This window comes from Candoia aspera, chromosome 9 (genome assembly GCF_035149785.1).
Source record: "Candoia aspera isolate rCanAsp1 chromosome 9, rCanAsp1.hap2, whole genome shotgun sequence".
In the NCBI taxonomy this organism is placed as follows: domain Eukaryota; kingdom Metazoa; phylum Chordata; class Lepidosauria; order Squamata; family Boidae; genus Candoia; species Candoia aspera.
Genome location: NC_086161.1, coordinates 18,679,981 through 18,751,864, shown reverse-complemented (window position 1 = coordinate 18,751,864; position 71,884 = coordinate 18,679,981). Strand labels below are relative to the sequence as shown.

The 71,884-nt window shown below is 44.0% G+C and overlaps 2 protein-coding genes across 2 annotated transcripts in view; one reads left to right on the top strand and one right to left on the bottom strand.

The window, feature by feature from the left end:
- Positions 1-5,410, top strand: part of RHOBTB2 (Rho related BTB domain containing 2) — a 14,926-nt gene extending 9,516 nt beyond the window's left edge. The window contains exons 5-10 of the mRNA XM_063311168.1: positions 1-201; positions 1,950-2,068; positions 3,100-3,250; positions 3,603-3,691; positions 4,201-4,306; positions 4,952-5,410. The exon at positions 1-201 is cut by the window's left edge and continues 809 nt beyond it. Coding sequence (XP_063167238.1) covers positions 1-201; positions 1,950-2,068; positions 3,100-3,250; positions 3,603-3,691; positions 4,201-4,306; positions 4,952-5,178 — 893 coding nt within the window. The 3' untranslated portion in view covers positions 5,179-5,410. The remainder of the gene's footprint in view (positions 202-1,949; positions 2,069-3,099; positions 3,251-3,602; positions 3,692-4,200; positions 4,307-4,951) is intronic.
- Positions 5,411-17,789: 12,379 nt separating this feature from the next.
- Positions 17,790-55,161, bottom strand: TNFRSF10B (TNF receptor superfamily member 10b). Its single transcript, XM_063311297.1, has 9 exons — positions 54,938-55,161; positions 54,606-54,753; positions 32,167-32,305; positions 30,280-30,441; positions 28,630-28,744; positions 27,299-27,517; positions 23,918-23,943; positions 18,887-18,987; positions 17,790-18,765 (listed from the first exon to the last, which is right to left on the bottom strand). Exons 1-9 carry the CDS (start codon positions 55,159-55,161, stop codon positions 18,334-18,336), a joined length of 1,566 nt encoding a protein of 521 aa, XP_063167367.1. The 3' UTR covers positions 17,790-18,333.
- Between the last annotated feature and the right edge of the window lie 16,723 nt (positions 55,162-71,884).

The following is a 71,884-nucleotide window of genomic DNA, read 5'->3' as shown; positions in this document are numbered from 1 at the left end:
ACACCGGGGAGCTGGATGAGAATGAGAGAGACCTCATGCATATCGCCCACATTGCTGAACTGCTAGAAGTCTTTGACCTCAGGATGATGGTGGCTAACATCCTCAATAACGAGGCGTTCATGAACCAGGAGATCACCAAAGCCTTCCACGTCAGAAGAACCAATCGAGTGAAAGAATGTCTGGCCAAGGGAACTTTCTCTGGTATGTTCTAAAGCTAGATTTGTAGTGCTCTAAAGCCAGGAGTTTAAAGGAACAGAGACACAACTTTGATCTCCCAGCAAGATATCCTACTGAGCATCAATGCCAGGGGAAAACCTGTCCTACTCTGGGCATGAATGTTGTATGGGAAGGTGTCTTACAACTACCTCTGAGTTATAGTCCAAGCAAGGTCAACTAAGATAATATAAATTTTGGATTGTGCTGTTCCATATACACGCGTGTGTTAGTGTGTGGTGCTCTCCCCATAGAAGTGAACTCGGTTGCTTGAGGGAAATCATGACTGGGCCAAATCTGCCTGTTCTGTGTGCTAATGTTCTATATGTTCCTTTGTGAAAATGTATCCTGCATTTAAAAATCTTAGCCTTCTAGGGAAACAGCTCCTTTAAAGTCATCTGCTTTGCTATTCTGGTTTTACATGTGCATGGAAGCACTGATTCCAGTGGGGAGGTGGGCAGGCACAATCCCACCCTCAGCTTCAAGTGGGACAGTTTGGATAAGGTTCACCATCTCATTTGGTACATACGTATCCACTGGCCCTCATACCTCCTAGAAGGAACACATAACCCTGCTATAAAACCAGCTGCCCAGCTGTTCCACTACTCCAGGCATCTGTGCAGAAGCTGGTTTAACAGCAGTATTAAAGTGGCACCTGTCCATTTTTGGAGTTCAGAAATTTATTTTGCAGCATTCAGTTTCCTGCCATTTTTATTCTATGTATCCACCTCTGTTGCCAAATATGATCTTGTTGGTTGTCCCCATTCCTGTTACTGGTGGCAACAATCATAAAACAGAATGGCAATAGCCTTTGGGCTATGCCTTTAGAGTAAGGACATAAGACATAACGTAAAAACATTTGCAGTGCCCTGCTGGATCGGTTCCCTGGCCCATCTAGTCCAGCAGTCTGTTTTGCAGTGGCCACCCAACTGCACAAGGAAGTCCACTTGTCTCCCAGCAGATGGCCTTCAGAGGCAGTCCCACTAACAGCTATTGATCCCCATTGGCCCAACCCTTCTTTGAAGTCAGCCAAGATGGTAACAAGCACCACATCTCATGAGAAATGTAAACATCAGCGCACTTCAGTACCACTCAATGGATCCATTTGTGAAGTCATATTAGGCTTCATTCTAGCTTTATGCGTCTCCCACTTTCAATTTGTGAGATGCTTCCTGTTGACCAATTTGCTTTTCTTAAACCATAGGTTCTGAAATCTTGTTTACCAAAGTGCTATGCCTTGATTTTCCCAAACCTGCCACCCTCAGGGCTGCAGTCTTGGGGCCATAAATGTTTTGAATGACAATATGGTGAATAGTTGGGGATGATGGGAATTGAGTGTCAGGTTGCCTGCCCTGGTGTAAAATAATGAACAGGGTGCACTAGCACGCCGACTGGGCTGCATGACGTTCTAAACCATAGACTTGTTAGGGTGAGGCAACAACCTGGAAGATAGTTTAAATTGGATATAATGCCTTTGCCATAGTTTGTACTGTATTAATGGTTTGTTGGTTTACTCAGCTAAATCATGGTGCCAGGAAATTACGGCCTGCAGAAATTTCAGCTGGCCATATTTGGATGCTTGGCTTGGCATCTGTGGATAAATCTCTTACCATTATTAAGCCAGGCTTGGCAAGGTTTTTAAATATGCATAATCTATACAGCACAGTTTCCAGTGTGACCGCTAGGGATGTGTACTTAGTATTTAACAGATGTGCTTAGCATTTTCTCCTCCACAGATGTCACTTTTATACTGGATGATGGTGCTATCAGTGCCCACAAGCCCTTGCTGATCTCCAGTTGTGACTGGATGGCTGCTATGTTTGGGGGACCTTTCGTTGAGAGTTCAACTCAGGAGGTGAGGCAACTCTGAGCATGGACTGAGAAATCCTGCAGTCTTAGCTGTAACCCTTAATGTTGGACTCAAATTTTCACTATATGCTGTTTTAGTCTTAATGCTACATCTAGGAGCTCCTTAAAAAGAGCAGCCGCCTGCATCCTGGTGCTCTCCAACTGTTTGAAAATGCACTTCTCAGAGTTCTCAACCTTTGGCTTTGTTGGCTGGGAGTCGGGTGGCTGGGGTTAGGAGTTGAAGGCTGAGTACTATAAGTAAGTTAGCAAAAATGCTTATGATCTGTATATCAGGAAGTGGAGGAGTGAGGGAAACAGTGCTTGAATTATCGCATGTCCTTTGCCTTTCTGTTGAACTTCGAAACTACTTTTTTGAGAAGGCCATGGAGGCATGATAGAAATAAAAGCAAAGGAAAACTAAATCTATTCTACACCAATACCATTAAATATCCTTGCTTCCACCACCAATACATGCACTGCCTTTTGTTCTAAACTCTCAACTGTCTTTCTGAGGAGCTGATCAATTTCACCCAACCACAGTATGCTCAGTCTTTCCCCTTCCTCTCCATTCACTCTTCTCTTCTACATTTCTTTTGCAATTTGATCCAATTAATTCTGTCTGCATGACCAGACTATTTCAAAATATTTCTTTTGCACTGGTCACTCATTTTGGTGTTTAGTCCACATTCATTCAGGACCTGTTGATTTTTTTACCCTGTCTCCTGTTTCATCTTATGCCCTCTTCTTTAATATCCCATCCCCGCTGTGCTCAGTCTACTTCAGCAGAAGCTTTTGTGCACTTGTTTCAACACACATTTATTCTTCGCAGCAGTCTGCACCTGACATAGTCTCATTCCCACCTAACAGCTCTGAAGTTCCATGTGCAAGATCCACTGAATGCTTGAAAGAGCACAGCAGCTGTGCTACTGTTCGATAAGGGCACAAAATGGGCTACCGTATAGTGGAAGACAACAAGTGCAACGTGTTTTCTTGTGCCTGAAAATGCCACATATTTAACCCCTTGGTGTATTATTGCAGGTAGTGTTACCATACACCAGTACGAGTTGCATGCGAGCAGTGCTTGAGTACCTGTATACTGGCCAGTTTTATTCTTCTTCAGACCTTGATTACATGAAGCTCATCATCTTGGCCAACCGCCTCTGTCTGCCACACCTGGTTGCACTCACAGGTAATTCTGAAGAACTGCATTGCACTTTCTCATTTCCCATCTATGAAATGATGGGTCATTTCAAATGCCAAACGCATACAGGAAATAAGCATGGTATTTATATTTGATCAACCACTGTGGACATGCGCTCTATGTGTCTGGTTTATATTTGCCTTTTTATTAATTTCAGCTTTTAATCAACAGGGCTAATTTTTTAAAAAATACACTGAATGATACTGATTCCCAGATTGTTGTTCTTAGACCATTAATAATCCCATTTGTTTGTTATTTACAAGACAAAAATGTAAATCTTTTCCTTGTTAGCCAAGTAATGAACGAACTGATTGTATTTGATATTTTCGTGTTTTTGCAGAACAGTTCACTGTGTCTGGTTTGATGGAAGCAACACAGATGTTAGTGGATATAGATGGTGACGTCCTTGTGTTCCTGGAGCTGGCTCAGGTATAAGCTGCTTGCTTAGAGTCTACCCAAACTCCCCTTGTTTTGCTTATTCCAGGCCATAATCTGACCCTCATCTGATATGTTCTGTGAAGCTCAATGCTTCTGCATTGACTTGAATAGGATCCTTATTTTCGAAGGGAGAGTTCACTCATTATAGGCTACAGAGCAAGTCTAAAATGGCAGCGTAGGGGTTCTATGGAGGATACAATGTTAGGATGGCATACTTTTTTATTCTTTCCCCCACTCTTTTCATTGCCTCCAGCAGAAGAATCTTGACTAATTGGCAGGTCTGTTTTCACTGGCAGAGATGAAGGTCACACCTTTCAGTGGCCACTCAGCAGTGGCCACTTTGTGTGACAGCTGCCATTGGTGGAAGATGACTTCAGAGGTGGCTCTTAGCCACTAAACCACCTCTGCAGTTAAATGTGTCATTACAGCTTCTCTAATAGCCCTTGGCTAAATGCAAATGAAATTGTGACTCACACCAGCATGTCTTTTCTCTCCCCCAGTTCCACGGTGCCTACCAGCTTGCCGCTTGGTGCCTCCACCATATCTGCACCAACTATAACAATATCTGTCGCAAGTTTCCTCGCGAGATGAAAGCAATGTCAGCAGGTTGGTGTGATGCGTGAGCGGCTCAGTGCTTGCTTGCCTTTTAGGCAAAGGAGTCGGGTTTAAAACTCACAAAAGCACAAAGGAAGAGCCTCTTCCCATTTTTCAAGCTTTTTGTGGCAGGGGGTGGCCATTCTTGTAATCTCTGTGTGCCATCCGGGCATCTGATGTTTAGCCCTTTTACAATCCTGAAGGAAAAATCTGCAAATGAACAGTCGAAGTAGTTCAGGTCACTTCCCAGCCTCTGTTATCAGGGAGCAGGATTCATTAACAAAGCTCCCGATTCTCCAAGCTGCTCCCAGTCTTCGCCTCTAACACCGATTCACCCCTCCAAAAGTCAAATGCTTCTCTTGGAACTAAAGCCGGCTACCCCGCTTTAATTTTTTTTTCATGATTGCAGTTTGCCAATATGCAAGAGTTGTTTGTAGCCTTCATAACCTTCTCTGCAGATGTGCCTGCAAACATTTAGGCAACACACCACTGCATTGCTGTTTTCATTTTACTTTGCAAGCTGCCTTGGGCCAGTCCTTTTTACATGTTCCCGGCAGTCAAAAATGTTAAATTTGTAGTAACATTTAAGAAATGAGAAATAGAAGAATTCTAGTGTCGGACTGCAGTTCTCAATTTCTCTGCTATCTTCCCCTGCAGAAAATCAGGACTACTTTGAGAAGCATCGGTGGCCCCCAGTTTGGTACCTGAAGGAAGAGGATCACTTTCAGAGGGCCAGGAAAGAGCGCGAGAAGGAAGACTACCTCCATCAGAAACGGCAGCCGAAGAGACGGTGGCTCTTCTGGAATGCCTCCTCCCCCTCATCAGCCGCCACAGCTTCATCCTCCTCCTCTTCCTCCTCCTCCTCTTCCTCTGCTGTGGTGTGAGGGTTGCACTGCCTATACTTCCATTGCTCTTTTAAGGAGTGAGCCTGCTGGTGTCCAGAATTCCAAAGCCTTGGAGAGATGCCACTGGCTGAAGCCCTCAGTGGAGAAAATCAGCATGAATATCCCTGGGAGGCTGGTGAGAAAAACCCAAACAGCAGCAGCTCAGGAGCCAGAGCGTCCAACATCTCATCCAGCATTCCAGCGGTCTCAATCCCTGCCTTGGCTAGCAAAGCAGCACAGCAGGTGGAGGCCAGCACAGGTGGAACGGGAAGCGGTCCTGCTTCCTTCCAAGAGGCTCGCTCATCGAGCAGGATGGACTTCCCTTTTATAGGAACGCAGGACGGCGTGTGTGTGTGTGTGTTTTTGTAAGTGGGGGAAGAAAATCTGCTCTGAGAAAAATGGAGCCGTTCTGTACTGTTTTTCAATTAGTTGGTTTTTTCCCCCTTTGCGGAAAAGTTTTGTTTTTTTTAAAAAAGTATTATGTACCTCACATTGACCATTCTCTGCACCTTAACGTTTCAAGCTGCTGCAGATGCTGTGTATCCCAGGAACTTGTTTTTCTTTCTGGTTCCTTCTGATGGCAAAGTGGCCATTTTATTTTAGTTGCACTTCCACCCAGGTGCTTATCTCTAGAGCAGTCTTTCTCAACCATGGCGACTTTAAGCTGTATGGACTTCCACTCCCAGAATATCCCAGCCAGCATGCTGGCTGGGGAATTCTGGGAGTGGAAGTCCATACAGCTTAGTCGCCACGGTTGAGAAAGACTGCTCTACTGCTCTAGATATTTTGCTTTTAGCAGGGCATGTATCCTACCAGCAAATGGCTGTGATCCCTCCCCTCTGAAAGGTGGACACCCCTATGAAGGAGACGCTGACCAAGAGCAGCACACATTCTGCATTGGGGTTCAAGAACAACAGGAAAAATGGCCTTAGAATAGAAAAACCAGCTTGGTGAGGCTGGAAAGCTGCTCCCACCCACCCCACTTTTATTTTTTGCTTGATTTTGTCAGTAGTTGGCAACACAATCTACCAGACTCACCAAACAGGGCAGATTAGGAGAAAAATGGGAGGAAGAGAACAATACCAGCTGATTCTGGCCATGATGCTTGAGGATGCACTGCATATGAAAGAATATAAACCCTCAGCAGTTCTAATGAAAACAAAACCCCAACCAATACACATCTTGGATTTTAGTGTGGAAGGTTCTGTTGTAATAAATGGTATTTTAAAGAGAGAGTTGTGAATTTGTCTGTGACTTAGAAGGGGGAGAGGAAGAATAGAGGATGACTACCCAAAATAGCCTTATCTTACCTAGCTCTGTGCCTTGTAGTTGCGGAGTGCATTTCTGAACAGGAGTAGACCAGCCTAGCCGCAAATTTTAGCTGTTGCATTTACAAAAAGTTAGTGATGGCTACAAACAGGCTGTGTGAGTGACCTGCATTGTAACTTGAATTTCTTCAGGGCCTGTCATGGGACCCAGACTAAAATCTCAGATATTGGCACTGAAAGTTCCCAATACTGATAATTTTATTTAACCAGCTTGCGCTTACAAAAGCATGTTTGAAGATGTGCCGCCTACTAGATTTTTAGATATTTTCCCTCCACTCTGGTGCCTGGAGGAGGATACAGAATGTTCTCCTAGGCTCTTTCTTAAGCTGATGCTTTCAAGCTTATCCAATTCCCTGCCTTCAAACTATGTACTGGTATCCTTAAACCATTGCTCTGAGTTATGAAGGTTTAGGGCATGGATCCATACATGCAAGAGTTATGCTTCCCCATGCTGATAAATTGACTGGGTTCATACCTCATGCTAAACAATAATGTGCTCTGAAGCAAGGCCAAGGGTGGCATGTTACACACCCCCAGATTCAAGTCAGAATTTGGAATTTGTGCATGGGGAACCATTAACTTACAGTTCCAGTTGCCACAGCATTGATGAAAATGTATTTCCAAGAAACCTGTTCAATTTTTAAAAACAAGCCCGCTCTTTGACAAGCTTAAGCTTTAAACAGGAAGTATCGATGGTGAGCAAGCAGCTAGATCTAAAGTACAGTGAATTGATTTGAAGGTCAACCAATATAATCTATTGATACAAACAATAATAGATGGGCTGAAAGCAACCCAGGGTTTAAAAAATCCCATTTATCAAGGGAGATAGAAACAAGCAACAAATTCTGATTGAGTTCAGACATTGGAAGAGACATGGTTTTCTTGACCAAGCCTACTTTGTAATCCCTAAGGTTGGATTCACACATCATCTGATATCAGAATTAAGCAAGCCACATAAATGCTTTATCATGGTATGTGAACCAGGTCAATTACTGAAGCGAGCCTGAACTGATACAATGCTGCAAACAGACTATATCACATTTCCTTTCACTTTGTAGATTGGGTATCTGTTGCTAATTATCTGGAGATTGTCTGGCTTTAGTTAGCAAATATCTTTCAAAACAGTCAATATGTTGGCAAGCAAGCAAGCAAGCAAAAGAAGAGAGCGTCACACTTACGGAGTCTACATATCAGTTTGAACATTTGGAACATAAACAGTGCCCTGATGGATCAACCCCTGGCCCATCTGGTCCAGCAGTCTGTCCTCACTGTGGCCAATCAACTGCACAAGGAGGCCCACCAGTCTCCCAGCAGATGGTGTTCAGAGGCAGTCATTCAGACTGCTAATAGCCATTGTCCCCGTGACTTCCATGAATTTTTTGAAGCCAGCCAAGCTGGTGGCCAGCACCACATCTTGTAGCAAATTCCAAAAGTGAATTAATTACAGGAAAAAATTGCAGAGGATGTTCAGGTGCTCAATTTTGCCAATTATGAGTTAATACCACACACACACAGACACAAAACCCGTGTGTTATCAACACTGCCATTTAATTCAACAGTGATCCAAGAATTGATGCCAACTGGGAATTCTGAAAATTGTAGCCCAACTCATGTAGAGGGCAAAGAACCTGGTCTCATACTAACTACTGGATTCATGTTGAGGATGCCCCGCATAATCCCTGTGTCCCAAACCTGGAATTGACTTTTAATATTTAAGCACAAGTTCACTTGCTCATGTGTTCCTATCCTGAAATTTGTGATTGACTCACATGGATACAAGATAGTGTTACACTCTGTAAACACACTTTGAAATCTAACACCCAATTAAAAAAACAATCCAGAAGTAGTACAATAAATTTGAATCCAATGAAGATTTGATTCCCATTATCTTTTCCCCCTCATCGGGGGGAGGTCCTTGAGGGTTTCTAAGCATGAGAACACAAGCCAGCGAGAAGAGTTAATATCAATAGCCTGAAAAACAATAAAAGACTGTTCTTTCATTTGCTTAACACTAGAAATGTATCTTAAAGTGCCCTGGAGATCTCTTAACAGATTGTACAACAGTGTGCAATTTTTAATTATTTATTGCAAAATGGAACTTTACGTAGCTTCATAAGTACCTGCTTTCAAGAACTGCATCCTAACTTTCTACAGAACGGGCAAAAAGCAAGACCATAAATTAAACAAGGAGTTATACAAACTGTTTTGTACAGCCCCGTTACCTAAAGTACTTATGCACCATTAAACTAAGCATTTCTGTTCCTTTCAAGCCAGAAATTCAAAAAGAACAAAAAACGGAAACAAAAAAGATACTAAAACCATAAGCATAAATATCTAGAAATAGATACAATGTTCAAACAAACTTCAACTTGAAGTAACAAAATAACTATGTACATTCACTTTTGTCATTAATCTTCCAGTAGATGTCAGCAAACAGAGTGTTCTACTTGCTGGCAGGATCCAGATCCCAGCTGTCACCAGCTTTAAGTCTGGAAAGCAGACTTGAGCTTGCCATCATCTTTTGGGTTCAGCCAATACAGCCATTGAATGGAAATACATTAAATCCCAAAGATTTATATAAGACCAGGTCTTCCAAATCTATGTAAACTTAACCAGATGGACTCAGTCATCAAGACTTCCATCACATACCCATGCAAAATACATGCAGGAGACCTAAGATTTTAAAATCTAACTCAGTTTCTGTCGTTATGCATCCCCTTCTCTTTAATGCTGCATTTCTGCATTCCATACAAATTAAAAATCACTTTGTGTAACAGAAATGGCACTTTTGCATTTTCATCAGCTTCTGGAAAGGGGACAGGGTAAGACAACAAACGCATATTCATCTTGATAAAAAAGTGTTATTTTAACTCAAACAATGAGTAAAGTCACAGCTGAGTTATCTGGACTTTGAGGCTCATCCAGAACAGTCTTCCACTCAGATGCTGTTTGGCAATTCCTCTGGGGATGGATAGATGTCCCTTCCACACAGCCTTGAAATCTCCCTGCTTCCTGTTGCAGATGCTGGGAAAGCCTTTAGCCCAGGAGAGGTCAAAAAAGTCACACACCAAGCATTTCTATAAAAATAATTTATTTACAGAAAGCAAAAACAAAAGCAAAACATTTAAAGTACTTAGCTCCGTTTGGAGCAAGCCTTGCTGAGCTACATTTCCAGCAGAGAGAAAAAGAAGAAGTGAAAAGACAAGTCCGGGCAGGATTCTCCCCTCCCCCAGGCTATTTGCATGAAGCACGTGAGAGGAGACAATCTAATACAACCCCTTCACCTGGCCAAAATGATTTGATACAATAGCAGTCTTAATCTGTTAGTAGGAAAACCTCAACACTCCCCTTTTTACACTACAGATTAAGATGCAAACCAATCTTCTCTGACTTTATATGTCTTTCCATTCACATTACCATTATCTCCCCTTTGGTTTAACAGAAAGCTACCATTCTTCTTCCTGTGTTTTTCCAAACCTAGGTTATTGGTCACAACTCCAAGGCTTTTTAATATGAAATGGCTTTTCATGCAGGCTTCAAAATCAAGCCTTTGTTTTTCTGTTGATGTGAATAGCAGCAAATCATCAACATAAATGCACAGATACATACAGCCTTGTTTGTCCTTCTTCATATATACACAGGGATCTGCTTTTCCTTTTTCAAAACCAAAATTCTGCAGTTTTTCATCTAATTTTTGGTTCCAGGATCTAGCAGCTTGTTTTAACCCATAGATTGACTTCTGCAGTTCACAGACTAGATTCTCCCCTTTTTCATAGCCAGGGGGTTGCTGCATGTATAATCTGTGGTCTAAATCACCATAGAGAAATGCAGTTTGAATGTCATAGTGGTTAACTGACATTCCCTTGAGTGCAGCAACTTTTAACAGTAATCTAATTGATTCACCTTTAGTAACTGGTGCAAAAGTCTTGTCAAAGTCTAAATCTTTCCTTTGAGTGAACCCTTTTGCAACCAACCTTGCTTTATATTTTTGGATTTTGCCATCAGCATCCCTTTTCAGTTTGAAAACCCACCTACAACCCAGACAGCGTTCATTGGGAGGTAGATTTACCAGTTTCCATGTTTTATTTTCTTTCAAGGATGCTAATTCCTGTTGCATGGCAGAATGCCAATTTTGTGCAATCTCAGGTGGTAAAGCATTCACTTGTTCTAGAGACTCAGGTTCTGTGAATATGTGAAAAGCCTTTACTGTTTCAGCCTGAAAACGTGATGGAGGAACGCCTTTATTACTCCTCTGAGATCTGCGAGGTAATACAGGGCTTAAATTTTGACTCCTATCACTTTCCTGAGAAGCATCTGTCTCATCAGACAGATCTTCAGTTTGCTTTTCTGGTTTAATGTCCTCATCAGGCAAAAGATCACCATCAGCAAGTCCTTGCTGTTCTCTTGTGGTGGTCAGTTCAACTGGAGAGCTAGAATTTAATCTCCCCCAGTTTTGTTCAGCAAAAGAAGCGCTTTTGCTAATTATTAATTTATCTCCCATTATGAACCTGTAGCTCCTCTGGCTTTGTTCATAGCCAACAAAGATGGCTTTCTTTGTTGTGGGGCCTCCTTTCCTTCTCTGTTGTTTTGGAATGTGAACCCAAGCAGTGCTACCAAACACTCTAAGATGGCTTACCTTTGGTTTCACACCATAAAACAAATGGAATGGAGTGTCCTGAATCATAGAGTTATACAACCTGTTCTGAACATAACAAGCAGTCGATAAAGCTTCTCCCCAGAACGTAAAACATAATCGTGAATCTTTTAACATGCATTCCATCGCATTTTGCAAGGTTCTGCCCTTTCTTTCAGCAACACCATTTTGCTGAGGGGTGTACGGGTTAGAAAGAATTTGTTCTATCCCTTTTTCCACTAGGAACCTTCTGAATTTGTGAGAAAGGTATTCTCCTCCTCTATCACATTGGAGTGCAGATACAGGCCTAGGGAATTTTCCATTTGCCCATGTCACAAAACTTTTAAATTTCTCAAATGCCTCATCTTTATGTTTTAAGATGTAGATAAATGTGTATCTTGAGAAATCATCAATGATGGTCATTGCATACCTTGCTTGTCCAAGACATGGAGCAAAAGGACCAATAATATCAGAGTGTACAATTTCCAAAGGTCTAGTTGTAACTCTGTCACTGTGCTTACTCACAGGAGCTTTTAGTGTTTTGCATTCTTTGCAAACTACACAATCTAAGTATTTGTCACAGGGTTTTATCTTTAGGTCAGCACACAGCTGTGGCATTTGTGCTATATACTTGTAATTAGCATGACCAAGTCTCCTGTGCATCAGGTGTACACATTGGTCATGATATGGTGTGTTGCCAACTGCAGCCTTGCAGCTTGGCTTCCTTGCATTTTGCACAATGTACAAGGAGTCTTTTAACATACCAGTAGCACACAATTTCCCATTTTTACGTATCTCACAACCATTTTTCTTAAATGTTATGATATACCCTGTTGCAGCCAATTGTGCCACAGATAAAAGGTTTGATTGTAAATTTGGCACATACAACACACCTTTTACAGTTTCTCCTAAGCAGGATAAATACAAGTCACCTTGTCCCATAATTTTGGTCACAGACCCATCAGCCAAAGATACACTTTGTCTTTCAGTTTTAGACAGTGACACAAAAGAGCTTTTACAATTACATAAATGACAACTGGCCCCAGAATCTAACACCCATACATCAGAATTACCCTTCTCAGCAACCTGTGCAATTTGGGTTGTCTGAAGAGCCTTCTTCTGTGTTGCCCTTGTGTTCTTCTGCTCTGTCTTTCTACTCTTGGGTCTCATGGCACAGTCTCTTTGCAAATGTCCAGCTGAACCACAAGTGAAGCATCGCTGGCTTGCTAGCGCTGTGGCCTCAGGTTCCTTTCCCTTCTTTTCCCTCATTTTCTGGTCTTGCAGCTTTCCAGAAGAGATGGGGGGGGATCTTTCCTCTCTCTTCTCCCATTCAGCGAGTAACATACGATGGGGTGAGGTCTGCTTCAGGCATAGCCTCCAGGGTACAAATCAGCGTGTCCCACGTTTCATTTAGTGAGGACAGGAGGATATAGGATTTTGTGAGAGGTGTAAATTCCATTCCTCTCTCCTGCAACTCAACAAACAGCTGCTGAATATAATGCAGGTGCTCAGGAAGGCTTTCTCCTTCTGCAAGGTAGGCTCTGTACAGCTTTTTTGTCAGAGTAACTTTACTCCCTGCTGTTGCCTTTACATATAAGTCTCTCAAAGCGTCCCAAAGTTGCTTTGCAGACTGCATGCCTCGCACGTGGACTAGCTGATTGTCCTCAACTCCCAAGATAATGGTGGCTCTAGCCCGCTCATCCTGTCTCAGCCATTCAGCACTGGGATTTTGGGGGTTTTGCTCACCAATTGGCAGCCAAAGATCCTCTCTGCGAAGATACATCTCCATCTTCAGGGCCCAATTCAAATAGTTGGTCTCTGATAGGCGCTCCAGAGGCATCGCTGAGGGCTGGGAGGCAGCCATGGCTTCTTCCTTCTTTTGCAAGTCACCTCAGCTAGCTTCTAAGTCCTGCAGACCGGCAGTTGCTGGAAAATCTCCAGGTGGCTCCAAAGAAAATCTTCACAGGTCTTTGCTACCTGCCTTTAAATTGTGCATGAGGTGTGGAGTTGATCTCTCTTTTCTCTCTGGGTTTTACTGCGTTGTTTACTGGGCACATAACCTGTTGCAGATGCTGGGAAAGCCTTTAGCCCAGGAGAGGTCAAAAAAGTCACACACCAAGCATTTCTATAAAAATAATTTATTTACAGAAAGCAAAAACAAAAGCAAAACATTTAAAGTACTTAGCTCCGTTTGGAGCAAGCCTTGCTGAGCTACATTTCCAGCAGAGAGAAAAAGAAGAAGTGAAAAGACAAGTCCGGGCAGGATTCTCCCCTCCCCCAGGCTATTTGCATGAAGCACGTGAGAGGAGACAATCTAATACAACCCCTTCACCTGGCCAAAATGATTTGATACAATAGCAGTCTTAATCTGTTAGTAGGAAAACCTCAACACTTCCCTCTCCCCCCTCTTGAATTAAATGGTTGACTACTAAACATTATGGGGCAGAAAACCCTCCACCCAATTCCTCTTGTGCTAACATACCATTCCTCAGCCTGTTATTCAAGTATTGACAGGTACCACAGACACACTAAAAATGTGGCAAGCTAACCAAATATGGTTGCCCTGATGTGGAACAGAGGGGAAACTGCATCTACCCACCACCAACCATGAATGGTTTTCATCCAGGATCAAATGTCTGATGTCCAAAGGAGAGACAATTCAGCACTGAAAGAAGAGCAGCACATGAAGCCTGGTGTTCCCCACAATTTCAGGGCCACTTTGAACCTACAGTAGGGATCTGAATGTGCTCACCTGCTACAGCAACAAAGGAGATCCCATGTTACAGATAAGGGGGTAAAAAACCTGAGATGTTGAAGAACTGAGATGTTGAAAGTGAAGCCAAGGCCAACAGAACTCTTCCTGCAACTTGAAGTCAGGGAGGGCAAGAAAAGATTAAACCCTGGTAGACTGATTAGCAGGCACAGTGGAAGCACATTCCAGATTGTAGTTTTTAGGAGTTTTTAATCTGTTCCTATATTGCCAAAGTCTCACTCACAAAAGTCACTTTGGTCATGATTTTTTTTCTGCAGGAACAGTTCAAACCAAATAGAAAAATATTCATATCAATAAATCTGCAGGGCCTTTTTAAAAAAAAATATATTTTTTAATGGAACCAAAGAGGACCATTTTAAAAAGTTTCCAACAACTGAGATTTCACATAAATGTGTGTGTGGGGGGAAATTAATCTATGCTGCTTCCCTTCCCCTTGTTTGGAAGTGTTGTATGTGGCTTTTGCCGTGAAGTCCGTAGAAACGGGGCAAACCGCTAGGACCCTGTCCAACATGGTATTGCAGCTGGATGAGATCAAATACTTAACACAGCCCAGCTTCTGGATCATTGCCAAAAAGATGCCTCTACAAAGCCCAAGAGCAAAAGATGGCAACCTTCCCCTGCCATTATTTCCAGAGTATTAATGATATACACTCCTGATCCTGGGGACCCTATCTAACCATCACGGTTATTAGCTATTTCAAAACGTGCAGCCTCAAATTTAGAGCCATCTCTTGAATATCTGCCCAATACTTTGAAAAAGCATTTTTTTTAGAGGATTGAATCAGGGCAAAGAAAACTATGGGCTTCTCTCCTAGGGTGATTTTTTTGCATCCTCCATTAGCCCCAGGGAGCAGAATCAGTGGAGGTTGCCTCTTGGTGTGATGGGTAGGGGCGAGGGAAGGAGAATACAGCAGAGAACGGAGCACAGAATTTTACAAAAATTTACAATCTCAAATAATTGCTTATAAAGTCATGGACTGTGAAAGGTCAAACCTCACCTCTCTCATGTGATAAATTAATAATTTACAAAATAAAATAGTCATATGCTTATTTTCTAAAATACCATAAATAAAACCCTTGTCATATTTACTAAAAATCAGAAATAGGGCCTTTCATTAAAGAACTATTGTTACTACGGTGGGATTTTTTAAAAACATTTTAGTCTTGAGCCATTTTCTTTCCTTTTGATGCTCCTATTTTGACCTTTTAGTACAGTGGATGTAAAAAGTCTACACACCCGTTAAAATGCCAGGTTTTTCAGATGTAAAAAAATCAGACCAAGATAAATCACTTCAGAATTTTTTCCACCTTCAATATAACATATAAGCTGTACAATTCAATTGAAAAACTAACTGAAATCTTTTAGGGCAAAAAATAAAAAACCAGAACAACGTGGTTGCATTAACGTACACACCCTCTTATAAGTAGGGGTGCGGCTGTGTTCAGAATTAACCAATCACATTCAAACTGATGTTAAATAGTAGCCAGTACATGCCTGCCATCAGTTAAAGTGACTCTGATCAAGCCCATATAAAGTTCAGCTGTTCTAGTAGGATTTTTCTACATTTACTCACTTGCCTCTTACAGCAAAAGCCATGGTCTGCAAAGAGCTTACAAAGCATCAAAGGGATCTCATTGTCAGTCAGGAGAAGGGTACCAAAAAATTTCCAAGGCATTGGATATACCATGGAACAGAGTGAAGACAGTCATCAACAAGTGGAGAAAATATGGCACAACAGTGACATTACCAAGAACTGGAAGCCCCTCCAAAATTGATGAAAGAACAAGAGGAAAACTGGTCCGAGAGGCTACCAAGAGGTCTACAGCAACATTAAAGGAGCTGCAGGAATTTCTGGCAAGTACTGGTTGTGTACTGCATGTGACAACTCTCTCTCATACTCTTCATATGTCTGGGCTGTGGGGTAGAGTGGCAAGACAGAAGCCTTTTCTTACGAAGAACATCCAAGCCTGGCTACATTTGGCAAAAACCTACATCAAGTCTGACAAAAGCATGTGGGAAAATGTGTTATGGTCTGATGAGACCAAGGTTGAACTTTTTGGCCATAATTCCAAAAAGACAACACTGCGCATCACCAAAGGTACCTCATACCCACAGTGAAGCATGGTGGTGGCAGCATGATGCTTTGGGGCTTTTCCTCAGCTGGAACTGAGGTTTTAGTCAAGGTGGAGGGAAGTATGAACGGTTCCAAAGATCACTCAATTTTGGCACAAAACCTTCAGGCCTCTGCTAAAATGCTGAAGATGAAGAGGAACTTCATCTTTCAACACAGTGACCCAAAGCATACCTCCAAACCAACAAAAGAATGGCTTCACCAGAAGAAGATCAAAGTTTTGGAATGGCCCAGCCAGAGCTCAAACCTGAATCCAACTGAAAATCGGGGGGGGGGGGGGGGTGACCTGAGGAGGGCTATGCCCAGGAGATGCCCTCGCAACCTGACAGATTTGGAGCGCTTCTGCAACAAAGAGTGGGCAAAGATTCCCAAGGCGAGATGTGCCATGCTGATAGACCCCTACCCCAAATGCTGTCATGAAATCAAAAGGTGCTTCATCAAAGTATTAGTTTAAGGGTGTGCACACTTATGCAACCACGTTATTCTAATTTTTTATTTTCATTTCCCAGCCCCCCTAAAAGATTTGTTTGTTTTTCAGTTGAATTGTACAGCTTGTATGTTGTATTAAAGGTGGAAAAAAATTCTGAAGTGATTTATCTTGGTCTGATTTTTTTGACATCTCAAAAACCTGGCACTTTAACAGGGGTGTGTAGACTTTTTATATTCACTCAAACAAACAGCGTATTTTAAAAATATAAATAACTCAGGATGGATTGATTAATCAAAGATACTACATATTCTGTTGCTTGGAATATGGGTCCTGCATCCTCAAGCTATAGAACATAAATTAATGCTAAGTTGTAAACAAGAAGCAGGAAATCCCTCCTTCATCTCAAGCTTCATGCTGAAAAGAGATTCCTAGAGACCTCCCAAGTGCATTAAGAACAATCGCTTAAGAAAAATGAATCAAAAAATGAGCTTGTCGAAAACCCGGGCTGGGAGATAGTCCCAGGCACAGCATTTCATTTCCCGAGAGCCCTAATTTTCAGTAAATCAAATAGAAGATAAAATGTTTCCAGTCTTCACTGGAGAAATACACTTGAAGGTATTTAAGATGGAAGTTCTAGAGGAGCTCCTGAATATACTTCATTGAGTTGAGGGAATGTGTGTGGCTTCCCCTCTACATCCAGCACCCCCAGAGGTGCATGTACAAGAAATCAGTTTTGAAGATTTGACATTCTCTACACAGGAAAGCTAAATTCAGCAGAAAACATGTGAAAAACTTCCCATCGTCATATGAAAAACTTCACAGCGTCAATAGAATGGCAAATATTAGCTCACCTTCTCAAGCTAAAGGATTGTTCTTATTTCTGGAAGCTCCTTTCAATACTGAATAGTAGCAGGACGTGAAAGCAAATACCTTACACATTTCCACAAAAATGTTTTGGCCAGGAGGAATTACATGGCCATAAACATCCTTTTACGGTGGCGCTGCGGGTTAAACCGCTGAGCTGTCGATCGGAAGGTCGGCGGTTCGAAACCGCGCGGCGGGGTGAGCTCCCGTTGCTCGTCCCAGCTTCTGCACACCAAGCAGTTCGAAAACATGCAAATGTGAGTAGATTAATTGGTACCGCTTCGGCGGGAAGGTAACGGCGTTCCGTGAGTCATGCTGGCCACATGACCCGGAAGTGTCTATGACAACGCCGGCTCCAAGGCTTTGAAACGGAGATGAGCACCGCCCCCTAGAGTCGGACACGACTGGACTTTACGTCAAGGGAAACCTTTACCTTTACCTTTACTAAACATCCTTTGTCCACCTCAAATCCAAAAGGCACCTTTCAGCTTATCAAAATTTACCTAAGACAAATCATTTAAAAAAAAAAAAAATTCATACCATTAACTGGAAAAGTTTGGCACTGAAATAATATTCATGGGAAAAAAAATCTTTTCACTAGAGAGAATATTGTCTGTACAGAAAAGACTGGAACAGCCTTCAAATGCAAGAGTGTATTTTCCTGGGATCGAATGGCTGCCATGCAAAGCCTAGGAAGAGACACCATTTCTGTAAGGACATGCCAACGATTGTGGCTGGCACACCCACATCTGCTCTGAAAGGACCTTTTGGCTTTGGGTCTAATGTGCAGCTCAGCCCCAGCTGCCAGCACTGGAAAGGCGGTGCACAGAAGGCCACCTGCTGGTTTTTGTCATTTTGAAATGTAAACAATATATGGCTTGGTAAGAAGAAACTGGTAATTCAACATCTTCTCCTTCCCACTCTGCCAGGTGGGCAAACACTGGTTTCAAGACGTTTCACAAGTGAGTTCTGGAAGGGGCCATCTGGCTAAGAACTCACTCTTCATAGACATATAAACCTTCAGCGATGAGGGCTGATTTGACTTTTTCCACAATGCCCCTGAGGTCCATGCCACAGAGCTCCTTCAGAAGAACATTCACGGATGCTGCCTGCCCTCTCTTGTCCAGCCAGGTCCGGAGCATTTCATGACACTGTTCATTCACATATCTTCCAGACATTTCCGCAGAAGTAATTTCATTAACAGTCAAGTTGAGGGTCCTCATGAATCTCTTCCATTCCTTCAAAGGCACCTCTCTAATGAAGATGTCAAAAGATCGACTCAGAGCTGGAAAGGAAGATGATACATTATGAGTGAGATGAATGCAAAAGGTTCTACAGGAGGAGGAGGAGGAGGAAGAAGAGAGGGTATGATGGTCCTCAGTGCTGGCTCTCATGTCCTGAAGAAAACAAAACAAATGCTCAAGGTGCTAGAAGGACTGTGCAGTGCTTCAAATTCAATTCCTGAAACTTGCTCTGGAGCACCTGGGAGCATGGATGCAACATCTAGCAGTGGCTTATTAAAGCAGCTGCTTCTGGTTCCCGAGTCACATGGTTGCTATGGGAAAGCTTTGGGGCACTCTGAAGGACTTTTCCAGAATCAAGTGTGGCGTAACTTAGTAGCTCGTCCTTATAAATGGGAAGCTCTATTTCTTGGAATGGCAGAGAGAAAAATTGGTGAATGTCAGGAACAGGGCTGAGTAAGATGGCCTTCGGTAAGAAGCAGAGATTTCACAGCTTCTTGCCCCTCTGTCTTGAGGAACAAAACCAACTACTCCGCCAGAACCAAAAAGTCACTAGAGTAAAAAACAAACAAAGTGAGCAAGTAAAACCATAAAGGTAGCGACGAATGAAAGTCAAGAGAAACTAGCCATGTCTGCAAGTAAAGTTAACCTCATGCTAGCGTGTGCAACCTAGAACAAACAGGGAAGTGTGATTCTGACAGTGATTGGCTTGTCATTTCATAGGAACCAGAAAAACTTGTTTGTAAATTTAACGAGGCAGCTTTTATTACTTCCAGTATGAAGTGGTTTGAGTAACGGGAAAAGAGGCTAGTTTAAAGAACAAACATCCTCTGCTCCTGCTTTCCCACATTCTGCCATTAAAGAACTAAAGTGGGTAACTTCAATGGAATGTGATTACAGCCTGATAAACAGTTTATTCATATTTAAGTACAGGTAGTCCTTGCTTAACTACCACAATTGGGGTGGGAATTTTGGTTGCTAAGTGAAGTGGTCATTAAGTGAATCTGACCCAATTTTATGACCTTTATTGCAGCAGTCGTTAAGTGAATCATGTAGTTCCCCATTGATTTTGTTTGCTGGAAGCCAGCTGGGAAGGTTGAAAATGGCGATCACGTGACCGCAGGATGCTGTGAGAGTTGTAAATGCGAACCAGTTGCCAAGCACCCATATTGTCAACACATGATGATAGGGATGCTGTGACGGTTGTTAGCGCGAGGACTGGTTGCAAGTCAGTTTTTTCAGCACTGTCGTAAGTCCAAACCATCACTAAACAAATGATTGTTAAGCAAGGACTACCTGTATGTGGAATTTAAGAGGCACCCTACTATATGCTAACCCTACCCCTGAAAAAACACCCCTGTGGTGTCACCTTGGAGGAGGAATGAAAAAGAAGACCAAGTTTTGCCTTTGTTTTTCTATGGACTCCCCTGGAAGATCTGCATTTAGGTTTCTGAAGGGTCCCAATGCATTCCTCTACTCCAACATCCACAAGTTACAGAAACCAAAACAATCCTAGCTTCAACAACAGAGCTTATTCAGGGTTGCTTTACGAGTGCTCCCAACTTTACTAAGCACAGGTTTATCAGAACCCAGTGTACCTTTTAACCCAAGGCTTCCCTCCTCCTCCTCCTCCTCAGTTCCACATCTATTCTGAATAACTGGGGGATAGATTTAACTTGTTTAAAACTTCCTACATCTCTGGCTAATAACTCATATTTACCACCTGACGCTGCAGCACAAAAGCTACCTTAATATCTCCTGGAAGCTCACCTGCCCTTATGTGAATGGCCATTACAAGGTGTCAAAGCACATGTTTCACATTCATCAGGGTTCCGATCCAATCCCTAGCATCTATAGAGGGGGGAAATTCTCCTGTCTGAAACCCTGGAGAGTTGCTGCTGGCCATACAGAGCCATCTATCTTTCTCCATCTTCAGTGATTCTAGCACTTGTTTCTCCATTTGCTTATGTACTGGACAACCCAGAGGAAACTCTGTGACTCGTATCTCTCAAGTTCATGTAGGATGACACATTCAGTTCCCCGGGATAAAGATCTTCCTGTGGACATACAAATTCCACCCCCCTTGTCCAGAAGACTACTCAGAAAGTTGCTTGTTTTTTTTCTAACACTTTTCAGTAAGCTCCAACTATGTGGAGAAGATCTGGCTATCCTACAGAGATTACAGGGAGATAAGTGTGTGTGTAAGCAGTTTCAAATATGAGCAACAATCATCCCTTCTTAACAGCTCACACCTAATAGGAAATAAATCCTATTTGGATTGTAGTAAAAAATTGAGCCACTGAGAAACAAAAGGGATATGCTTGGGGCGATGGCAAAGGCTTCAGAAGTCCCATTAAACATGAAAGATAACCTCCCCACGCCCTCCAAACCAGTCAAGTAAGGCTGAGCATGTTTAGCATCCATAAAACATTGGATCTGATTAGGAAAAAACAAAAGACAGAAAGGGGAGGAAGGGAACGGTGTATCCTGGGATGGGTCAGTGCTGGAAAACTGATCAGAAGCATTTCTAACAGGAAAGAATAGATTACAGTGCTGGATTGCCAATCCAGTTACTAGATATCTAATACCATTATATCTCAAGGAGTATTCTGGCAAAACGAATCAGGATTAACGTGCAAGAATTTAAGAGCGCTCACCATCTGCTGAGTTCCTGCCATTTGTAGGAATCAGTTTCCTCCCTTCTGCAAATTCTGGACCTTCCTATAATGAGAAAGAATAGAATTCAATTGCACTCTTGAAATTAGTAAGGTAACTGATAGGAGGAGGCTGGGAATAGGCGAAAGATATGACTAACAATCACAGCATTTTTCATCTTGGATACCTCCTCTGGAGGGGAAGCTGTTGATAGAAGCATTGTTTCATGTGCTACTGTGCTGGCAGTGGTGTCACTTGGCAAAAGCTGTCTGAACCTCTGGTCCATTTGTGCATTCAACATGTTGTCATGTTCTTCCCTTTGCTCTTGATGGGAACTCTTCTGCAGACATTGGAGGAATTGGGTAATCTTGCAAAAAACAAACATACAGTGCATTTACTAGCCTTAAAAAAATAAAGTATTAGTTTGTGGATTTTAAGGGCATACACATCCCATTACGCATAAGAACCAAGTCTCACTGAATTAAATGACATTCCAAACATTCATCCTTTCTTTTCCATTTAGCAAAAGACACCTTTTTTGACTCTTCGTTTTACCAGAAGGATATTGTGGGTAGCAATATTCAATAAAGCAAGGGTTAGTTCTGAGAAATAAAGACAATCCAAGCTGAGTGAAAAATCATTAGCAATTGTAATTATTTCAGCAATTAATTTTAACAGTAAGGAAATACGCTACCAAACTACACAGATAAGTCTGTTATGGGCAAAGAAAGGTAACCAGATTTGTGGGTGACAATTCTACTTGGATACCTGACTAGTCTGATCCCCTTGAAGAGGATATATTTTCAAAATAGTTCATTCAAACATGAGAAGGAATGAACAATACAAAATATATGCATATACTGCAGATTAAACCAAAATTATGTCTTATACAAACAGTGATATTGGCTATCCGATAGGAGACTGTGAGTTCTAGTCCCGCCGTAGGCATGAAAGCCGGCTGGGTGATCTTGGGCCAGTCCCTCTCTCTCAGCCCAACTCACCTCACAGGGTTGTTGTTGTGGGAAAAATAGGAGAAGGAAGGAGTATTAGGTATGTTCGTTGCCCTGAGTTATTTATAAAAATAATAAAGGTGGAATAGAAAATAAATAAATAAATAATAAAGGATGAGTTTCTAGTATATTCCTTAATGTAATACGGACCATGGGCTGAAACAAAAACAAAACAAAACTGTACCACGTGGAAAGGGAACATCTTCAAAAATGTATGTGTTCTCCTGTACTTACAACCAAGAACCACATAACTATCATTTCATTTGAATGTATTTATGTTAGCAGTTTAGAAGCTGCCCAACTACTGATGACTCTGGGCACCTTACAAAGGGAGAACAGGACCAAAAAAAGAGAAAAAAGTGGCCAGACACAACCATATAAACACAACCCCATCCAACAGGTGCTCCACATTCAACCTGCCCAAGGCCTGGGAGAAGAGCCAGGTCTTCGGTAGCTTCCTGAACTTCATCAGGATGGGAGTCATCCAAATATCTAGGACTGGGTTCCTCAACCAGGGTTCTGTGGCACCCTAGGTTGAGAGGTTGCTAGGGGTTCCCTGGGAGATCACCATTTATTTTAAAAAGTATTTCAAATTTGGGCAACTTAACCTTAAGGAGGCACGTTTCACTATTTTCAGTTTAAGAGCACTGTTAATGCATCTATACAGGCCTACCCATGAAATGAATATGGTAATTTTGTTAACTTCTGGCCTATCTTTGAGCCTGAATGTGCAGGGGTTCCCTGAGGCCTGGAAAATATTTCAAGGGTTCCTCCAGGGTCAGATGGTTGAGAAAGGCTGATCTAGGGGGATATTATTCCCAAGGCCAGGTGCTGATACAAAGAAGGCATGTTTCCTGGGTCCTGCTAGATGACACTGCTTAATTGATTGGACCCAAAGCACGCCCACTCTGTCCAATCTCATTGAATGGACAGAAATAGCTGGAGACCGGCAGCCTTCCAAATAACCTGGCCCTATACCATGAAGGGCTTTATAGGTGATAACCAACACTTTGAATGGCACTCAGAAGCCTACAGGTAACCAGTGCAGCTTGTAGAGCAGTGGGGTCACACGGGCATAACAAAGCATGCCCATCAGTGCCTGCACTGCCACATTCTGGACTAGCTGTAGCTTCTGAGTGGTCTTCAAGGGCAGCTCCATATATAATGAAACTAGAGATACTCCACTGTGTAAGTTGGATATTCTCTTTGACTGGTAAGTTGGATAAATTTCTTTCAATTTTTTTCCAGCAAAAGGAGGTTCATCCTCCTCTCTTTATCTTTATGCCAAATGTATTTTTTCTACAAAGAGCTCTTCCTCCTGCAGAAATGTACACTAGTTCTCCATGATAATACAATCGTAATTTTGTTCTATTGTCACATAATTTTGTTCAATTGTCACATAATCATAATGCAATCTTACAACACACAGAGCTCAATGACACAACATATTTTATGTATGCAAAAAATCTCATGTCCTATGACTAAGGAGGGAAGACTGAGAAAGAACCACAGTCAATACCCTGAAAAGTCACACCCAATTCAGATAGACTATCATGAGCAAAATGGACTGATTTCCCATGTTATAAGGTAGCTCCATACAAAGTAATTGAACTGAAAAAGTCCTCTCGTCCAATACTACTGCTACCCTCTCCAGAGAAGGAAACAGTTCTTACCTTGGGGCTCCAGAGACTTTTGCAAGCTGTAAGAGAAAACAGGATGGTATAGAAAAATTTAGCCAGCAGAGCAGTGATCACATGTGGATACATTATAAAGACATTTAAGTGGGGAACTGCAAAATGACTCACGCACAAACTGTTACATGCATGGAACAGCTGGTTTGGGATGGCATGTGCCCAAACTGGGATATGCACATTTGTTCTGAGTACAGAACAAAATAGGAGTGCTTTGTTCCAGATGGGGCAGAAGTATTTGAGGGTATGAAGATGGCAAGAATGGGAAAAAGCCATGGCTGAGGGGCTATTTGGAGTTCAGCAGCTGCTGAATGGAAGGGAAGGAGCTAGGAGGATTGGGAGTCAGGAGGGCTAGTGAGATTTTTGTTGCTATTGTTATTATGCCACTCAATTCCCAATGACCCTGGGCAGTTACAGATAAAAGCAAGGGAAAAAACATACACTGGGACATCAGCAGCAGTGATTAAGGGGAAGGAAGGAGGGAAGGGAAGACACTGGGGGTGACTAGGAGGTAGACAGGCTGGTGGATATGGCCCTCTGGGAGCTGCTGAGACTGTCATGTTGAAGATGCAATGAAAACACTATATATCCTTGTTTCTGGAGAAGGCAAGAGAGGGGGTGACCTGCACCAGCTGTGCAATACCACTCTGGAGGTACTAGATACCATTCCTGCAGGTTTTGTTTTGGCTAAAACCCAGAATAGCAAAAATGCCCTGGGTTTTGCTCCTGCTGAGCCACGGCTGATCCAGAATGAGTCAACAGTATTTCCAGAATGAGAAGGCTCATTATATGAAGCTCGAAGCAAAACAAGCCCCTACTTTAAGTGACCAACCGAAAGTGGAAGGTTCCACTGCCCAGTGGTGCCTGCACAGGTCTTGCATTTCAAGAGTTTCTGAGTGGGTGGGCAGGTTACTTTTGACTCTCTTTCCCCACTCCTAAAATCACACTAGACAGAGCCCCCATCCCTTGGCTATCAAGCAGTGATACTGTGTGATGAGAAGGCAAACTTCAACCAGCATATTGTTACACAGAAACCTAAAGATGTGAAGCAATGCAAAGGTGAAAACTAGGTCTCATACGGTCAAAAACAAAATAGTCTGATGCCAGATTTGGCCATTACCAAACGAAAAAACAGATGGAAACTGTTCCTCTTGCCCAAAAGAGAGTTGCTTCTAATCCTTTATGGTGAGCAGGTGGGAGAAGAATTTCAGACACATTTGATGCTCAGATGATGCTGGATTTTTTTCATAATGGTTTCTTAGGTGTCTTATAATACATCAAAAGTTCTCATAACTTTGTGTGCCTATTTATCTGTTCCAATCAGGAGTGGGGACAGGACTTTGACAATAGGATCAACAGCAACACTCGTTCCCTATAATACAGACTGGGACAAGCGAGACCCTCCAATTCTTTCTTTTAAGTGAAAAAAAATATATTTGAATCGTATGCTGGATTCTCCCCCAGATTCTAGAAGTTCTGCTGATGTATTCTAACTCGGACGATTTCAGCTCTAAAGCACTGGGGGAGAAGACAGGAACTCTTGCAACAGGCTAGCAACTACCAAGGGTTTCACCAAATCTCCACCTAGATGAAGATGTTGAGGGAGACAGGTCATTCATTTAATGTCATGTTAAAGAGACACTTGACTCAATCTAGCAAGGGAATTTTTACACCCCAACATGAGCGAATAAAAACAGAAAGTAATACGATAGCCAAGTAAGGCAGACCCAAGATCAAGTTTCTCCGCCTCTTCCCTTTATACATCTGAGCCATACCGTACATCTTATACAGAGCAGGATGGCAGAATTCTTCTGAGTACTGTTGTGGATCCCTTGTTTTTCCATGATCTCGCCTTATAAAAAGCCGATTCTTACCATTTCTAGAGCTTGTTTTTTTCCAGCAGATTGCCAGCCCTGCAACTACCACAACTGGCAGAATCAAGACCGAGATCCATCCTAGTTCATGGGAACCTTAAAAGGAAGGGGAGAAAAGGCAAATACACAGACTGATCATTTGGATGGTATGCTTCCCCAAATTGGGGTCCTGCACAGGCTTCTGAGAGGCTTCCAATAACATTTTTACCTACAAACCCTTTCCTCTCTTGGCATGTAGTTATCTCCAGAACTGCCTCCTCCAACTGGAATCAGCTCCATAGTTAAGATCATCTCAGGAGAAATGGCTAACAGCCAATTAAACGCACCAGCTCTTCGAAAGACCCTTCCAATGGAAATCAGGCTAACCCTTTCCCTCAGTTAAGCTTTTCTACAGAGCACTTATAATTTAGAATTAGCCATTGATGCATATCCTGGGTTAACATTGTAATATTGTAGTAGATGTTGCATGGTTTGGATCCAGCCTGTTTTGATTGTTTTGTGACATTATGTTGGATGTTTTAAACTAGATTTACAGGGGCTATTTTAGTTATTTTCTATAGGTCTTGTTATCTGTGGAGGTGAGAGCCAGTTTGGTCTAGTGGTTAAGGTGCTGGGCTAGAAACCAGGAGTCTGTGAGGCACAAAAGCCAGCTGGGTGACCTTGGGCCAGTCCCTCTCTCTCAGCCCAACTCGGTGCAATGGAGACTAGCCTCCACATGGTGCACCCTGGGCAACGTGACTTCTCATGGCCAAATAGCCTGCACAACTGGCTGCTGGACCTCACAAGGACTTCCCGGCCAGAAAAAGCAGCATGAACACTGAACTGCTATGCCATACGATCAAAAAAAAAAAATCTGTGGAGAATCTTGATTGCGGTGGGACATAAATCCAAAAAATAAATAAAATGGCCCTTTAACTATCCATTGTCCTCTCATCAAAACAAAATTGAGATAAAAGCCACAATCCTATATACTAATAACAAACAAAGCGTATAGCTTTAGGTATCTCAACAAACACTACACAAAATAGGAGTTTTTCCTAAGTTTTTTGTTTCAAATTCCTAAAGTTTGCAAAGGTAACACATTTTAAAAATAAATAAATAAACCCAGTCAGAATGGCAAAATAAAGGCTTCTTCTAGTCCTGATGACCATGTGGACACAACCATGCAGTGTGTACTGGTGTGTAATTGCCTCTGCCAGGAGGTTTCCCAACTTCCCAGTCTCGCCCTTGCCTTGTATTCTTTGTCTCCTATCTAAATATTAATTAGGTCCAACTCTGCATAAATTCCAAGCCCAGAGAAAATCAGCCAGATGATACCATCTGCTGAAGGAGCTAGGGATGATCGTGGTGATATGACAGCAACTTCCAAAGAACTGTGCCTGCTTAGCAGATACACAATGCTGGCTCTCTTCTGGAGAAGGGACAGTTGCAGATTAAAAAGCCAGAGAACTGGAATTGAATCATTTGTCTGGCCAGGAAGTATCCTAACCAAGTATCCCATCCCTCATCACAGCAACGTGTTGTTACAGTTCCTTCTTGTTCTGTATGAAAATTCATCTTAGGAATAGCACCATAGCAGAAAACATACTGCCTCTCACATCCACATGATATTGGTCTACCTGTTGGAGGTGATGGGGTTGCAGCAGGAAGACACTGGATGTCACTTGTAGGCGTGCAGTCCTGCACCTTTTTTTCTCCAGGATGGCAGCTACAGGCGCAAGAAGAAAAATAGACATTGAAGGACTTGGACACCACACAGGTTGAACTAGCATTGCCTGGAATTGCTGACAGCTCCATCACTATAAGAAGCAGCTAAGAAGCAGCTGACTGACTGCAACTTGTCCTAAGATTCTAGGTTACTTGCCAATCTAGAATATTTCCAAGACATACCATAGGTAAATGTAAACGTAAACATATGTATCTATGTATATGTTTATGTATGTGTGTGTGTATTATAAAAAACAAATGCATATACAACCAGCACTTAAGCAAGCAGATGAGAGTTGCTATGGTGTCACAATTGCTGGATTGTATTGTGGCAGTCACTGGAATTGTTCCTTTCAGGTATACCTTCCATTCTGTTGCGGTGATTGATTGGCAAAAGGAAACCACCACCCGGTGATGGACAGACCAATTTCATCACTCTGTAGAAGCTATTTATTCAAGAAGCAGCCAACAAGCCTATTGCGCCTGATGTCATTCTCTGAAGCAGAGAATTCTCTGTCTGTGAAGGCAATTTTTCCAGGGTGGATACAGTAGCCTTTGCAGTTCCAGTATTATTTCTGAGCTTGGCCTCTTCTTCTTAGCTTCCCTAATACCCCCAAATGTAAATCTGCACAAAACCACTGCTTCACAAAGCGTCATTCAGGAGCTTAAAGGCTCAGTGTAGCTGCTATGAGGCATCTCCACATCCCTCTAGGGCAGGGGCAGATCTTACTTATGGCCACCAAAAGAAAGCTCATGCTCAGACTGACAGTGCAAGGTGGCCTTCAAGGCAGTTGTGCCAAGTCTCTGCAAGGATGCGGTGCTTTAATGCTTCAAGCTGTGGCTTCAGAGGGATGAAAACACAGCTTCAAAGCCCTACCTCAGGGTACCCTTTATGAATGCATCATCAGACTCTGCTCAAAGCTTGGAAATTAGAGGGTTTTAGTGCAGAACTTCGTATTTTTTCTCTCTAGCTTGCTCTCCCCTCCCCAAAGATCCATGATCTTCATTCAGTGCAAATTCTCCAAACCTCTCCCAATTTGGGGGTATCAGAACAGAGAATGCCAAGTTTGTACCACAGCATTTTTAAGCAGTGTCAATTCAATTAATGCTGACCTTTGCATACATCTATGGCAAGTTTCACATGGCTCGCTGGGAGAGCAGAAGGTACCATTTTTGCAGGCACATTCAGTATCTGTGGTTGCAGTACACTTCTTTATTTCTACCTCATCTGGGAAGAGAATAAATCACAAATTTAGAACTATAGCCCAGCTGCAGTTTCTCAGTAGCAAAGAAGACACAGACTAAGATCACACTGCATGTTAGCCCATGATATCCTTAACCATGATTTATTGAGATGAGCAGAGGTGGTTCAATTACCAAAAGCAAATATGCCTCATTTTGGCTTAGTGTGACATGTGAGCTCATTCTCAGAATGCAGTCATGGGAACCTTTCCATAAAAGCAATGGTGGGCCTCAGGTTTCATTTCATTTCTTCAATCTGTTGGATTTATAACTTTTTATTGCTTAAAAATATTATTTCAAACATAAGAAATCAAGCTTCTAAGTCTTAAGCTAATAAAATCTGCTTTGAAAATGGGGGAAGCAAAGAGATTCTGGAGACTTCCAGAAACCCAAAGACTTTGTTACAACAGTTTGTCAGTCTAACTCAGGACTTCTCAGCCAGGGTTCCATGGCACCCTAGGGTTCCACAAGAGGTCTTTAGGGGTTCCCTGGGAGATCACGATTTACTTAAAAGATTATTTCAAATTTGGGTGACTTCACATTAAAGAGGCAAGTTCCATTCATTTAAGAACATTGTCAATGCATCTATACAGGTCCACACCTGAAACGAATATAATGATTTTGTAACTTCTGGCCTCTTTGAGCCTGAATGTGCAGGGGTTCCCCAAGGCCTGGAAAATACTTCAAGGGTTCCTCCTGGGTCAAAGGGTCGAGAAAGGCTGGTCTAACTGTTCCCTGCCTTCCTGAACCCTATCCCTGAAAGCATGCTTTTCCCTGTATACCTCAGCAGAAGACAGTCTCTTCTGTGTCTCGCTGTGAAAGCAGGACCCAACATAGAGTGCCAAGATGGGCTTCACTGAAGAACCAAGCCAGCCCTCCACTCAAGCTTTTGATTTAAAATGCTGTAAGCAGTTCAAAGTCATCTGCTTGTTTTACTGATTCCACACTGTGCTAAACTGCAAACAAACCATATGGCGGTTTAGCGTGATGCACGGCTCAGCCGTTATACATTTCGTTTACAAGCTCTAACCATCTAAAGCTCACGTCATTTGCAGATTGTCATTCCTAAGAAAGGTTTCTTCATTCTGAACTATTCTTCCCCAACCTGGTGTCCTCCAGCTATATTACACTTAAACTCCCATTATCCCTAGCCAGCATCCAAACTCTTGTTAGGCAATCCTGAACCAGCATGTAGATTAGCACCCTGAGGTCACACCCTTGGAGGTTAGCACAATGTTTTCCTTGTTTTAATTTGAAATAAAGATGGGAATTACAAGCTTCCCACTCTTTCCTTCCTTCAACTCTCCTGCAAACTCTGCAAAAACAGGTTGAAGATGCTCAGCTCCTACCAGTGGAATCATCACATCACCAGATTATCTTTTTTAGCCCTTCTGCAGATTCTGTGTTGTTTCCTCCAAAACCTGGTCCAAACCTTCTCCACTTTTAGCAGTGAGCGCAGAGCAGGGCTATCCTGCACACAATGGACACAGAAACCCCTAACATTGTCTCCACCCGCAATACCTAAAGTCCTGCAGACTTGACAAAAAAAGCATCTGTCAAATGAATTCAAGTTGTTGGCAAATGTGCCGTTTTCACAGGGTTGGCAAATCCCTTCAGTTCTGGGGACTTTACAGGGCTCAAGGACATAAGAACCTGGAAGAAAGCAGAAAATGTAGGAAGTAAGTATATATTAAAAGACAGAGGCTCTTTAGAAACTGCAGACCTATGCATACATCTCAGGGTTCAGCTTTTGGGTGGACAATGGCTGTCCATATGTTGCACAAAATAAAGGCAGAATATAAATACACAAATACAGACAGCAACTAGCAATTCTCTCTTCCCAGTTATATCTACCTGTCCCATCAGATCCAGCAGAAGAGGCATGGTGCGGGTCCCATCTACAAAGAAGTTCCATCTGATGGGACCCAGGAGGAGAGCCTTTTCTGCTGCAGCACCTGCCCTCTGGAAAATCATCCCCTGAGGTTAGATTGTCCCCAGCCCTGTTGGCCTTTAGGAAGTCCCTGAAGACATGGCTGTGCCATCAGGCCTGGGGATCTTGTAGAGGTGGGGAGCCTACAAGATGGCTGTATTGCTTGCGAGTGGTAGGTTGACACTCCTGCGATTTTTATGGTTTTACTTATTTGCTTTAACTCTTTTATATTTAACTTTATATGAGTTTGCTTTTTGTTGATTTAACTTGAGAGCCACCCAGAATCATGGGTGGTTATATAAAAGGTAAAGGTTTCCCTTGACGTAAAGTCCAGTCGTGTCCGACTCTAGGGGGCGGTGCTCATCTCCGTTTCTAAGCCTTGGAGCCGGCGTTGTCATAGACACTTCCGGGTCATGTGGCCAGCATGACGACTCGGAACGCCGTTACCTTCCCGCCGAAGCGGTACCTATTGATCTACTCACATTTGCATGTTTTCGAACTGCTAGGTGAGCAGGAGCTGGGACTAGCAACGGGAGCTCACCCCGCCGCGCGGTTTCGAACCGCCAACCTTCCGACAAATACTGTCTGTACAGTGTGGAAGTGTCCTAGTATCGAGTGTAGAAGCAGATATGTGTCAACCAATTGGGAATCTGCCTTTTTTAGCGCAAGGATACATTGCAGATGTGCTCAGAAATACATATATCAAGGGAGGCAGGAATGGAACTTCATCAGGAGCATCCTGAGCCTATTCATTGGGAGGGGGGTGGGGGTGGGGGTGGGGAAAACCACACATATTTTTTTGAATAGCAGGATGATTTTCTAATCCCTCTGAATCATCTCCTTAGCTACAATGACATGAACACCACACCAGTATTTTTTTGTGCTGGGATGGATCCAGCTTCACAGAAGTGGTAGCTATCCAGATGTGCCCAAACTACAACTTCCAAATTCCTTATTTATGGTTATATATTTTATTTATTTATTTATATTTCAAATTTCTGTCACCACCCATCTCCCCCAAGGGTTATGGTTATGCTAACTAGGTCTTCTGGAATCCTATCTTAACTTTTCAAGGGCCACAATTTCTCCCATCTGTGATCTAGCTGTTCACATCCTCACTGATTCATGAATTCCTGGGAAGTGGCTTATGCAGTGTGATTCTTTTAAGGAAATTAGTTTCTGCTGTTATCTGAAACTTCCAATGGCTTCTACCACAATTCTTTGAATGGGTCATTTCCTGTTCAGTTTTGTCACTGCACCAGCATGGTTGTCAAACCATCCCTTGAGCCTCCATCTATTCAGATTTCTTAGAACTAGAAACAGTCACATACAAAAATAATTATTTGGCACAGTCTTATGAAACTTTTTTGCCCCACACAGTCAGCAAGAAAGAACTGTCCAACTTATCTTCCTCAAAAAAGGAGCAAGGTAAGTAGATCTCCAGGTCTAAGGGTCAGGTCAAGGTGATAATGTGGTACCTGCAGGGCATTTCTTGCACTTATGTTTTTCATTATTCCCATAAGGAATATAGAACTCCTTGGTCTCATCGTCTGGTACCATCGGGGCAGTGACCTCTGGATCTGGCATTTGAGGAAGTCTTGCCATTATGGCTTCACGCTGGAAACAAAGACAAGAGAAGTAGGGAATCATTTTAGTCTGTGCCTCTCTGAGAAGACAGCATGCTGACCTAACAAAGGCTGATGTTGCCCAATCATTATTGCTGCCACGCTCTAGCAGTGTTTCTCAACCCTGGCAACTTTAAGATGTGTGGACTTCAACTCCCAGAATTCCCCAGCCAGCAATTCCCCTCTAGCATCTCCTTCCAGATATAAATATACTGTGTAGGAAATGCTAGTTAGCAGGTGATGGTGAAGTCTTGTGCCCAAAGGTGTAGAAAAGTTGCTGCAAGTCAGTGTAGATGTAGTGAGATCAACCAAGAGTCTCAACTGGTGTAAACCAATTAATGTTGTATGTTCCTCACTTACCTAAGTTCTCTCTTCTTTATGCAGCTGTAAAAATGTATGGTTTATCATATACCTCTTCCACAGAGATACTGAAACTTGCAGGCCAGGGCCATATGCAGCCCCCAAACACTACTTGCAGCCCCCCAAAATCTTGCTACCTTTTCCACCTACAGAAAAAAAACCAGAGGTCTAATTTCCTACTGTTTTTTTAATGTGGCTGGGAAAAAGAGGTGGGTAGGTTTTCATTTAGGTTGAACAGATCTTTTAAAAAAAAATTCTCCCTCTCAACTGTACCAGAAACCCCAACTCTGTCCACTTTAGTGATGTTAGCATGACTTTGCCTTGCCATTTCCAGCCATCAGTCACAACAATTATCAAAACAAGTTCATCTCCTAGATACTGAAAAATTGACCATTCTGGATATAAGCCAAAGGCTCCCCATTCTAAGCCAAAGACTAACTTTTATGTCCTTTCTGGAAAAAAGAGAGCCAGGCTGGTGCGGGGTTGGATTATAACTGGAGTAACCCGGGTCCAAATCCACTTTTATCCATGGAAACTCACTGGGTGATTTTAGTCCAGTCACTGTATCTTTGCCCAACCAAAAATAAGAGATATTATACTGTGTTTCTTTAATGTACCTAATTGGTTTGTTAGCATTTATAACCATGTTCAATGGAGCTAAAGCTATAACATCAATTAAGTTTAAGGTGGGGGTAGGGCCCCTGTGGCCCCCAAGTCCCCCCTTTGCAGCTGTCGGAGGCCCTTCTGGCCACTACTGCTGAAAACGGACAGTTCGCAGTACCGTCATTTGGAGGTGGGAAACAAAAACAATTAAAAAAACTGTACTGTGGTAGAAACACTACAATAGGCATATCACATTTTTTTAAAAAAACATAAAACCCCACAAACTCAGACCTCCAAACCCAGCCCCACCTAAATGCGACATGGCCCCCACTCCAGTTTGCGGACTCCAAGTTCCCTCCTGAGACTAGGCTGAAGCTGCCATAACCTAAAGATGAAGCAGGCATGTAAGCAAGAGAGGACAAAAAGCCAGGTATCTTGTCTAAAAGATCCCTTCGGGGAGGTAGACAAGAAGTCCTTAAAGAAACAAAGAAGAAAACGTCACCTGGACCAGACAATGGAAGTTGGGCCTGAGCACATGGAAACCCCCACCCCAATCCCATCAACAGCTACCAGACTGGTAAATTAACAAGGCCAGAGTAGCTGCCAGTCCTGTGAATCAACAAGCAGGAACTTTGGGGGATAAAAGGGGTCCCAGAGCTCGCCCACTCCTTGAGTCGTCTTTGGATCCAGACTTGGCGGCTTTGTCCCTCTAGCTAGTGCCTGGCAGCCTAGTTGAGAAGGAAGTGGGTAAGCGTGGATGAGTGTGTATGTGTGTGCATGAAAGAGCAAATGTACCAAGTTTTGCTGTTACTTTAAATTCACTGGGCCTCCGTGTATTACAAAGGACCTGTTGTGCCTCAGTGTTCAGTTGGAAATGACTTGTGTGTGGCCCCAATTATTTCCCAGCTGTTGACCAGGGCTGTGCGTCTTGTCTGCTCAAGCCACACCTCTCTGGAAAACCCAGGTAGAAAGCAAGGGGGGCTGACAAGATCCGTGTGCCTCAACAGGCTGTGAGTGTGTGAGCGAGTGACCATAACCCAAACCTGGGAGCAGCGTGTGTAACACATCCCTCTAGCTAGAGCCTGGCAGCCTAGTTGAGAAGGAAGTGGGTAAATGTGGATGACTGTGTGTGTGAAAAAGAGCAAATGTACATTGCAACCAGTAAAGTTTTCCTGGTATTTTAAATTCACTGGGTCTCTGTGTTTTACAAAGAACCTGTTGTGCCCTCAGGGTTCCACTGAAAGTGATTTGGGTGTGTCCCTAATTATTTGACCAGGGCTGTGTGTCTTGTCTGCTCAAGCTGCACCTCTCTGGAAAACCCAGGTAGAAAGCAAGGGGGGTTGACAAGATCTGTGGGTGTGTGAGTAACCATAAGCTGAACCTGGGAGCGCATGTAACATCATGCAGTTTTCTGGGCATGATTTGGAAGTACTTTGCCAGTGTTTTCTTGCAGGATGCTTTTTTCAACTTCCCAACTAGCTTACAATTCTGGGGCGCCTTAGTGGTCCCCCATACAAGGTCTGATGACCCTGCTTAGCTTTTTAGAGATAGTTTAGGTTAGCTAAGGGCCACCACTTAGCTGATAAGTAGTTTCATGTGCTGTTAAATATGCAAACAGCAGCTCCTTCAGCATTTTAAAACTGAATACTAGACACCATAATCAGAATCTCAGGTGGTTTCAGAATCATCACCATAGTCAGAATATTAAGAAAGCAATGTCAGAAGGGTTTAAACAACATAATGGGTTTTTAACATATTTGGGTTTTTAACATATTACAATTGTTAACTGATAAGATAGTTGTAATCTTTCGTACAGGTAACCTGCATCTGCATAACTAAGCGTCTTGGGCCAATGTAAAGATTTGGAAAGAACATGCAGGTTCAAAAAAATGTTCCCTAAAGCCTCCCAAAATGGATGCTTATGCAAGCCCTAATTATTTGGATTTACAAAGCATGCTTTGTTTCTGAACTACAATGGCTCCAGGTTACCACAATACATACATTGTTTATGCCTGCTATTGGGCAAGACTGTGAAATGTGGCTAGAAAGGTTGTCATTCCTGGCCCAGTTTAGGGAATCTCCACACAATAAATATTATTGAACAACATTTGTCAATTTCCTTCCATTGTTCTTGTTGATTTGTAATTTTTATTCAGTACAGAAATACAAAAACAAGAATAATCAAAACTATTGGGATAAATCTCATTACTACTGAGCAATGGGTAAGTGTTGGCTATTGTAAAGAAAGCTATGAGTCATTATACTGGTGGACCTATGGCTGTTCACTCACAGCCAGCTGTTCTTGGATAACAACATGCAGGAACTCAGTGATCTGTTCCCATGTTTAGATATTTCAGAAACTTGGTTAAGAGAAGCCACCAAGTATTTCAGCCTCATTCAGGCATTTTGCCCATCTCTTTGGAAAAGCCAAGGTCACGTGGCCCAGGGACTCCATCTAGTCCTAGCTTCCGGCATCTGTGTTTGACAACACACTCTTCTTTGGGAGAACACTGAGGCCCAAAACAATGCAAACAGAGCCAACAGGATGAATTACCGATTCAGTAGGCTCATGATTAATAAATACGTAAAGTATAATATTTTTGTATTTTCATTAAATAATGTATAATATTTTTGTTTGTTACTAATAATTAAGTAATGGATATTTTTACTGTTTCAACAGTCCTAAGGTATAACCTGAAACTTGCGTAAAATCCTGAAGATCCTTCACCAACCCACTTTAAGACTGGGACCAGATGCAGACTTTATCCCTATACCCACAAGAGGCTTTTTTTCTCCTTTGTTTAGCATCCTCATAATAGATTCTAGGGCAGTGTTTCTCAACCTCCTCAACTTTAAGATGGGTGGGCTTCAACTCCCAGAATTCCTGAGCCAGCATGACTGGCCGGGGAATTCTGGGAGCTGAAGTCCACCCATCTTAAAGTTGCCCAGGTTAAGAAACACTGCTCTAGAGCAAAACCTGCTCATTTCTGTGAGTTTGGTCAATTCCAGTTATGATATTGCCCATTGGCAGACTTTGAAATTTTTTTTATCAAACAACCCAATTTGCTTTGCTGCTAAAGGCAAACGTTTTAAGATTAAGCAATAATTAAGCAATGTCACCTATCTGACATCGGAAGTGCTGCCTTCTCTGGATTAGTATTCCCCCCAGAGATTTGTCTGGTTTCCACCCTGATTATGTTTGAAAAGCCTTGAAAACTTGACTATTTTCCCAGATCCTGGAGTACTTGCTGAGCCCCTGTGGGACATTTTGTTTACTATGTATGGTTTCCTTCTGGATGCCTATGATCTGGTTTTCCTATTCCACTGTTTTCTGAAGAACTGTAAGCACCCAGAGATGAGTAGAGTTGGGCAAATAAAACTTATCCCATGCTAATGAAAAAAAAAAAGGACTGATATTAGCAGCCATTCACAGATTTGCCTCAACTCCTGCAGTTCTCAAATTAACTTAAACTAAAGTTTGTTAGTCTCAGCATATGTAACTGGGGCTAACAAACTTGCCCACCGTGGTGGTCTTGGAGGCTAAGCAGGACTGGACCTGGATGGAAACCACCAGAGAATCCCAGGGCTGTAAATCAGAGTGTGAAGATAAAAAAAATATCCTGAAAGAAGGCAATGACTGATCACTTAGTAAACACTGCCAAGAAACTGCATGTGGTCAGTAGGAGTCTCCACCACCACTTGAGGTCAACTGTATTTGTGTAACATTGGTGACCTCTAGCTCAGCAGGGCTTTTATATGCAAATGCTACCACCATGTAGAATGGGGGAGCTTGGAAAAACACTTATCTCAGGTCAGAGGATGGAAATTCCAGCCATCAGCTCCAACTTCTGAAAAGCTACAGAATCCGCCCCCACCCTGCCTGACTACTGGCCAAGAAAGGAAGGAGGCACCAGTGAGACCTTGCAGAAAGAGAGAAGGAAAAGGTGGGAAGAAAGGAATCATGGAGGAAGCAAAGGGGTTCTCCCCACTCACTTCTGGTTCTGACAGATCTATTCACAACCAGCATGGATCAACTCACAGATTAATTCCATGGGAACTCAACCCTCATAAACACGGTCACCAAAGGTGGCCTGAGATGCTCCTTGCCAATAGAAAGGGTCTTATCCCAACCATCTGCATTACCTCCCCAAATGAAGGTAAAGCCAGCCAGCCAGCCAGCCAGCCAGCCAATTCATTCATTCATTCATTCATTCATTCATTCATTCATTCATTCATTCATTCATTCATTCATTCAATAAAGCCACCCATCTCATATATGTGACTCTGGGTGGCTCACCCAATTAAATAACAATAAACAGTAACAAATAAAGAACTAAAATTCGGGCATGCAGAGAGAGCATGCTACGGATCATGCTACGGATCCCATCTGTTAAGGAGTTTCATCTGGTGGGATCGAGGAAGCGTGCCTTCTCTGCAATAGCACCCGCCCTTTGGAACGTTCTCCCCACCCCACCCCCACAGCTGAGGCAGGTCTTCTCGCTCCTGGACTTCCGAAAAAAATTAAAAACCTGGCTTTGTCAACATGCCTGGGGTGGGAAAGAGAATAGTTCCTCTTGGGGATGGCTAGCTCTGTAGAATTGACCTGTTTTGCTTGTGGACAGAGAGGACATCTTAGCCATCTGGATTTTATTATATTTTAACATATTTATATTGTTATGTTATTGATATTATTGTATATTATTTATATTATATTATGGTTAAGTGTTTTATTGTGAACCGCCCAGAGTTCCTCCTTGTGGGGGAGATGGGCGGTGATAAATCTGATGAATAAATAATTAATTAACATTCCTTTATTTCATAGCTAAAGATTTATAACTTGTGACAGCCATACCCCAAGATATGTTATTTGGCAGGTACTGACCTTTTTTCAAGCCAACCAGATATCTAAGCCACATGATCCTTCCCAAATTCGGGACAGCCTTAACCCTGGTGAGATTTAAGCACCCCCACAGCTGTTTTGGGGGGGGAATTATGGGGTGTCCCAGGTGAACAAAGATTTTGCCCCTGTGGTGAAGGAGTTCCTGAAAATTAAGCCATTTTGTGCTATATTGGCCTTATGATAAGGAACAGTGGCTGCAACTTTTTCCCCATCTAGTGTAATGATTGCCCTAGCCCCAAATACTCAGACTCACAAGAGGCTGCTAAATGAAATCTGATTTATTAAGGGACCACAGACAAATACAGAGAAAGCTGAGAATGAGCAAAAGCGCGCCAAATACAAACTTAAACCCTTGCTTCAAACGTATCCCGCCTCCCTCGTAACAGCCCCGCCCGGCACAGGTGCTAGCAATCGTCAGAGTTGCTAGCCTGGGAAAGTAACCTTGAGCGCAGTAGATAACAGAAACACATTCCAAAGCAAAGCCAAAATATAATCGTTCCCATCCTCCCCAGACAAATGAAACACGCATCCAATTAATGACATGCGAAACGTTACGATGCATCAAATACATTGAAACGGCGCACATGACATACCGCCCTCCTAAAATAACCTTAGGGACCTGGTTTCGAGGGATAAGCGGAATGGAAACGGGCCACCAGAACCGGGGAAGCTACATCTGGTGCAGCGACCCATTCAGGATGAGGGAAATGCTTCCAACGAACTAAATATTGCAAAGTATTGCGAAGGCGTCTAGAGTCGAGGATTTCTTTAACTTCGAAGTGTTGCTGACCATCAATCATGATGGGGGTGGGGGGTGGAGGTTGGCGATGCCAGCGATCAGAAGGAATAGTCGGTTTGAGTAAGCTGCAATGAAAAACAGGGTGTAAGCGTTTAAGGTTATGAGGCAAGTCAAGTTTAAAAGTCACAGGGTTAATCTGAGCAACGATTGGGAAAGGACCCACAAATTTAGGTGCCAGTTTCTTTGAAGGTTGTGCAGATTTGATAAACTTGGTAGAAAGGTAGACCGAGTCCCCAACTTGGAATGCAGGGTGTGGGGCACGCTTCCGATCAGCATACAGTTTATAATCTGCTTGTGCATCAGCCAATGCCTGTTGAATCATTGGCCAAGAGTCAGCCAGTTGTGTTGACCAATCATCTGTAGTGACTGCACCGGCAGGAGGTTGTGGGAGATCAGTGATAGGTACAAAGTCTTTACCCAGAGCCACCCGAAACGGGGTTTGTCCAGTGCTTTGATGCACTGCATTGTTGTAAGCCACTTCAGCAAATGGTAGGAGGTCTACCCAATTGTCCTGCTGATAATTCACAAAAGCGCGAAGGTACTGCTCCAGAGTAGAGTTAACAGCCTCAGTGGCCCCGTCCGTCTGAGGATGCCAAGCCGTGGACAGGGCTTGCTTCGTGCCTAACAGCTTGAGAAAAGCCCGCCAAAACTGTGAGGTAAATTGTGTACCCCTGTCCGAAATCAAGCGGGAGGGACATCCGTGTAGCCTGTACACGTGTACAAGGAACAGGCGGGCCAATTGACGTGCTGACGGAATGGACACGCAAGGAATAAAGTGAGCCTGTTTGGAAAAATAGTCTTTGACCACCCAAATGACCGTTTTGCGTTGGCTGGGTGGGAGCTCTACAATAAAGTCCATGGAAATTTCTTCCCAAGGGGAAGAGGGGGTTGCTACCGGCTGCAGCAGTCCTTGGGGCTTGCCCACCTTGCGCTTGGACATTGCACAGACAGTGCAGGAAGCAATGTAGTCTTTGACATCTTTGCGTAATGTGGGCCACCAGAATTGCCTCCGAACGAGGTGCAGGGTTTTCACAAACCCAAAGTGACCTGCGAGTTTGTCATCGTGGGAACGTGTTAAAACATCTTTCCTGAGGGTTTCAGGAACGTAGAGGCGGTCGGATTTCCAAGCGAAGCCTCTGTCAAAAGTAACAGTATCTTTATTCGCAAGCAACCACGTATCAGTTTTCAGCTCTTTTAGAAACTTTTGTTGCAATTGGGAGGGAATTGACAAAGTGCTTGGCTGAGCAGCGCTTGTGGTAGGCGGTTGCTGCACGCGCGTTTGGCTTCGCGTCACAGCCTGCATGCCCAATTGGGGCGCCGTCCAGAGGGTGCTCACCACATCTGGCGCCGCCCCAGAGTCCTGAGGTTGCCTGGACAAGGCATCAGCCAAGAAGTTCTTTTTCCCTGGAATAAATTTGAACTGAAAGTTGAAGCGATTGAAAAATTGAGCCCAACGAACCTGTTTAGGGCTCAGTTTTCGAGGGGTACTAAGAGCCTCCAAGTTTTTATGATCAGTCCATACCTCAAAGGGATGATTTGCCCCTTCCAATAGATGCCGCCAAGCTTCTAATGCAGCTTTCACTGCAAATGCCTCCTTTTCCCAAACATGCCAACGTCTCTCAGTCTCGGAGAATTTGCGGGATAGATAGGCACAGGGTTTGAGGCATCCTGCCTCATCTTTTTGCATCAATAATGCCCCAATAGAATAATCGGAGGCATCTGCCTGTACCACGAAAGGCTTGGAGGGATCAGGATGTTGTAAAATGGGCTCTTTGACGAACGCTGCTTTCAGCCGCTCAAACGCCGTTTGACAAGCAGGCGTCCATCTCAACAGCGCTCCGGGATTTTTGACTCTCCTAGTATCTCCCACCCCTTTTGTTCGAAGTAGCTCCGTTAGGGGCAAGGCAATCTCAGCGAACCCCCTGATGAACAATCTGTAGTAGTTGCTGAACCCCAAGAAACTTTGAAGTTGCCTGCGGGTGCGGGGACTCTCCCAGTCCATGATAGCCTGCACCTTGGCAGGGTCCATTTCTATACCTTTATCAGAAATCCTATACCCCAAGTAGTCAATTTGGGTCTGATGAAAGGCACATTTTGATAGCTTTGCATACAATTCAGCAGATCTGAGTTTACACAATACTTTCTTTACCAGAGCTACATGCTCTTTCATGGTTTCCGTATAAATCAATACATCATCCAAATACACCAATACACCTTTAAACAGATGTTCATGCAACACTTCATTGATTAATTGCATAAATACCCCAGGGGCCCCAGCCAACCCAAACGGCAACACCTTATACTGGAAGGCTCCCAACGGGCAATTGAATGCAGTTTTCCACTCATCACCCTCCTTGATTCGTACACGATAGTAGGCTTCTCTTAAATCCAGTTTAGAGAAGATCTTGCCCTTGGCCAGATGTGACAACATGTCCTTTATCAATGGCAAGGGATATTTGTTGGAAATTGAGACGGCATTTAATCCGCGGAAATCCGTACAAAGTCTCAATGTGCCGTCCTTTTTTGGGCGAAAAAGAACCGGCGCCCCCACGGGTGAATTCGCCGGCTCAATAAATCCGCGCTCCAAATTTTTGTCCACAAATTCCCTCAACAGAGTCAGTTCCTTTTGCGTCATGGAATAAATTTTTGGTTTAGGCAATTGAGTGTTGGGCAACAGTTCTATGGCACAGTCCGTTTTTCGATGGGGAGGCAACTGGTCAGCTTCCTTTTCACCAAATACATCAGCAAACATCCTGTACTCAGCCGGCAAGCCTTCCAGAGGAGAGGCCGGGTAAGGCGGAGTCGCAGCTGCCGCAACCCCCACCATCTCCTCTGGGGCACCCTTCCCCTCTGCCGCTTGATAAAATCCATCCCTAAACGTGATAGTTCGGTAGACCCAGTTTATTTGGGGATTTTGCTGCACCAACCAGGGTACCCCCAACACCACCAATGGTCCCCCAACAGGAGCCACTACAAAAGATAACCCTTCCTGGTGACTGCCCAGTTGCAAGGCTACACGCCCTGTAAAATGGGTGACCGGTTTGCCCCCTGCCACGGACCCATCCAATTGAGTAAAAGCGATGGGTCGCTGTAAAGGGAACGTGGGGAGCTCCAAAGCTGCCACCACGTCGGGGTGCATAAGACACCGGGAACACCCCGAATCAATCATGGCCCATACTTCCACAGTCTTGGATTGGGAGCCCAATTTCAATTTCACCATGAGTATGCGGTAAGTGCCACTCACCGATGGAGGCTCGCGCCCGTCCTCTACCACCTGCCCAGCGGCGCCCTTTAGAGCAGGTGGCTGGCGTTTCCCGCCGGCTGCGGGATTTCGGTCTCCCCCTCAACTTCGAAGAACATCACATCGTCTCCCTCGGTTTCAGCCACCGCAGCTTTCTGTTTCCTCGGCAATGCAGGGGACTTTGCTGGCGGTTTTCCGGGCCGTTCCTCTACCTTTGCCTTCGGGCATGCTGCCACTCTATGCCCCTCCTTACCGCATCTCAGACACAAGCCTTTGGCGTACCGCTTCTCTCGCTCCTCGTCCCAGGGTCGTTGTCCCGGTTTCCCCCCGGTGGTCGATGGGCGGCTGGGCTTCACCTCCCGTCCCGCTTTGGCGTTCTTTCGCTGGGCAAAGATCTCCTGGGCATGTTCAGCCCTCCCTGCGAGCAGGATCCACTCATACAACGTGTATGGGTCGTCCCTCCCCAGGGACCAGCGCAGCACCTCTGTATTCAAGCCATCCTTGAAGAGCTCGATTATAGTTGCTTGGGACCAGTCATCGACCTTCCCAGCGAGCGCTTTAAACTCCAACGCATAATCGGCCACTGATCTGAACCCCTGCTTGAGTTCCTTCAGGGCTCGCTTTGCTCTCTCCTTGGCTAAGGGGTCCTCGAAGTGTTGCTTCAACGCCCAGAGGAACTCCTCGAGACTTTCCAGTTCAGGCGCTTCCGACTGGCACATCTGGACATACCAGTCTGCCGCCCTCCCCTTCAGTTTGGTGGCAATGGTGATGATTCTTGCCTTTTCCGATTGGAAAAACGCCCCCCATTCTTCCATATAGGCTTTCGCATTCGTCAGGAAGAACGAGAGTTTGGTCGGGTCCCCATCAAACTTGACAGGGAAGTCTCGCATGCCGCCTCCCGCCGGGCTGCGCCCCACCACCGGTGCTGCTGCGGCTGGTGCTTCCCTGACGCGGGGCGGCACGGGGCCCCGGGGCGATCGCCCGGGCGATGCTGCGATTTCCATCTGGACCGACTGGTCCCCTTCACGCCTCCGCACCACCCGTCGCCGTTCCGGGGTCAGCCCCTGGGAAGAAGGGGTTGAATGCCTCTGGCTAGATTCTTCCCGGACCTCTCGCAACGAGGTCACATCCAAGCTCAGCTGTTTCAGTATAGCCTCCAACGAATCCATTTTGGACTCCAGCACTCGGATCCGATCCGGAGTGGGTGAGCCCTCCGTTGGCTGCACCTGCACCACGTTGGGGGATAATGGGTATCTCTGCTTCCAGGATGGGCCCCCCTCTGCTGTGGCATCTCCTCGGGTCTCATCCCAGGTGATCAGCTCACCCGGATAGTTGAGGGTGGTCTCCGGGGCCGTTTCCAGCCCCCCGGCTTCGCTCTCCGACTCGGAGCTCGCCTCCTCTCTGATGGCGGACAGCTCTCCACCTGGGTACGGGCGGCCGGACTGCCTCACGGTCGAGTCCGGTTCCCCTTCCTCCATCATCAAGATGTCGGGTTCGGTCATCGCGGGCTCTCTCCCTCACAGGTTAGACGCGTGTCTTCCCTGGACAGGGGCCAGCGGAGTTAGGAACTGAGATTCTCAGCTTTATGTAATGATTGCCCTAGCCCCAAATACTCAGACTCACAAGAGGCTGCTAAATGAAATCTGATTTATTAAGGGACCACAGACAAATACAGAGAAAGCTGAGAATGAGCAAAAGCGCGCCAAATACAAACTTAAACCCTTGCTTCAAACGTATCCCGCCTCCCTCGTAACAGCCCCGCCCGGCACAGGTGCTAGCAATCGTCAGAGTTGCTAGCCTGGGAAAGTAACCTTGAGCGCAGTAGATAACAGAAACACATTCCAAAGCAAAGCCAAAATATAATCGTTCCCATCCTCCCCAGACAAATGAAACACGCATCCAATTAATGACATGCGAAACGTTACGATGCATCAAATACATTGAAACGGCGCACATGACATCTAGTCAGATTCCCAGGCAGCAGTTTACAGTTATATCAATGTGATTTGATTTCTCTGAATGTGGCTAAATGTCAATTTGCTATTTGTAAAATCAGCCATACATTGGTCACACCAGTTTTATAATTATTATGATGGTTTTTATTTGCTCAGAATTGGATTTCTTTTTTGCTTTTGAATTGGTCAATGAGCGTGATAACGTTTGTTACCACTGCTTTCTAATTTGCCCATTATCCCAGGGTGTAAAATTAAAAAGAATAAAATGAAATATAGAAATAGAGACTACTTTAAGAACAGCAATGATCATAGTAGAATATTAGAGAGGTACAGATGTTCACAACACACAATATGAAGAATGTGGGTGTGAGTGTAGGGCAAAGTTTCTCAACCTTGGCCACTTGAAGGTGTGTGGACTTCAACTCCCAGAATTCCCCAGCCAGCTGGCTGGGGAATTCTGGGAGTTGAAGTCCACACACCTTCAAGTGGCCAAGGTTGAGAAACACTGCTGTAGGGTCTCACATGGATGGGTAAAATACTGGTTCTCCCTGGCACCCCACAATAATCAGTGTTGGCATCTGCCTGGCCTTCAGGGGAAGAGCATTTCAAATGCAGGGTACCCCAGTGGACAAGGCCCTGTTCAGCATCCCCACAATTGTCACCCCACATCTGTCCTCAGCTGCCTGTTTTCTTTTCCAACAGATACTCTCCACTCAGTGTTCTCTGCACTCTTTCTGAAGAGTTCAGGGAGGTGGGATACTTTGGCCAACCTCATATGATACCTCTGCAAGCTAGTAATTCCTTAAGCAAGTTCCTATTTCTCTTGTTCTTCGGTAGTCTCCTTTTAGCTTCATTACTGTTTGGAAGATGGAAGCTAAGGTTGGGATTGGGAGGACTGAATTCTCCTTCTCTAACTCACACAGGGAAACAGAGGTTTTAACAACAGGACCAAATGGCCATGATATACAAAGGAATTCCTGAGTCTGCACCAATTATGTGTTAAATCATTAGTTAAATCAAGCACTCCTTACACCACTCTAATTGGCAATAATACCTTCATAATTCTCAGCATGCAAGGGGATATTTGGGCTTCCTCCAGAAGTTCCCAACAGCAAGCACTGCAAAACTGAGGCTAACTGGATAGGAAATCTACAATCTATTGAGATTTTTTTTTTTAATCTGTTCGGTCGTGTCCAATTCTTGGAAACTGCCTGGAAAAGTCCCTGCAGTTTTCTTGGCAAGGTTTTTTTCAGAAGAGATTTGCAATTGCCTCCTAGCTACAGCTGAAAGAGGGAGGGTCTGGCCCAAGGTCACCCAGCTGACTTTGTGCCTAAAATGGGACTAGAACTCAGAGTCTCCTGGTTTCCAGCCTGATGCCTTAACTGCTACACAAACTAGCTCTCATAGACATATTACTGAGATGTTATTACGAATGGCCATGGCTTCCTGTTTTCTGTAAACAACCTGCTCATAAAGGACTGGCCCTGCACCAGAAAAAGAGCTTTCAGCAGTGTAGGCCACCAGAAGCACCTGGGGACTTCTAAACATTGGCTACCTACCAATGGGCACACAGCACTGGCTGGCAATGTGAAATATACCCTCCACCCTTTAAATGGTAGACATCTCTGTATTTTCAGGCAACTCACAATGCTGTAGACTCCCATAATTACAGCCAGCATAACCAATAACCACAGATTATGGGTAGTTACAGCACTGTGGTTGATCTTTGATCAGAGGACTGTCATGAGGATAAGAATGGGCACAGCCACCCCTGCCACCTGAAAGCAAGCAGAGGGAGAATAAGGAACAGAACTGGCCAAGTTTTAAGCTACCAAGACTCTTTAAAATCCATTGTTTGATCTGATCCAACACTCTTGTGGACTGTGGAATCACTCACAAAGCAATTTAAAAACAAAAAACAAAAACAAATCTTGGAGGGACTTTCATATGGTGGCTAGAAACTGCAGTCCCAATTCTTCTAAAAGGGCCCAGATGGAAAAACACTGAGCGGGAGTCTCACCTTCTGGAATTATTTTTTTGTTTTTCATATTTATTTCTTGCCTCTTCTCTGGGACAGCTTACTGGAGGGCAACCCTCATTCTCATTCTCCTCACAACAGCCCTGCAAAGTCAGCTGGGCTGATAAAAAATGGTTGCCTCAAAGTCACCTGTTGAGCTACGTAATCTAGGTTTGAACTGGCACCACCCAGCTCTAGTCCAAAGCAAAGAGCATGCCACAGACTTTGGGTTTTGGGTTCTTAGGGATGCACTGAAGACTTACAGTCTTAGATTACAGTCTTCCTTCAGGTGGGAAAGGCAGGTGTGATTCTATCCCTCCTCCTTGGGACCTGAAAGACCCCCAACAGCTGTCCCACAGGGCAACTGTTCTTCTTTTAGACCCAAGAGTGCTCTACTGGCACCATTCTTTCTCCCTTTCTGTCCTACTCCCACCCCACTGATTATTGGTGCCATTCCAATTCAGCGGCACTTCTGTGTTGATCCGCCCCCATTCTTTTGTTCTCTTGGGAGATATTTTCTGCATGAGTCATGGAGGCACAAGCTGGGATGGAAAAGGAAGCAAGAGGCCTTGTCAAACATCCACCCTGCCTTGCCACCGCACCACTGTCTACAAGTGCAAAGAAAGGTGGGGAGAGGAAAAGGCAGCCAATAGCCAACTGGCTGGAACTGGCAAGCGTCTGGCACTGCCTGAACATTCGGTGCGGTGAAGATGGAAAGACAGCTCAAGCTAATACCATTCTCTCACTCTGAATGGCAGTGCTGGCCTGGAGCAGCTCTCTTACAAAACCACGAAGCATCAATCCAGCAATTAAATGGAAGAAAAGATCAGCAACAAGGGCCACAACATAAAACTCTTGGCCAAGGGTCCTTAAACCTCTTGTTTCAACAGTCTTAGATGTTTACCAAGCAAACCAGAATCATATTAAAAAAGAGAGCTGGCTTCCTCTGCAAGCAGGTTCAGACACGTGACCATTTTTATGTTCCAAGGTAAACCTTTGATCTGAAACTTCAGCTTTTCTATTTTGAGAAACCACTGGATTTTCAAGCTGGAAAATTCAGACCTGCATCAAAGCAAGCCTTTAAAAAAAACGAACAGGTAGACAGAAATAGCACGGAACCATGGAATATCTGTTCTCAGTCCCTAGACTTACATTTTTTCTGACAGATAGTGTAGCTGTCTAACCAGATTGCTGAAGTCGACACGTCTTCAAGTTGCCACGGCTGAGAAACACTGCCCTAGAAGATGGAGAAGTACTGCAGATATGGGGTCTATGGAGGTCCTGCCTCCATCACAGGGGAAAGCAACCCAGCTCAAGCACTACAGACATCCCCAGAACACACAAGCACACTGTGACTAGAGAGTCGCAGGACACCAAGAGACCTTGAGTCAACTGCCTGTGTTAGGAGATAATCTAAGCTTAAGGATGTCTCAGAAGCCACAAGCCTTGTGCTCAGCAGGAGGACCTTTTTCAGAGCAGCATAAGTGAAAATACAATGATGTCATTCCACCTTTACCCCTTCCCCCCACTTCTCAGAGCACATGTTAAAAATAGAAAACAGCTGAATTGCACAACCTTGCTGATGCAACCCTGCTCCCACCCCGCCTCCTGGAGAAAGGCCTATGACATCACCCTCTATCGTTGGCCTTCAGGACCATTTGCTTGTTATGCAGAAGTCAGCTCCCCCTTCTTCATCCCTCTTGCACAGAAAGACGAAAAAAAGATAAAGGACAGGCCAATCTTTATCTCAATAAGAAACACATTAAGGTTGTTGCTAACTGCCCGGGAACAAACTTTACTTGTACGTGGGAGAAATTACTCAAAAGTGAACGGATAATAGGTAAATAAGTCTGCTTTACTTTTATGAGCACTGGACAGGGCTTTCACTCATCCACGAACCTACAGTACGATTCAGCATGCTATGCGAACCCAGAACTGTGGCTTAGTCAACAAACCTGGTTTTACTGTGACTTAGTATGCCATGTAGACCACATCCAAGAATCTCACTAGATCTTAAGGAGTAATTCACCTTCTTAGGGCCTAAGCATTTTTGAAGCAGAGCCCACTTTACTGATTGCATAAAACCACTGGAATATTTTTAAAAGGTGCACTGTATGATAAACCGTTATACTGTAACGACGTGGTAGAACATCAATGACTTATGAGCCAGAAGAATGGAAGGTGAGAATGGGTTTATTTATGCAATCGAGCGGAACAGTATTTCTTATAACGGAACACATTTTTAAAAAACCATTTTTAAGTTTTTAAAAGTTGAGCATTCAAGGAATCGTAATCTGGCAGTATAGATATGATGGGCTTTACCAGCCAATGTTTATGTTAGCCATGCTGGCTAGGAATTCTGGGTGTTGTAACTCCAGCAGAAGGAGAAAACCAGTTTGAGAGGTAGCTATGCTAGGATATCGAAGGCAGGGGGTCTTCCCCAGTTAACACCAACACACTTACAGTACGGTGTGGGAAAAGGAGATAAGCGTTAAGAAAACGGTCATCTAATGAAGCTAGCAAAAAATTCAGGACAAAAACCATGATTCACACAACATACCACATAAGAGCTGCTGAAGGATGTCACCGTGGCCATTTCTTTAAATAGCCCAAGAGATCAAACGCAGCTGCAGAAAACCCCACAGGAAAAAAACACCACAAAAAGGAAATACTCTTGCCCCAGTGAAAGTGAGAAAAACCTATCGCTATCCCAATCTTGCTACAACGTATTTCCCAACCTGTGTAGGTACGCGCGCCACACAGAGATAGACAACAACTGTGGAAGAAGACAGGCCTTAACCCTTTGACAAATAAAAACAATCTGAACCATCATGAAAACGATTGTCAAGCAAGCAGGGAGTGTTTCGTTGCAAACAGGTCAGCAGTAAAAAGAACCGTCCCTTTCCCAACATTTATTGGGAGATTACGAAACTTTGCAAAGGATAAGCTCTACAACAAGGAATCTCCACATTTATACAGGACAGCCTGTTAGCTTGATGTCCAGCGCCGGGACTGGTCAAAAGCAGCCTGCTCTCTTGTAATTTTGATGTTTTCTGTCTTTCTGGAGCAACTTGAACAATTTTGCTCTGTCTTCTGTATGACAGGCCTTCAGGTACTTGAAGGCAGCTAAAGTCCTCTCTTCTCTAGGCTAAACAAAGCCCATACCTCAGACTTTTTCTCATAAGTTTTCCTTCCAAGTTGCTAATCTCCTTGGATTGCTCTCCTCTGGACACGTTCCAGTTTGTTAATGCCCTTCCTGCAATGGCTAGCACTGGACACAATACTGTAGAGATGGCCTGACCAACATAGAGAAAAAGGATGACTTCTGTTGATCCTGACACTATACTTCTGTGGTTGCAGCCTAGAACTGCATTTTTTTTTTTGCAGTTGCATCACATTGCTGATGCTTTTTGCACATACTACCACCCAGTATTCTTGCCCCCTCCCCATTTATACTCATGCCTTTGATATCTGTTCCTACCCAAACACAGGACTTGGCATTTGTCCATGCTGAAATTCACATTGCTGCCCATTGTTTCAACCTGTCAAAATTCTCCTCAATCTTGACACGATCAGGTATTTGCTATATCCATCTTTGTGTTGTCTGCCTACTTTCCAACCCCTCCTCCAAATCATTTGCAAATATGTTGAAGAGCACATGGTCTAGAACAGAGCCCTATAGTAATGCTCCTTGATGTTTTCATCTTGATGAGGAGCCACTGATGTACATTTTTGGGGTATGATTGTTCAACCAACTCTGAATCCACATAATGATACCATAAGCCTCATTCTATCATTTCCTCTACTAAGTAGACTTAAGGACTCTTCTATATTTAAGGAGTGTTTTACCTGCACTAAACAACCAGGAGTAGTAGCTATATGTTAGTGCAGCATAGACAAACAATCACAAAGGATTCATTTCCCATAATATTAGAGTGATAAGCCCAATACAGACCTGTTTTACACACTGGGCCAAGCCATGGCTTCTTAATCATGATTTACTAAATAAACAAGCATTTGGGTTTATCAAATATGCTAAATCATGGACTATAATTCACAACCCACAATGGTTGAATTCACATAAGCTAAAAGCCCAACAAACCACATTATGGCTTATTGTGGCATGTGAACCTAGCAACCCTAAACCATGGCTGTAAATGTAAAGCCGTGCAGAAGCCTAGTGGCACCAAAATGAAGCCTCAAACTTTAAAGCCAGCCAAAAGGGTTAAGTCAGAAACCATGGTTCTCGCAGGACTCAAGGGGAAAATAAGGTCTGGTGTGGAAAGAAATATTGCTTTGCCTATTTCACCATTCATCATGAATGGACTATGTTTGCTAGATAATTTGGCAATTGGAAACTACCATATATTTATTTTTTATTTTATTTATTTTCTATCCCGCCGTTATTATTTTTACAAATAACTCAAGGCAGCGAACATACCTAATACTGCTTTCTCCTCCTATTTTCCTCACAACAGCAACCCTGTGAGGTGAGTTGGGCTGAGAGAGAGGGACTGGCCCAAGGTCACCCAGCCGGTTTTCAGGCCTAAGGCAGGACTAGAACTCTCAGTCTCCTGGTTTCTAGCTGGGTGCCTTAACCAGTAGACCAAACTGGCTCTTGTATGTGCAAACTAGGAACTCTTTGGGGAAGGAACTGATTAATTCCCTTCGTTTTCAGGAAGATTGAAGGTATAGGTTTACTGCAGTTTTACTTCACCCAGTAAAGCCAGTTCTCTGGGTAGTCTACAAGTCTCTTAAAGTCTCATTTAAATGGGGGAAAGTGACTAAAACGAGCAAAGAAAACAGCCAATGGCTTGTTTTGGACTGTTCTCCCACCCTCCACTGAAAGCAGAACCTTGCACCTGCAGAGGTAAGGACAGATGTGTATAACAAACATTACCCACCAAGACATTCAAGGTCTATTCAGCTATAAGTAGTTCAAGTTTAGAATAAGAACTCTAGAGTTGATGAAGACAGTCTGACACATTCATAACTCTCAGCAGATTATGCTAATCCTGGCTGATCTTACAAAAAGCTAAGCAGGATCAAATCAGCCTGGATTTGTATTGGATGGGAGACCACCAAGAAACCACAGGTCTGTGAATGAAATCGGAAAGCTGAAAAACATCCTGGAAGAAAACAGCAGTGAATTACTTGTTTACTGTTCCCAAGAAAACAAATGGATGTGGCTGTGTAGTCACTAGGAGCCAAGTATAATTGCTCATTGATGAGGTATCTGTAAGCTGTCTCTGTTCTAACAGTCAGAAATCACGCTGAGACGAGGAGTAGGTCTCTAGTGTTTATTACTGCTACATAAAACAGAATCCTAACAAACTGAAGAAGCGTGGGAAAAACCCAGACAGATAAACCCCAAAAGTTAAGGCGGGTCTGATCTGTGTCTCTTTGAATGGCTGCTTAATTCCTCAGTACTACGCATGCGTTTCCCCCCCTGGATAGAGGCCCCTTCCAGCTCGCCATCAGTGCTCATGACAGTCTCCCATGTAACCTGCATGTGCATAACCTTCCTTTATTCCCTGCTTACCTCATTACTCTTTAGCTCTTATATCAGTTTCACCACTCTACGTATCAGACAAAATGAACCACAGTTCATAACAGCTTGCACCTTTTAATAAAATGTGTTAATCTGAAAAGGCACTACCAGACACTTTGATTTTAAACTCAAGGGAGACTTTATGTTTGCCAGATAAGTGTGAAAAAAAATGAATTTTCTTATACTCTTTACTGACCAGCCTCAAGCAGAAATTACCTAAGTGGCTCAAAGAAAAAAAAATAAGTTAAAGCGTTATCTATCTAGGCAAGGAGCCCTTCACCTCCAGGCATGTGATAGAATCAGCCAGGCATGTGATAGAATCAGAGTTGCTTCCTGGAAGGCAGACTTTTATTGTCTCTATGCAAAATATCAAATCACGCTGCTGCCTTGTTAAATTTTAACACAAAGTTTGGCAGCAGAGAGCAAGGCTGGGGCTTTTTTAGCTGATCACTTTAAATGGGATCAATCAGCAACACCTATATGGCCCTGGGCCATCCTGATTTTGACCAGGCAGGAGTCTTGCCTACTACTTTCGGTGGCAATACAATACCAATAGAAATTAGTCTATTAGATTTGCATCCACTTCCTCTCCCAATTGTATTGTAGAGATACAGTAACCAATATAAACAATTCTCCACTTCATTACCAAATGAATGCAGTTCAGCACCCCATGTCAGAAACTGCCTACAAACAATCTCCTAAACAATTTTGAGTATGCTGAATTCACACAGCACTCACAACACAACCCACAACAGTCTAACTATATTTTAACCTGAGCATGCTTTCTGAATCCAGGTGTGGGATCAGAATATGATTGACTGAACACACAGACACCCTTAAATAGGGCAGTTAAAACCAAGCAGCTTCATCCCAATGTACAAATCTAAATAACTGGGTTATTTCTACGAAACACAGGTAAGTATGTCACAAAAACAAGAGAACAGTATACATTTCTACAGTTTTCCTGGGCATTCACATACTTCATGAAGCCAGGGTTGGTTTAATCATGCTTTATTATATGAACCTCGTAAGCCAAAACCAAACAAAGGATAAAGTTCATGTTCTAAACTATTCAGAAATTAGTCGTCCAAAAAGCTGATACACAAATAATAATCTGCAATCCACTACCAATAATTTGATTCAGTACCAATTTAATCACACTGCTTTACTTACTGAATGCATTGCTGGTGACTGAAGCAAAGCAAGTGATTTCTTTCATTTACTGTCAACCAGAAGGATTAATATTTGTTAATGTTAAGTGGACGACTTTTCCTTTCAATGTAGCTTAAATGTAAAGGTTGGCCCGCTGACTTAGTTCCTCATAATTATCAGTTTGTCTGTTACAAGTCTGGGCAGCTAATGACTGATACTGAAATTTTATATAGCAATAAAGATTACCAGAATAATAGATAAACATTGATATTACCAGAAATGATTGGGGGACACGTTGCTTTCTAGATCATTGCAATGTTTATCAATTAACCCAAGTGCAAACTCTGAAGGTATCTAAAATCAAAAAGTCCAATTTTAGTAGCACCTTTTAAGACTAGCAAATGTTAACATAAGGCATACACCTTCCTGAGCTGCAGCGTGTTACATCAGACACATGGAGGGGCTTAATTCATTTAGGATTTAAATACATACAGATGAGGCAGGGAAAAGAGGAAAATGCAGGTGAAGGTTCCACAGGGGACAGATTACAAGTAGCAGTTTATAATTTTGTATCAATTAACTCAGAAGCGCAGATTCTAATGGGACTTCACTGCGAACAAGGCTCAAATCTACTTATTTATGGTGCAATTCAGAGGTGGAGGCTAATTCTCTGGGTGAGTGCACAGAGGATTGCAGCCTGAAATCAAAACCCAGCAAGCAAGTAAAGAAGAAAATAGATGTACTGTTAACACAATACTAGATGTCAGGCTAGAAACTACCTATGAAGGGGATGCAGTACAATATTGCCAGTGATTGCATCATAATGGGGGGGGGGAGAGAAGGGGGAGGTTCTAGCAGCCATGCCTGGGACTAAGAGAGGTTTCAGAGGCAAGATCCATAATCAGGGGATTTCCATCTTGGAATTTCCAGAATCCAAGCCAGCAACCTCCTGTCGGTCCCCACACTTGTATTGTCGCCAATACAATGTGGGGGTTGTTCAGGTGGGCTCTAACTAGCCCAGCACTGTAAATATTAACAAGGGTCTCTCCAGTGGGGGGGGGCAAGTTTTCTTCTCAACTCGGGTGTCCAGAAAAACGGCGCCAACCGATGGGTGTCTCTCCTTTCACTTGGTGGCTGTTTGGAACCAAGTGAAAGCGGCAGCCCTCCCACGCCGGGCATCTTCACGCAGGACCGAACTGCACCTATGGGACCTGCCTTAGTTAACCTTAAACCACCACCACACCACCAGGCTCAGGCAAGCCTGGGTACAACTCAAGGACGCCCGCGGGAAGTTCACAGGCCACCCCCTTCCCTCGAGAAGCCCCTTCCTCCGACTTTTCAAGCAGCCCCGATACGGCCTCGGTTTAGGCACCTGGCCAACCCAGGGCAGCTTCTTTCCCGGGAAACCAGTCATCCTAGGAATACGAAAAGCCCATCGGAATCCTGTCCTGCTATATCGAGCCTCGTGAGAATGCTGTTCACTAAGGACAGGGTTCAGAAGAGGTGTCAAGAAAGAAGCGGTCCTCCGCTTTAGTCCAACCGGGGTTTTACAGCGCCTCAGACGATTTCAAGCACAAGTGTGAACACCCGCTTGCTTTACAAGCCTCACACCAACCTTTCCCAACTTGCCAACCCTTCGCAGGGCAGCCGGTAATTCCCACCATATCCAACCAACGCGCGACGGGAACTTTAGCGTGGCCCGATTACCTGCTACCCGATTAGAAACTTCAAGCATCGTAAGCGCACGCGTCTCCAGCAAGCGCGCCGGGCCTCTATAGAGTAAGGCACTTGCCCGGACTTGTTCGCAGGCGAAGCGAGGCGAGGGTCTTCCACGCAGGGCGATCAGCTCGACCACCACCTCCCTTCACACACGCACCACCGTACGGACGTTCCGCACAAGTGTCATCATTGCACACACACCCCTTTTCTAATCGCGAGGGCCGCCACCTCGTCTTCGTCTAGGATCGCCAACCTCCGCTTCGCGGGACGATGGGACCGTCCTGGGAAGGGAAGGGGCGCGCGTGGATCCGGCGACGCGCTCCGCACTTGCCTGAGGTCCCCCCGGCACCCGGCGGCAGGGAGACCCGCGGGGTCAAGCGGCGGAAACGAACTCTTTCGCGGGTGGGGGAATAATCTCCCGTAGGCAAGTCCGCGGCGCCGGCGCTGCTCGGGAGCAGCATTTGCGCCGGAGCAGCGGCGCCCGGAGAAAGCCTCGCACTCACCAGCAGGCAGGCAACGAGGCACAGCGTTAGAAGGCGCTGGGCTCGCATGGCGACGCGAAGGGACCTGGCCCGCAGCCGCCCGGCGGCAATTCTGTCCCTGCCCCGAGGTGGAGAAATCCGTCTCGGAAGGTGGCCGCTGAGCGCCCAAGTAGCGCCGCCCGAGGCTCCCGGTCCGCGGTCGCAGCTGCAAGTGAGAGTGGAGAAAGCGCTCGGTCTGAGCTAAGACACAGCGACTAACTCACTTGCAGCAGTTTAAGCTCCTGCCGGGCGGTGTGACGTCACCTCCCTCCTCCTCCTCCTCCTCCTCCTCCTCCTCCTCCTCCTCCTCCTCCTCCTGCCCGGCCGCGCCTCCGCGGTCGCAGGTTGCGCGGTTCGCCCCCGCCCTTAAAGCCCCTGGGTTGCGCACCTCCCTTCCCCCCGGCTGCCTCTGGGGGTACCGCAGCCTTCTCGACTCCAACCCGCGGCTCTCCGGATCCGTCCCGCAGTTGAAGTCCTAACGCTTTTGCTGGCCGCTGGAAGGACAGACCCGTTCGCCGAAGAGCGTCACTTCTGAAACTGGGTTTGGGCAACAAACCAGATTAAGGCGTGGCTGCTTAATTTGCGGCTCTCGGAGCCGCGCGAGCTCAGCCAGCTTGGGTAGCTGGATTGAAAGCCCGTTACACCATCACGCCGCACCTCCCCGGCACGCTATCCTGCGGTTAAACTGGGTCGTTGTTTACTCAGATAAGCCGGTCTTCTAAAATATGGGACCATAAGCATTGAACAGTGGTGAGCAAGCCAAGTTTTCTAGACTTCGCTGTAATGGACATTCAGTCGAGCAATGCCGGCAAAAAAAGTTTTTTGCGGGGGGTGGGGGAGAGAAATGTTTTGGATCGGATCCTACAGGAAACCCTGTTTACTGCAGTGTAAAGGAGAGAATTTACAGCACATTTACTGTATGTACTAGAATAATTCTGGTTATATGGAGATTTTTCAGGTTGATTCAAGACTTTCTGGGACAAGAAGAAAGAATAGGCTTCTCCTCAGCAGTTCGAAAATACAAATGCTCAAGAGGTAATTTAAAAGTTAAGGTGACATAATTCTGATATTCTTTTTGCTTGCATTTGTTCTCTATCTCACAAAAAAGGTGTGAAATGCATTCAAGGGCTGAGTATAGACATCAGTAAATATACTGTGTTTTGCATTCTCAGAGAGAGGGAATTGGTCATTATTTGTTCCTTCGTTCCACCAACCCAGGATTTGCATTTCATCAATTAGAGCTTAATCCAATTAACTCTGCATCTGCATTTTATGGAGGCAAAGTCTGCTATTTCTACATGGGACACGTTGCCAACTTTGCTTTCCCACCCAATTTTTAAATGAAATCAAACCTGATCAAGAGTTTGGTAAATTTAAAAAAAAACAAAACCTCACAATTTTGTGATATTTGGGTAATGTTCATACCGTAGTATCTTGGTTGACTCAACATGCAAAGTCAAAGCTGGAAAAAAAAGTTTATGGATTAGTGCAACATGTCAATACAGCTAGTTAATGCTAGTAAACTCTTACCCACATGGCAATGTTAGCACAGCATGCTGACCCATGATTTACATAACTTTTTTTACTGATTTACTGATTAACCCTAGGGTTAAATTTAGGGTTTATATTTATTTATTTTTTATCAGCCTTTATTATTTTTTACAAATAACTCAAGATGAACATACCTGATACTCCTTCCTCCTCCTATTTTCCCCACAACAGCAACCCTGTGAGGTGAGTTGGGCTATAATACTGTGAAACAGTTAACTGGTTGGGTTTGCACAACAATCTAGCCATATTTTAGCATCACATATCGTATGAACCCAGGCCGTGGTTTATTAACTTACTGTAACCCAGTTTCCCAGATTTTCAAGACGCTCTAATCATCTATTAACCACAAAGGCTGAGTTCATACAATTCAGCTGGTTAATATGCAGTTAGCAAGTTTGCAGTTCTTCACGTTGTGCAAATGCAGTCAATATTCATGCTACCTGTCCTAACAACCAGGAAACACACTGAGACAAGGAACTGGTCTCTAATATTTATTGCTAGTACTTAACAGGAATCCTAACAAACTGAAGAAGCGTGGGAAAACCCAGACATATAACCCCCAAGGGTTAAGGCGGTCCCGATCTGTGTCTCTTTGAATGGCTGAACAATTCATCAGTGCTACGCATGCGCTTGACAGTCTGGATGGGAGCCCCCTGCTCGCCATCCTTACTCATGACACTACCCTGTCAATACCACCGTCAAACAGAATTAAGCAGTGCTGACCGCACAACATTTTATCCAGGTTCTCTTCAATTCTGGAATTGACTGAAGAAAAAGAAATTTAGGTAGTTCTCCAGGTGCAAACTTTATGACCCATAAGCAGTGGTTTTGACATATAATATTGGACTGCCTATGTTCACACAACTCACTGAACCAGCAAACCATATTCTAGCCTAGCTTATTATAGGGTTCAGGTATCACAAGTCCCAATGGGTTTGTTTTTGTGCTGGTGTGTTGTGTGAACAAGCAATACACAGGTCAGGGTGAAACCAACCATGTAAATATGGAAGCGAATGAGCTGCTGTTGTCTTTACCCCAATCCCTGCTTGGGGAAATGTAACCATTACCCATGAAGTTCTACAAACATCTCTTAAAATAATGTGAATTGTGTAACAACGCTTTGATTTTAGGCTCTGTGATCAACACAGGGAAGTTAAAAGCCAAAGCATCCCATATCTGAAATCGATGCTTGGGAGGGGAGGGGTGAATTGAAAAAGTCACACTAATGTCTGGAACTCCGCAATGTGAGCCCTGCCCCTTTTTTGTGGGTGCCCCCAAACATGTCAAAACAGGTGGGGCTTGTTGACTTTTCTGACCACCTCCCTCACAGATGCTCATGCTTCTCCCAGACAGCCTCCCCATTGAATTCAATTTCCATTGCTCTCACAAACATGTCTGATTTCCGAATGGTTTTAGTTTCTTTCATTCTACCCAGGTTTAAGCCAACAAGAGCTGGTGACTCGGACTGCATGTTACTTTAATTCTGGGAGTTGAAGTCCACGCAGCTTAAATTTTCCAAGGTTGAAAAACACCGCCTTAACCACAAAGAGTAGGAAGCAACTGAACAACAAACTCTGAAAACACTTCGAACTGAGCTACTTTGCCCCAGCATCAACAGGACTTATTCCAGGGTGGGGTTATCTTTTCTTTTTCTAGGCATTTCCCTCATTCTTGCAAACCTATCCCCAGAGTAAGCCCACTGAGTTCAGATCCACTTCCAACTATCCACACATGGGCTCATGGCTTATGGAAGTTAATATTAATTTATTTCACTTGTCCTTTTAGACCTTCCTTTGGAAGCACTGGCATCTTTTATTTTTCTCACTTATGGGGGGAAAAAAAAAAGAACACTGTCGTATTGGGCCTGTGCACAGGAACTTGCATTTCCTTAAGACAATTCCTGTACTTCTGATAGCACTGGAAAGACTTCCCACAGGGGTGCCACACCCTGTGCGCATGAGGCTGCAAAAACAGTGTGGCGAAATACAACAGCTAACAGTTTTAGCGCCACTCGCTAAAAGAGACACCAGCGGTTCATTTAAAAAAAAAAAAAAAAAACTTGCCAGAAAGATCAGCTGATCTATCACCCCGTGTCACGTCAAACAGATTTGGAAGTTTGGAAAGAGAGCTGTACGCTAGTCTTTCTCAACCTTCGGACCCTGGAGGAACCCTTGAAATGTTTTTCAGGCCTCGGGGGACCCCTGCCTGTTGAGGGATTCAATAGAGGCCAGAAGTTACAACATTATCATATTCGTTTCACGGGTAGGCCTGGATATGTGCATTCACAGTCTTCTTAAACTGAAAATAAAGAACGAAATTACCTCTTTAATGTGAAGTTGCCCGAATTTGAAATGATTTTTTAAATAGATCGTGATCTCCCAGGGAACCCCTAGGGACCTCTTGTGGAACCCTAGGGTGCCACAGAGCCCTGGTGGAGAAACCCTGGTGTACATGCTGCTCAGTAAGGTGTGTTTTGCGTGGAAATTTGTGGGTGAGCTTTAGCTCTGATTGATCAACTTTTGTGTGAAAATTTGTGATCGCCAGTGATTCAGATGCATGCCAAAGAGGAAATGGGAACAGGAAGAGTGCACTGTGAAATACTTGAGTGGTCAGTACTGTTCACAGAGCCACGTTGACTGAGTTTGTGCAGCTCCCTGAGATCAGTTGCCGGTGGCTTGCTGTTTGTGGGTTAGTATAAACTCAGAACATATGCCTGGGACTGAGTAAACATATTCCATCCTTCCTTCTGTCAGCGCAAAACAATGCCATCATAAAACTGACCCTCCATATTGTCAATATCTTTATCCTGCCTTAGTTGTGAATCCCAGCTGAAACTGGAGTCCTAATTTGTGCGTTTCCTGGTCACTGTAGGCATGGAGAGGGTTTTCCTTCTATGGATTTGCTGCCCTTCCTTTTTACAATGTCACCAAGCAGCAGTAAAACATCCACCAATTGGGGCTCAATGGGATGAATCAGATGGATCTGACGTTCCCACACAATTCCAGGACTTTGGCCGTCTGTAGGCTCATTTGTTGGATCTTCCCTAGCATAAAATAATACAAAATGAAGAAATGTATGGGAAGAGAGCTCCTACTCACAAACATGTATCTATAAAATTGTTAAAATTAAGCAGTGCCAAAGTGATTCTGATCCAGACAGCAGAGTTAGAGGTATCCCTGGGGACCTGGTGGGGGTGGATTTTGCTATTATAGCCAGCTAGTTTTTTAAGTCTGTAGAGCTGGAGAACTGAAACTGACTAAGCGCCTATTAGGTGTTGAGATAAAAAAAAGTGATTGAAGTTGACAAATACAGGGAAATGGATAAATAATCAGAAAAAACTCAGTTCAATATCTCACTCTTTTCAAGCAGCAGCCATAAGAAGAGTGGGGCTAATCCATCTAAAGGCAAAAGCTTCCCGCTAATATGCCAGATAAGTTTTATGCAGTGATAAAAAAGTGGCATGGCTTGTGTCACGATAAAATTAATTTTCAATTTGCAGTCTGCAGAAGATGAAGCCCATTTTTTTAATAATAGGGATGCGGTGACGCTGTGGGTTAAACTGCTGAGCTGCTGAGCTTGCCGATCGGAAGGTCGGTGGTTCGAATCCTCGTGACAGGGTGAGCTCCCGTTGCTAGTCCCAGCTCCTGCCAACCTAGCAGTTCGAAAACATGCAAATGTGAGTAGATTAATAGGTACCGCTTCGGCGGGCAGGTAACGGCGTTCCATTTAGTCATACCAGCCACATGACCACGGAAGTGTCTACGGACAAACGCCGGCTCTTCGGCTTTGAAACGGAGATGAGCACCGCCCCCTAGAGTCGGACACGACTGGACTTAATGTTAGGGGAAACCTTTACCTTTACTTAAATTTTTAAAACGAGATAAAATTTAACAGAAACTAAGAAAGAGAACAGAAGTGCAGGAAGTAAAAAAACCCAGAACAGAAATAGAAAAAGGAATAACTCCCGACTTCTTTTACAACAGATATAAGTAAAACAATAAACTCTTAGTCTGTTAAAACACACCCATTTTTTTTCTATTGTCAATATTTATCACCAAATCCATAAATCGTAATTTATTTTCTGTTTCACGCAAGAAGTCCAAAAGGGGCTTCCAATAAAATTAGTCAATATCTTTTCTCTAATGAAAGCTGTCAATTTTGCCATCTCAACCAACTGCATCAACTTTACCATCCATTCTTCCATTGTAGGTAATATCAAAAATGAAGCCAATGCTGTATGAGCAAGGGAAAATCCTGGGTTGAGATTATTATGTTGCTGTAAATTTTAAAGGGGAGCAGGGCCTACATGAACAAAGCCAATTATAGTAGATCATCTACTCCAGTGTTTCCCAACCTTGGCAACTTTAAGATGTGTGGACTTCAACTCCCAGAATTCCCCAGCCAGCCATGCATGAGAAACACTGCTCTACCACCTCTGCTCTAGGCAGTATCAATTAAATTAAATCAAAAGGTTTGTTGTATAACCTTTTAATTCAACCCTTTTGTGAGCTATGGCAACCATATGCAGTTGTGCTGTGGTTGAGTGAGCCATTCTTTAACCTTGGACTTTCCAAACATGCCCAAAGCCTTGATGTTCCAATTCTTGCAAGAACATCAGTGAAATGTGCTGTTTTTCACCTTAGCAGTTAGACAAACTTTCTCAAACACAGGATCACTGTATTCCTCTCTCTACTGCCATTTAAAGCTTTGCAACCAGGTTTCCTATGGCTAAGAAGATGGTCAAATCAAGGTCAAGCAAAGCCTTTATTAGGAAGTAGGGCAATGGTCCTGATCCTCCCCCACTCCTGGGAGGAGTCCAAAATATGATTCAGTATTTGAAATGATCTGTTGGGCCCTTGTTCTTTCTCTAAAGCAGTGGAACTAATAATTAGAGTAAACATCCAAGTCCGTATTCCAGGATTTGATGTTCTCATCCTGCTCCCATTTACTGGCTTCAGTGGGCAAAAATAAATAAATAAATAAATAAATAAATAAATTACAGGAAAAGAAGTATTTTGATCTAGGAGGCAGTAAGACCTTGGAGGGAGGGGGAGACTCAAATTAATCTTCTGCTTCCAAGCCTCTCCAGTTTATGCATGACCCTGTCTCAAACTTGAGACCTCCCCGCCCCCAATGGGCTTGGATCTCCACACCCAGCTTCACGTGGAAATCCATGATTTTTATCTGTTAGTTACAACTGGCTGAGTTTTCAGAGCAATCCAGAGAAAACCCAAAATACCGTATTATGGTTAAGTAGCATACATGGACTCATCCGTATCCTCTGTTCTAAACATAAACAAGGCCAGACGATCTTTTAAAGCGTTAGAGAGCATTGCAGACAAGGAAATAGTTCCCTAAAGCCCTGTACCAATTAGGCTACCTTTGTAACATTACAGTTTTAAAGCATGACCCCAGTTTCCCCTTCTTTAGCTGCTCTTGTGAAGCCCCATCAATCAACCAAATTTAGGGAGGGAGGGAGGAAGTACAGTGAAAAATCAGTCGTTGAGGAGAGTCAGGAGAGAATGTTCCTATAGAACTTTAAAAAAAAACGACCCTGGCCTTGAGAAACTAAACTTGGCAGATCAGGAGATAAAGATATGAGCAACCACACCTAAGATCTGCTGCTCACCTCCCGAGCTTGCAGAAATAGGACTTTCCTGCCGGTTGCAATGAATGTGGAACCCTGGAAATGCACAAAGATGGGAAGATTCTGCATGACGCACCATGGAGGAATGGTTGGTGAAATTGACAGAACTTGCTGAGATGGCCAGACTGACTTCTTTGATTAGAGACAGGTCACTATTGACATTCATCAATGACTTGACACCCATTATGGACTTTTTGCATAAAAAATAAAATGGTTTTGTGACTTATGATTTGAGGATTAGAAAGAATAGGTTATAGAAAGAAGGGAATTGGTCTAGTGGTTAAGGGGCTGGGCTAGAAACAGGGGACTCTGAGTTCTAATCCCGCCTTAGGCATGAAAGCTGGATTGGTGACCTTGGGCCAGTCACCCTCTCTCAGCCCAACCCACCTCACAGGGTTGTTGTGGGGAAAATAGGAGGAGGAAGGAATAATAGGTATGTTCCCTGCCTTGAGTTAGTTATAAAAATAATAAAGGCGGGATAGAAAATAAAACAAAACTTAGAGAGGGGTTTGTTTAGAATTATACGTATAACAGCTGAAAGGAAGATTGGAAGCCATATCCCCCTCTATAGCTTCCAAATCTATATTTAGATATAGGGTAGCCTAACTGGTTCATGGCTTTGGTGATTAACTCTTTCCTTGTCTGCAATGTTGTCTAATGCTTTAAAAGATTTTATGACCTTGTTTATGTTTAGAAAGAGGATACGGATGAATCCATGCATGCTACTTAACCATAATTTGGTATTTTGGGTTTTCTCTGACTGCTGAATACACACGCAGTTCTTTTATTTTCTTTTTCTATCTCCTTTTTTCTCTCCTTTTCCTTTTTCACATTTCCTTTATTTTTTTCTTTGAATGTATTTCTTATTATGTATGTAAAATCTTTTAATGAAAACTATTTTTATTTTTTATTTTTTAAAAAAGGACTACCCTAATGTTAGAAAGACAGCCTGGAGAGAAATTTCCTATAGAATTTAAAAAAAACAACTGGCCCTGAGAAGCTAACCATGTAAACTTGGCAGATCAGGAGCTAAAGATACGAGCAACCATACCTCAGATCTGCTGCTCACTGCCAGAGGCTACAGAAATAGAACTTTCCTGCCTGTTGCAATGAATATGGAATCCTGGAAAAGTGTTCTAATAATTAACATTCTGGGCTTGTCTATGTTGACTGAAAAACAAATCTTACTGTATCCACTTCTAAGTTTCCAAGTTAAGTGTGCTCAATTCTCTAGCTTTAGTTTCCAAACTAAGTAGATAGCCCTGTTAGTGTATTGCAGCAATACGCATGATCTTGAGACTTTTCTGTTGGAGATGGGGGAAGAATCAAAATTCTGGATGTTAAGCATAAATAATAGTAAAAATAACAAAGGATCTTATTTCTAGTGGACTGTCCTTGTCAGAGGTTTGCATCCAAAGCTACAGAGTCCTGCGGCACCCCAAAGTCCCCCAGTAAGTTCATCATCAAAGAGTTTTACTCTTCACAGAATATGTTTAAGCAAATAGTTGTTTTTTTGGAGAGAAATCTAAACCAAAATGTAGTTCCTTTGGCTTTGACTTAGCATGCTCTTAAACCCAGTTTGTAAATCATGCTTCATGGCTACTATACTCTGTGAATTCTAATTGTGGCTTAGTTGACCAATCATGGTTAAGTAAAACATAGCCTGAATTCATGTGGGAACTTTGGTTACTACCCATGCCTATCTATAAGCCCAACTGAAATAGGATTAACATAATGGTGAAGCATAGTACGTTTACCCATGGCTGAGCAAGTTGTCTGGGTTCACATAACCAATTCACCCAAAATTAAACAATCTATATTCTTTGGGCTTAGCTGATATAGGAATGTAATCTGGGTTTAATGGACTTCTTCCACCTGTAAATGAGCACAAGACTGCAAATTTAATGTCTCTGCCTTGAGACTTTTTTTTTACTTAATAAATAATATGTGCCTTTACTATTCTGCTTTTTTTTCCATTTCCTACTTTTTAATGTCTCTGATTTCTCTGGCTAAGCCTGTATATTCCTGTACACAATCATTTTAAATTCCAGCTAAAAATTCTGAACACAGTGTAAGATAACTTTAAGCAATAATAATATATTGGATTTCATCATCAGGACCAAGTCTGGAATTTAAGTCTCCCCCTATCAATATATATGCCAGTGGGTATGCATTAAGTAAATTATTTAAATAGGATTCCAGTTCCTTCCAAAAGCTCCTGATCTCATATTTTCTTCTCAGTGATGGAAAGTGTATGTTGACTATTATTAAGTACAGGGTCCGGATTGGATCGTTATTGACATGGCCTAGTGTTTAAGTGGCAGGAGTTCATTAGTTGTTACATTCAGGCTGGTGGTATATCTAAACCACCTTTAGGTCTGTCTCTACCTTTCCCAAATACAGCATTTAAGAAGTAAGCTGTATAGCCATTTAATGCCAAATCAGTTAGAAGCGAAGTTTCTTGCAGCAAGATGACATCAAAGGTAGTTATAAAACTTATGAAGTTATTATCTCTACATTTTGACAACCAACCGGCCATGTTCCAACTAAGTAGGGTAGCTTTGTTCTGGTGAACTCATGTCAGTCCTTCATATGGCTCTGAGGAGAACCCTGTATAGAGGAGATGCAAGAGGAAGATTTTGGCTCTCTTCGTGAGATTTCTGGTGTGGTGTGCTTTGTTTGGGATACATCAGCCTGCTTCCATCTTTGTAATGTAGCTCTTGAGGTTGAAGGTTCCCTCTCTTCTGGATCCTCTATAAGCAGCTTCTGAGTGTTTGGTGACCCCTTCCTCATGATTTCATGATTTGCAGCTTCATCCAGTTCTGACAATGGTGTGTGGGAGATTGATTAGGAAGAGCTAGGTTGTTGTCAACCTTTTGTTGAGGTTGAGATGGAATGTAGAGCAAAATCTGAGAAGTGAGCTGGCAACTTCCCTCCAAATAGGTGGGCATATCATTCATCATCATCCAAAAGGTTAGTCTGTAGATCAGAATCCAAATCAGAGTCAATATCAGACGCGAAAGAAAATCTTGCCTCTGAGGAATATACTGCTCCAATTCTTGGGTCCTGCAGTAGGTCTGAGCCTACAGGGATAATCTCCCCCTTTTGTAACTGCATTAAACAGGTAAATTGGGAAGTTACACTCTCCTCTAAGTTTGTTTGTTTGTTTGTTTATCTAACTATCAAATGTATCACCGCCCATCTCCCAAAAGGGACTCTGGGCGGTTTACAATAAAACATAAATAAAAATATAAAACTATAAAACACTATATGTCAGTTAGGTCCAGCTTAGGGATAAGAGATGTCAATGGGGAGGCTTGTTTTAAAATCTGGAGTCTGTTCTGAAGATCTATTAACTAAGCATAAAATGAGTCATTGGGGGAGAGAGGATGGTGACATTCTTTCTGCACTGAAGCACTGGTTTTTGTAATAGTTTCCTCTGCTTTTGGCAGGGGGCTCTAGCCTTAAGCAAGTGAGGGGAGTATTGAATCAAGGGCTGGACTTGTCTTTAAATTGTCCTTAAAAATTCTAGAAGGGAAAATGCTATTTTTCTCGCAGAGTTTCTGCTATCCTACACATTTTCTGTACGTTATGTGGCTTATGAAAAAGAAGATAGATTCTTTGGACCCTAGAAAATTAGGCAAAAGGTGATATGTATCCAGATCTACATATGCTTGGGATGACAGTTTAGGACAGGGTTTCCCACGAGAGGTCACTAGGGGTTCCCTGGGAGATCACAATTTATTTAAAAAAATCATTTCAAATTTGGGCAACTTCACCTTAAAGAGGTAAGTTTCATTCTTTATTTTTAGTTTAAGAACACTGTTAGTGCATCTATACAGGCCTACCTATGGAACAAATATAATAATTTTGTAACTTCTGGCCTATCTTTGAGCCTGAATGTGCAGGGGTTCCTCAAGGCCTGAAAAATATTTCAAGGGTTTCTCCAGGGTCAGAAGGTTGAAAAAAGCTTGCTTAGCAGATTTATTACTGCCTTCTGAAGTATAAGATTCCTCGCAAACAGGTTATTTAAAGGGATGGACAGCAGCGCCTGTGTCATGTTCATCATTCCAATGTTCTGAATACATCGTAATGTTTCGCATGTCACTTTCCTGATCCGTGTTGGCTGAGTGGAGATTTCCAGCCATGCCAGGCTGTAATCTCCTTACTGTAACTATGGAATGTATGTTTGGGTTATTGACTGTGTTCAAGGTTACTTTCTCAGGCCGATGTGGGTGACGGTTGCTAACACCTGGGAGGGGGTGGTTGCTAATCGGGAGCAAGGGCGGAACCGGGTTTGATGCGAGGGTTTTTAGTTTGTATTTGGCGCGCTTTTGCTCATTCTCAGCTTTCTTTGTATTTGCACACTATTCTTTCAATAAACCAGTTATCCTTAAGCACCTGCTTGTGAGACTGAGTCTGTCAGAATAGGCAACCATTACATAAAGCTGAGAATCTCAAAACCCTTATTCCGCTAGCCCCTATCCAGATTCGTCTGTGAAGGGGAGCACTAGCGAGGAACGAACGAGATTTCAAGAGATGGAGAGCAAGGCACCGAGCGAAGGGGAACTGAACTCCACGGTGGTTAGAGCAGAGAAGGTACCCTGCAGCGATGCTCCGGAAGGTCGGGCAGAACCCAACCCCAACTCGAAGGAGAAGGAGGGACGTCAAAAAGTACCAGAAACGACCAGTACTTCGGCTGGTGACTACCTTACTTGGGAGGAGGAATCGGTCAGTGGGGCGGCTCAAGCCTCCTGGAAGCGGCGGTACCCGCTGTCACCTAAGGTGGTCAGAAAAGAGGCGCCCGAGGGGTTACCCACCCCTGACCGTATAAAGGTGTTGGAGGCAAAATTAGACTCGGTTGAATTCATGCTGAAAAAAATGTCAGTGGGCTGGGGTTCACCTGAAAAAGGAAGGGAAGGGTCCCACCGCAGGCATTCCATCTCACCGTCACCCCTACCATCCCCCAGAGGGAGAAGCAGGGCTCGGCGTTGAGGAGAGGGGCCCGAGGGTGACAATTTCAAGGTCCCCTCTGGCGGAGAGGCGCTCGCTAGGGGCCGTGCAAAGGGCTGAGCAACCAGAAGTGGCGAGACCCCCACCCTTCACGGTAAAGTTCGATGGGGACCCTACCAAATTGTCCTTCTTCATAACTAATGCTAACAGTTATATGGAGGATCGGGAACAGGGGTTCCGGTCAGAGCGGGGCAAAATAAATGCCATTGCTACCAGGCTGAAGGGGAGGGCGGCCGATTGGTATGTACAGCTGTGCCAATCGGATGCTCCAGAGTTAGAAGACTTCGAGGAATTTCTATGGGCGTTACGGCAACATTTTGAAGACCCGTTAGCTCAGGAAAGAGCGAAGCGGGCATTAAAGGGACTGTACCAAGGGTCACGATCCGTGGCGGATTATGCGCTGGAATTTAAAGCACTGGTTGGGAAAGTGGAGGATTGGTCCCAATCCACGCTGGTGGAGATGTTCAAGGATGGACTGGAAACTGAAGTTCTGAAGTGGTCCATGGGGCGAGAGGACCCAAGAACTGTATGACTGGATTCAGCTGGCGAGCAGTGCTGAGCATGTCCTAGAGACGTTTGCCCACTGAAAATCGATGAGGTATGGGAGATTCAGTAAAGGGTCCCGCACCTCGGCTCCTCCAGGGAGATCCAGCCAGTGGACCTGGGAGGAAGAAAAGGAGCGACGCTATGCGAGAGGGCAATGTCTGCGGTGCAGAAAAGGGGCACCGAGCAGCGGCGTGCCCGAAGGGAAAGACCGAGGACCGGCCGGGAAAGTCATCTGGAAAATCTCCTTCTCTACCAAGAAAGATGAAGGCGCTGGCGGAGGTCGAACCTGAGGAAATCCCTTTCTTTGGGGATGAGGAGGAGGCTGTTCTTAATCAACCGGCGGGAAACGCCAGCCACCTGCTTTAAAGGGCACCGCTGGGCAGGTGGAAGAGGAAGGGCACGATCACGCTTTGGTGAGTGGAAATTTCCCTACCCTGACAGTGAAGGTGAAATTGGGGTCACGGACAAGAACTGTGGAAGTGTGGGCGATGGTTAATTCGGGGTGCTCATGGTGCTTAATGCACCCTGACGTGGTAGCTGCGTTAGAGTTACCCACGTTCCCTTTCAAACGGCCCATGATCTTCACCCAATTGGATGGATCTACAGCGGGGGGGAGGAAACCGGTGACTCACTCACAGGGATGGTGGCATTGCAAATGGGAAGCCACTGGGAGAAACTGCCTTTTGTGGTGGCGCCTGTGGGGGGTCCATTTGTCATTTTGGGGATGCCTTGGTTCGTGCAACAGAACCCACACATAAATTGGGTGCACAGGACTGTGACTTTTGCAGATGGATTCTACAAAGCCCCTGAGGGGGATGAATTGGACAACGGCGAGGTGGGGAGAGCAGCAGCAGCAACTCTGCATTCCCTTACTGGTCCGCTAGACGGGCTGCCGGAACAATACCAGGACTTTGCAGATGTGTTTGGCGAAAAGGAGGTGGATCAGCTACCGCCGCACTGCAAAACTGACTGTGCCATAGACTTTATCCCTAATGCAAAGTTGCCTAAGCCAAAAATTTATGCTATGACCCAGAAGGAACTGGCAATGCTAAGAGAGTTTGTCAACAAAAATCTAGCTAGGGGTTTTATCGAACCAGCCAATTCCCCAGTGGGTGCTCCTGTTCTATTCAGACCAAAGAAAGATGGGACTTTGAGATTATGTACGGACTTCCATTGATTGAATGCAGTATCAATATTGAATAAATATCCCGTCCCGTTAATCAAGGACATGTTATCGCATCTAGCGAAGGGGAAAATATTCTCAAAGTTGGATCTGAGGGAGGCATACTTCCGCATTCGCATAAGGGAGGGGGATGAATGGAAAACTGCTTTCAATTGCCCTCTGGGCTCTTTCCAGTATAAGGTGTTACCTTTTGGGTTGGCGGGAGTGCCTGGGGTTTTTATGCAACTGATCAATGAGGTCTTGCATGACCATTTATTCAAAGGGGTCTTGGTGTATTTAGACGATGTGTTAATCTATACTGAAACAATAGAGGAACATATAGAACTGGTCAGACAAGTGCTCAGCAAGCTGAGGAAGGCTGAACTGTATGCTAAATTGTCCAAATGTGCTTTTCATAAATCTCAAATTGACTATTTGGGCTATAGAATTTCAGACAAGGGTATTGAAATGGATCCAGCTAAGATTGAAGCCATTCTGGCATGGGAGCCACCACGTACCTGTAGGCAGCTCCAAAGTTTCCTCGGATTTGCGAACTATTATCGGCAGTTTAGCCAGGGGTTCGCGGAGGTAGCGTTGCCCCTCACTGAGTTGCTCAAAACTAAAGGGCGGGGACACCCGGAGGGCAAAGAATCCGGGGGCATTGCTGAAATGGACGCCCGCGTGCCAGGTGGCTTTTGACAAGCTTAAAAAGCTATTTACGGCAGAACCCATTCTACAGCATCCCAATCCTAGCAAACCATTTGTGGTGCAAGTGGATGCCTCTGATTTCTCCATTGGAGCGCTCCTGCTACAAGCAGATGAGTCGGGATGTTTGAAGCCTTGTGCTTATCTCTCCCGTAAATTCTCTGAAACTGAAAGGCGGTGGCATGTTTGGGAGAAAGAGGCTTTTGCTGTCAAAGCTGCTTTAGACACTTGGCGCCACTTGTTGGAGGGGGCTACCCACCCTTTCGAGGTTTGGACTGATCACAAGAACCTCGAAGCACTCAGTGCACCTCGTAAGCTAAACCCAAAGCAAATCAGATGGGCTCAATTCTTCAGCCGTTTTGATTTTAAGTTAAAATTTATTCCGGGCAAGAAAAACTTTCTGGCTGATGTACTTTCCCGCAGACCCCAAGATTCCGGCACTGTGCCTGATGTAGTAGGTACACTGTGGACGGACCCGCAATTGAGTCTGGCAGCTGTGACCCGCAGCCAGACTCGCGCGCAGCAGCCAGACGCTTCACTTTCACCCCGTCCGGGGCGTTTGCCAGTTCCCTCAGACTTGCAACAACAGTTTCTTTCCCAATTGAAATCTGACACTTGGTTGCAAGCAAATTTACACACTGTTACTTTTGACCGTGATTTCGCTTGGAAGAACGATCGTCTCTATGTGCCTGATGCTTTGCGCAAAGACATTTTACTCCGTTGCCATGATGACAAACTGGCTGGACATTTTGGGTTTGTGAAAACACTCCACTTGGTTAGACGCCAATTCTGGTGGCCAACACTAAGGCGGGATGTTAAAGAGTATGTTGCCTCCTGCCCTGTATGCACTGGCTCCAAACGGAAGGTTGGTAAGCCCCAAGGGTTGCTCCAACCAGTGGCCAGTCCCTCTCACCCCTGGGAGATCTCTATGGATTTTATCGTGGATTTACCTCCAAGCCAGAGGAAAACTGTAATTTGGCTTGTAAAGGACTTTTTCTCAAAACAAGCCCATTTCATTCCATGCACTTCCATTCCCTCAGCCCAGCAGCTTGCCCGCCTCTTCTTTGTACACGTGTACAGACTCCATGGGAGCCCCTCCCGTTTGGTGACTGACAGAGGCACACAATTTACTTCCCAGTTTTGGCAGGCTTTTATGAAATTGGTAGGCACTAAACAAGCGCTCTCCACTGCGTCGCATCCTGAGACTGACGGATCTACAGAGGCGCTTAATTCCACGCTGGAGCAATATCTGCATGCTTTTGTTAACTATCAACAAGATAATTGGGCCGATCTCCTGCCCTTTGCTGAAGTCGCCTACAACAATTCAGTGCATCAGAGCACTGGTCAGGTGCCATTTCGCACTGTTTTTGGTCAGGATTTTGTGCCCATTCCTGAGCTGCCGCAACCAACCTCTCCTCCTTCGTCCCTTGCGGATTGGGCAGCACATCTGGGGGACTCCTGGCCTAAAATCAAACAAGCTCTCGCCGATGCCCAAGCTGCTTACAAACGCCATGCTGACACCAAACGGGCACCTCAGCCACCCTTCAAAGTTGGAGATAAAGTTTACCTCCCCACAAAGTTTATTAAATCTCCGCAACCCTCTAAGAAGTTGGCACCAAAGTTCATGGGCCCCTTTCCTATTGTGGCCCAAATTAATCCTGTTACTTTTAAGTTAGATTTGCCTCATAATCTTAAACGTTTGCATCCCGTTTTTCATTGCAGCTTGCTCAAGCCTTTTCACCAATCGGATCGCTGGCACCCACAACCCTCACCACCTGCTCCCATTATGATTGAAGTCCAGGGGATTCTTGATTCTCGACGCCTTCGTTTTACTTTGCGATACCTGGTCCGATGGAAACATTTCCCTCATCCTGAGTGGGTTGCTGCCCGCGATGTTCACTCCCCTGTTTTAGTTGCCTGTTTTCATGCTGCCTATCCTACTAAACCTGCTCCTTAATTTCAGGTTTTTTAAGGGGGGCGGTATGTCCATCGTTCCAATGTTCTGAATACATCGTAATGTTTCGCATGTCACTTTCCTGATCCGTGTTGGCTGAGTGGAGATTTCCAGCCGTGCCAGGCTGTAATCTCCTTACTGTAACTATGGAATGTATGTTTGGGTTATTGACTGT

What these genes read in the sequence shown, in the direction of transcription:
- TNFRSF10B (XM_063311297.1), bottom strand. Translation starts at nt 55,161, where the DNA reads ATGCGAGCCCAGCGCCTTCTAACGCTGTGCCTCGTTGCCTGCCTGCTG. An exon ending in TGCTTGAAGTTTCTAATCGG is followed by an intron (nt 32,306 to 54,605) that starts GTAGCAGGTAAT and finishes CTTTGTTTCCAG; the next exon opens with CGTGAAGCCATAATGGCAAG. An exon ending in GATGAGGGATGGGATACTTG is followed by an intron (nt 23,944 to 27,298) that starts GTTAGGATACTT and finishes TTTCTCTTACAG; the next exon opens with CTTGCAAAAGTCTCTGGAGC.